We start from the raw sequence: 72,089 nt of genomic DNA, 5'->3' as shown, positions 1-72,089 counted from the left end.
AGTATTTACTACTGAAAGAGAGGGAAAGGGGCCACAGTTAAGTTGCGGGGATATTCAGGAAAATGAAACAAGTACATTTACAGAGGAGAAGGTCCTAACAGAACTCTCAAAGCTGAAAGTGGACAAATCTATGGGGCCAGATGGGATACATCCAAGGATACTAAAAGAACTTAAAGAGGTGCTGGTAGCACTATTGACAGAATTATTCAACCAGTCATTAGCTACAGGAGAAATTCCAGGGGACTGGAAAAGAGCAAACGTAGTCCCACTGCACAAAAGTGGAAGCAAGGAAGAGGCAAACAACTACAGACCAGTGAGTCTTACATCAGTAGTAGGGAAATTGATGGAAACACTCTTAAAAGAAAGAGTTGTAGATTATCTCAAATCCGGCAATTTACAGGATCCCAATCAGCATGGATTCACTGGGGGGAGATCATGTCAAACAAATCTTATTGAATTTTTTGATTGTGTGACTAAAGTGATGGATAAAGGTGGAGCCATGGATATAGCTTATCTAGACTTTAGTAAGGCTTTTGACACAGTTCCACATCGCAGACTGCTAAATAAACTTGAACGTTTGGGATTGGATATTAGGATTATTGAATGGATAAGATCTTGGTTGAAGGATAGAAAACAGAGAGTTGTAGTAAATGGAGTGCATTCACAGGAGGGAAATGTTACCAGTGGAGTACCCCAGGGATCTGTACTTGGACCAGTGCTTTTTAATATCTTTATTGGTGACATTGCAAATGGCATTAAAGGGAAAGTATGCCTTTTTGCAGATGACACAAAGGTATGCAACAGGGTAGACACACCAGGTGGGGTAAAACAAATGATTGAGGATCTAGGTAGACTAGAGGAATGGTCAAGAGTCTGGCAATTACAGTTTAATGCCAAAAAATGCAAAATCATGCACTTGGGTCTCAAAAATCCTAAAGCTAAATACAGTATTAATGGCACTATACTGGAAACTACTGAGGAGGAAAGGGATCTAGGAGTCACTATTTCAGATGACTTAAAAGCAGGTAAGCAATGTAACAAGGCAATGAGGAAGGCTAGTCAGATGCTTGGCTGCATTGGGAGAGGAATCAGCAGCAGAAAGAAAGAAGTAATAATGCCACTGTATAGGTCATTGGTACGGCCTCATCTAGAATACTGTATTCAGTTCTGGAGGCCATATCTTCTAAAGGATATTAATACATTAGAAACTGTACAAAGGAGGGCAACTAAAATGGTGCATGGCCTACATCACGAAACATACCCAGAAAGACTAAGAAATCTCAATATGTATAGTTTGGAGCAGAGAAGGGAAAGGGGAGACATGATAGAAACTTTCAAATATATGAAGGGTTTTAACAAAGTCCAGGAGGGAAACATTCTCCAAATGAAGAGAAGCAATAGGACACGAGGACATGCACTGAGACTGGAGGGGGGGAGGTTCAGGGGAAATTTGCGGAATTTTTTTTTCACAGAAAGGGTAGTGGACAAGTGGAATAGCCTCCCATCAGAGGTGGTAGAGGCTAAGACAGTAGAGCAATTTAAACATGCATGGGATAGACATAAGGATATCCTTACAAAGAAATAAGGATCAAATAAGGTTAGTGATAAAAAATAATATAAAAAAAAAAAAATAAGGGGCAGACTAGATGGGCCAAGTGGTTCTTATCTGCCGACAAATTCTATGTTTCTATCTTATGTACTGTATGAGAGGTGGGCCTCATATACTTCAGCACATCTGAAATGGCTTTATATAGTAACAAGAGATAAAGGTGCGGAACTCAGGAGAAAAGGTGTCGAGGTGCAGTTACTCAGGAGAAAATATGTCGGGTACTCCGGGGAAAAGGTGTAGGTTACTCAGGAGAAAAGGTGTAGGCTACTCAGGAAAAAAAAAAAGAAGTCTAGCTGCAGATACTCCGGGGAAAAGGTGTAGGGTACTCAGAAGAAAAGTTGTCAAGGTGCAGTTACTCAGGAGAAAAGGTGTAGGTTACTCAGGAGAAAAGATGTAGGGTACTCAGGAGAAAAAGCTTTTGGTTACTTAACTGTCCGATACCCAGGCGGAAAGGTGAGAGTACTCCGTAGAAAAATGTGCATGGTACTCAGGAGAGAAGGTGACGGGTACTCAGGAGAAAAGGTGTCAGGTAATCAGGAGAAAAGGTGTCGGGTACTCAGAAGAAAAGGTGACGAGGTGCAGTTACTCAGGAGAAAAGGTGTTGGGTACTCAGAAGAAAAGGTGACGAGGTGCAGTTACTCAGGAGAAAAGATGTCAGGTACTCAGGAGAAAAGATGTTGGGTACTCAGGAGATAAGGTACTCAGAAGAAAATGTGCCTGGTACTCAGGAGAAAATGTGTTGAGGGGCAGGTACTAAAGAGAAAAGGTGGCAGGTACTGAGGACAAAATGCGAGTACTCAGGAAAAAAGGTGCCAGGTACTCAGGTGAAAAGGTGTCGAGGTGTTGTTACGCAGGAGTCGGGTACTCATGAGAAAAGGTGACGAGGTGCAGTTACTCAGGAGAAAAGGTGTAGGTTACTCAGGAGAAAAGGTGTAGGTTACTCAGGAGTAAAGATGTTGGGTACTCAGGAGAAAAGATGTAGGGTACTCAGGAGAAAAAGCTTTTGGTTACTTAGGAGAAAAGGTGTCGAGGTGCAGGTACTTAGGAGAAAAAAACTGTCAGATACCCAGGCGGAAAGGTGAGAGTACTCTGCAGAAAAATGTGCATGGTACTCAGGAGAGAAGGTGACGGGTATTCAGGAGAAAAGGTGTCAGGTAATCAGGAGAAAAGGTGTCGGGTACTCAGAAGAAAAGGTGACGAGGTGCAGTTACTCAGGAGAAAAGGTGTTGCGTACTCAGAAGAAAAGGTGACGAGGTGCAGTTACTCAGGAGAAAAGATGTCAGGTACTCAGGAGAAAAGATGTTGGGTACTCAGGAGATAAGGTACTCAGAAGAAAATGTGCCTGGTACTCAGGAGAAAATGTGTTGAGGGGCAGGTACTAAAGAGAAAAGGTGGCGGGTACTGAGGACAAAATGCGAGTACTCAGGAAAAAAGGTGCCAGGTACTCAGGCGAAAAGGTGTCGAGGTGTTGTTACGCAGGAGTCGGGTACTCATGAGAAAAGGTGACGAGGTGCAGTTACTCAGGAGAAAAGTTGTAGGTTACTCAGGAGAAAAGGTGTAGGTTACTCAGGAGAAAAGATGTTGGGTACTCAGGAGAAAAGATGTAGGGTACTCAGGAGAAAAAGCTTTTGGTTACTTAGGAGAAAAGGTGTCGAGGTGCAGGTACTTAGGAGAAAAAACTGTCAGATACCCAGGCGGAAAGGTGAGAGTACTCCGCAGAAAAATGTGCATGGTACTCAGGAGAGAAGGTGACGGGTATTCAGGAGAAAAGGTGTCAGGTAATCAGGAGAAAAGGTGTCGGGTACTCAGAAGAAAAGGTGACGAGGTGCAGTTACTCAGGAGAAAAGGTGTTGCGTACTCAGAAGAAAAGGTGACGAGGTGCAGTTACTCAGGAGAAAAGATGTCAGGTACTCAGGAGAAAAGATGTTGGGTACTCAGGAGATAAGGTACTCAGAAGAAAATGTGCCTGGTACTCAGGAGAAAATGTGTTGAGGGGCAGGTACTAAAGAGAAAAGGTGGCGGGTACTGATGACAAAATGCGAGTACTCAGGAAAAAAGGTGCCAGGTACTCAGGCGAAAAGGTGTCGAGGTGTTGTTACGCAGGAGTCGGGTACTCATGAGAAAAGGTGACGAGGTGCAGTTACTCAGGAGAAAAGGTGTAGGTTACTCAGGAGAAAAGGTGTAGGTTACTCAGGAGAAAAGATGTTGGGTACTCAGGAGAAAAGATGTAGGGTACTCAGGAGAAAAAGCTTTTGGTTACTTAGGAGAAAAGGTGTCGAGGTGCAGGTACTTAGGAGAAAAAACTGTCAGATACCCAGGCGGAAAGGTGAGAGTACTCCGCAGAAAAATGTGCATGGTACTCAGGAGAGAAGGTGACGGGTATTCAGGAGAAAAGGTATCAGGTAATCAGGAGAAAAGGTGTCGGGTACTCAGAAGAAAAGGTGACGAGGTGCAGTTACTCAGGAGAAAAGGTGTTGGGTACTCAGAAGAAAAGGTGACAAGGTGCAGTTACTCAGGAGAAAAGATGTTGGGTACTCAGGAGATAAGGTACTCAGAAGAAAATGTGCCTGGTACTCAGGAGAAAATGTGTTGAGGGGCAGGTACTAAAGAGAAAAGGTGGCGGGTACTGAGGACAAAATGCGAGTACTCAGGAAAAAAGGTGCCAGGTACTCAGGAGAAAAGGTGTCGAGGTGTTGTTACTCAGGAGAAAAGGTGTAGGTTACTCAGGAGAAAATATGTCGGGTACTCAGGAGATAAGGTACTCAGGAAAAAATGTGTCGAGGTGCAGGTACTAAAGAGAAAAGGTGGCAGGTACTGAAGACAAAGTGCGAGTACTCAGGAAAAAGGTGTCGGGTACTCCGGGGAATAGGTGTCGAGTACTCATGAGAAAAGGTGTTAATACTCACTTAAAGTTGATATACTATTTCTAATAGTACATAATAGTGTTCAGATACTGATTTTATGAATCTCTGAATTGATGTACCTGATTTATTCCTGTTTCCATCGCTAATTATAAGAATTAGAGGACAATGGGAGGCAGTTATGCGGACGGCTCTCTGCTAGATTGACAGGCAGAGGCGTTCGTGGGCCAACAATGCTGTTTTGGGCAGACACATTGCGACAAACAGGAGGGCGGGCTCCGGGCGGCTGTGTGAGGACACACGTGGCCGCTGAGCCTTGAAAAATGGCTGCCCAGCGCCTGCCTTCGCAGCCTGGCTGTGGAGGCAGGGGGGCTACCACCAATCAGCGATGCGATCGCAATTGTACTGCGGCCGCATCGCTGGCGGATATTTGCATGCTGGACGGCCCATAGCATGCGATTGCAGATTATTGCAGTTTTGCTATTTTAGCAAAACGACACCTGAAGCTGAATCAGAGCCAGTAGGTGCTACAGCGTATTGCCAGCACTGGGGAGGAGTGTATCAATGACAGTGAGGCTAACTGAGAATACACATGTGTCCTCACACATATTTGCCCCAAGTTGCGTCTTGTTGTAGTGCTGGTACGCATCATGGTGGTCGCACTCCATTGTTTGATACGATTGGCAGGAGTGTGCATACGCACACTACTACAAATGCAGCGGAGAAATTCAGCTCCCCGCTACCCCTTCCTAATAGCTATAATGGCTATAATATAATGGCTGTTGCACTATAGTTGAATGACTGTTGGAATGTCACCCAAAATGGCCGCCGAAGCGCTCTATGGAACACAATCCAGGTGAGTGCAAAGAGGCTTGCATGAGATCTTACTGCGCATATGCAAAATAGCCACAGCATGGAACACAAGCCAGGCTTTTCATGGTAGAATGGAACCACGAAACACATCCGCAATGTCACGTGTGGACAATCGTCAGTTAATGGTGCTATAAATGGTGGTAAAGTGAGCACTGGGCTATATGTCTGAGGAAGCCGCTGAGGACTGTCAGGCGGAGAAATGCGTTATATTGTTACTAGAGGCGCTGCATACCTGCTCATTGCCGGGGCCACTGAAAGCTGTGAGCAGGGTTCCTCCTATAAAGCTGTACGATAGGGAGCACCAGCAGCAGGGAAGTACCAGCCCAACGTACGTGTAATTGAAGTATATTAATGACTTACAGGCGTTTAGAGCTTATTACACGGCCAATTATGTGGAATTGAACTGGCTTAATCTTATGCAGCGGTTTGGAGCACATTATAATGCAAATGCACTAATATCCAGCAATTAAAACCTCTAACGTCTTGATATCTATGGATGGCTGTTTTGCAATTGAGATTACTCATGCCAGCTTGGACTATAGGCTCATTATGCAATTCATTTGCAGAATATTGAACCTACTAAACCAAAGTTTTTGGGCTGTAGAGTAACATGAATATGCTAATATAGTACATACTGTACATATACATGTACGTTTTACATAATGCGGCTTTAATTATATGGTATTATTAATTTATATTGTGTAATACATTCTATCTGGGCAAACAGCGCTTTCCACATTCTTTGTTGCTGGATTAGTGGTGTACCTTTCTGGCTGAATGCGCCGCTCTGTATATTTGCGTGTTCCCGCTCTTATTGCACTTGGTGTAAATGTGCGGCCCTTGCTGCCCAGATAGAGAAGGTCATAACTCAGAGATGTGCTTAGCTCCACATACGTGCGGGGACATGCCACCGCATTCTGCAGCATTCACTAAATGGAAATGATGCTCACCCGGCCCCCTCCCATAGCCGCACCAGCCCCTGAGGTGCCACTGTAGCAGCAATTATTCCAGTGGGATTTATGCAGGATACCGGTGCTTGGCATCCTGGCAGTCAGAATGCCAATGCTAGAATCCCGACATTGCTCGGAATGCTGACACCAGCATTCTGACATGCCGGAATCCTGATCGAGATCTGCCGGGACTCCTGCTTGGCAAGCCGTGGGGGATGGGTGGTGGGGTGTTTTGTTTAGGTTGTGGAGCGAAGGTTAGGGTTACGATGCGGGAGGAGATTAGGCAACCCCGGGGAGGGTTAGGGTTAGGCTGCGGAGGTGTTAGGGTTAGGCTGTGGAGGTAGGAGGGTTAGGCTGCGGAGGTGTTAGGGTTAGGCTGTGGAGGTAGGAGGGTTAGGGTTAGGCTGCGGAGGTAGGAGGGTTAGGCTGCGGAGGTAGGAGGGTTAAGGTTAGGCTGCGGAGGTAGGATGGTTAGGGTTAGGCTGCGGAGGTAGGGTTAGGGTTAGGCTGCGGAGGTATGAGGGTTTGGGTTAGGCTGTGGAGGTAGGAGGGTTAGGCTTAGGCTGCGGAGGTAGGAGGGTTAGAGTTAGGCTGCGGAGGTAGGAGGGTTAAGGTTAGGCTGCGGAGGTAGGAGGGTTAGGGTTAGACTGCGGAGGTAGGAGGGTTAGGGTTAGGCTGCGGAGGTAGGAGGGTTAGGGTTAGGCTGCGGAGGTAGGAGGGTTAGGGTTAGGCTGCGGAGGTAGGAGGGTTAGAGTTAGGCTGCGGAGGTAGGAGGGTTAGGGTTAGGCTGCGGAGGTAGGAGGGTTAGGGTTAGGCTGCGGAGGTAGGAGGGTTAGGGTTAGGCTGCGGAGGTAGGAGGGTTAGGGTTAGGCTACGGAGATAGGAGGGTTTGGGTTAGGCTGCGGAGGTAGGAGGGTTAGAGTTAGGCTGCGGAGGTAGGAGGGTTAGGGTTAGGCTGCGGAGGTAGGAGGGTTAGGGTTAGGCTGCGGAGGTAGGAGGGTTAGAGTTAGGCTGCGGAGGTAGGAGGGTTAGGGTTAGGCTGTGGAGGTAGGAGTGTTAGGGTTAGGCTGCGGAGGTAGGAGGGTTAGAGTTAGGCTGCGGAGGTAGGAGGGTTAGGCTGCGGAGGTAGGAGGGTTAGGGTTAGGCTGCGGAGGTCGGAGGGTTAGGTTTAGGCTGCGGAGGTAGTAGGGTTAGAGTTAGACTGCAGAGGTAGGAGGGTTAGGGTTAGGCTGCGGAGGTATGAGGGTTAGGGTTAGGCTGCGGAGGTAGGAGGGTTAGAGTTAGGCTGCAGAGGTAGGAGGGTTAGGGTTAGGCTGTGGAGGTAGGAGTGTTAGGGTTAGGCTGCGGAGGTAGGAGGGTTAGAGTTAGGCTGCGGAGGTAGGAGGGTTAGGGTTAGGCTGTGGAGGTAGGAGGGTTAGGGTTAGGCTGCGGAGGTATGAGGGTTAGGGTTAGGCTGCGGAGGTAGGAAGGTTAGAGTTAGGCTGCGGAGGTAGGAGGGTTAGGCTGCGGAGGTAGGAGGGTTAGGGTTAGGCTGCGGAGGTAGTAGGGTTAGAGTTAGGCTGCGGAGGTAGGAGGGTTAGGGTTAGGCTGCGGAGGTAGTAGGGTTAGAGTTAGGCTGCGGAGGTAGGAGGGTTAGGGTTAGGCTGCGGAGGTAGGAGGGTTAGGGTTAGGCTGCGGAGGTAGGAGTGTTAGGGTTAGGCTGCGGAGGTAGGAGGGTTAGAGTTAGGCTGCGGAGGTAGGAGGGTTAGGGTTAGGCTGTGGAGGTAGGAGGGTTAGGGTTAGGTTGCGGAGGTATGAGGGTTAGGGTTAGGCTGCGGAGGTAGGAAGGTTAGAGTTAGGCTGCGGAGGTAGGAGGGTTAGGGTTAGGCTGCGGAGGTAGGAGGGTTAGGGTTAGGCTGCGGAGGTAGTAGGGTTAGAGTTAGGCTGCGGAGGTAGGAGGGTTAGGGTTAGGCTGCGGAGGTAGTAGGGTTAGAGTTAGGCTGCGGAGGTAGGAGGGTTAGGGTTAGGCTGCGGAGGTAGGAGGGTTAGGCTGCGGAGGTAGGAGGGTTAGGGTTAGGCTGTGGAGGTAGGAGGGTTAGGGTTAGGCTGCGGGAAGGGAGAGATTAGGTTTAGGCACCACCGGGGAGGGTTAGAGTTAGGCTGCGGGGGAAGGGGGAGGGGTTACGGTTAGACTGCGGGAAGGGAGCGTTAGCGTTAGGGGGGTATGGGGGGAGGTAAACATACTTACCTGACCCCTGTTGGGATGCCGGTGTTGGTCATATGACCGCCGGTATAACATCCACCAGATATCAAATGTATCCCATTCCAGTAACTTATAGCACCTTTATACTAGTATTGTTTTCATAGGGTGACATCGTTTTTGAGTAATGTTATCATTTAAAAACAGCTTTCCAGTTGTATTTTAAGGCCCTTTTCACGATCACTAATGGGCCCGTTAGTTTTAAGTGATAGGCCCATTCCCGATGTGTTCTCCTAATATACATCAACTCCAAAATCTTTCAATTGAAACAACTCCTTCATCAAATCCAAGTTGTAGAGAAGATCTCTCCGGCCCTGCCCATGCATGAACTAACTAGCGCACTAAGGGCCTAATTCAGACCTGAGGTTTGCGATCAGATAGTCGCCGCCCAGACAGAGTGAAAATCCGCCACGTGCAAGTCTGCATACACCGTGCAAAAAGTTTTGCAAACGCCGGTCAGCTGCAAATCCATTTGCAACTCACTCACCATGGAATTATTTCTCCAGTGTGTCCGTAGCCCAGGACTTAATCCTAGAGTGCGATAGAATCAGGATGATCGGGGCCGGAGCCGACGTCACACACCCTCCCTAAAAACGCTTGGGAACGCCTGCGCTCTCCCTGACACTCCCAGAAAATGGCCACTTACAACCCACAAACGCCGGCTTCCTGTCAATCAACCTTAGTTCGCCTAGCGATCAAAAAAAGATGCTGATTTCTTTCACAGTTTGGCTTCGCACCTGTACATTATGATCCGTACGCATGCGCCATCGATCGATAATCGTCCGCCTTGCGAGTTCTTACAACACCGATCAGGTCTGAATTAGGCCCTAACACTGACAGCTTGGTCCCGGGAGTGCAAGATTCCGCCACCACTAATTACCGGCAGAATCAGTATTGTGGAGTTGTCTGCTTTTCATGGCCGCCGTCTCCGCACTGCAGCAATACTGAATTTCTCTGGTATTTACGTTTCCACCGCCACGACTTGATAATGAATAGGCGTCTTATTATGTACTGGAGAACATGACAAAAACTGTCCGTCGTCTGTCTGTGAATGTATGCAGATCCCGCTACAGACTCCTTCCCTTGTCTACAGCCATTTGCTGAATGTTCAGGAACTGAGACGCCCACTTTTAGCACCTGCGCCCGTTGTAATACCAGTTGGTGCTTCCTTATACTGTACATCAGTTTCACCATCGAAAATGGCATCAACCCTATGGTAGGTGTAGCGTCCCCGTCTGTCCAGAGGCGGAACTACCATAGGTTTTCCCCTAAGCCACTGCAGGACCATTCTGAGCAAAGTCAGACGACTGGCTCAGCGAGGGGAGCAAGGTGGGCCCCACTGCCTGAGGAACCTGACACTTACCTCAGAGAGGCGGGGGTGACGTGGTATGTATGTGCAGCCCCATCACTTTGCCATCTGAGCCAAACTGACAGGGGAGTCCTGCTGCCTGTTTGATGATCGCAGACGCGTCCTGCCGCTATCTGTGAATTAAAGGCAGCTCATGGCCGGTATGGCCGCCGCTGTCAGAACCTGCTTGACCGAGTGCCTAGCTGCGGAACGCACAGGAGGTGAGGCCCCCTCTCACAGGCAGGGCAGTGGCCGGTGAGTTCCCACTGTTGGGAATGATGTGTGTGCAGCTGTGATATTGCAGCGTTACTATAGGCACACACCAGTGACTCACACTACGAGCAGGCCAGTTACTTATCCAGTGGTGTTGGCTTATTGATGGATCGCAGGTACAGCCGTACTCACTGTTACATGTGCACTGGTGATGGAGCGGAGCTGGAGCGGATCAGGGTTTCATATAGCTCACCAGATGGTGAGTGTATACTGCAAACGGGTAGCTGTGCAGGGATGCTGGAACAGCTTTATGACAGGTGTTTTCCAGGTCTTTCATAGGAGATGAGTAGGAGACTTCTGTCTCCCACCTTGTCACTACACAGTCTTATACAGATAAGAAATAAGATGGTCCTGGCACATTCTTAATTCTGATCTTGGTATAGGGCAGCATTTTTCAACCGCTGTGCCGCGGCACACTGCGGTTCTCAAATGTGCCGCCAGAGATGCCCATAGTCACCTCACTTTATAATTTCATGCTCGGGCAGCGGTGGACTCTCCTTAGCTGCCCCGATGCAGCCCGGATCGTGACCTGTGGTGATGCAGTGTGACTTCATAGGTCACGCACGTCACGTCTCCTTCCCCTCCGTCTGCCCTGTGCTGCTCCCTGCTCCATGGCAGACACTTGCGCTGCTGACGTTGGAAAAGCTTCTTTCACAACTGCTGTAGGGGTCAGTATTTTTAGTTATTTTATTACATTAGGGGGACAATATTTGTAATTGCTGTGGGGGCCAATATGTGTAATTAGTGTGGGGGGCAATATGTGTCATTAGTGTGGGGGCCAATATGTGTAATTAGTATGGGGGCCAATATGTGTCATTAGTGTGGGGGCCAATATGTGTCATTAGTGTGGGGGCCAGTGCATTTGTTTTATTAATGTGGGGGCACAATGTGTAATTACTGTGGGGACAGTGTGTTTAAATGCTGTGGGGGAAAATGTGCTTTATTACGGTAAGGGGGCCAGTGTATTTGTTTTATTACTGCGGGGGCCAGTGCATTTAATATATGCTGATATTTGTTGTTATTATTATATATTTCTGATGGCAGGCCTCGGCATTTTTAAATCTTGTTTAGTGTGCCGCGAGAATAAAAAGGTTGAAAATCACTGGTATAGGGCACGAGGCCTCCCTGGAGGACAGGAAAACTAAAATCTGTGAAGAGTAACACAGTCTTCTTCTAACCCCCCCCCCCTCCCCCCCAGGTACATCCCCACTGTTCTCCACACAGGACTGTGTGATTGTACTGTCACCCGTTTGCTCTCCCTGTTTACTCTCCCTTAAGAATGCCAAATTGATTTCTCACAAATTTTTAAAATGCCCGCTCTAATATATATTGTAAATGCCTGCACCTCTTATTACCATATCCCATGAATGTGCGCTATACATCGCAAAACACTGCATCCCATAAGAGAAAACAATACACCCACACATTATATGAGTTCCAAAGCTCATTGATGTATATATTTGTTATTAAATGATATGGATTCAATATATATTACAAAGTACAGTATACCTATAGTTACATGATTACAACTCACACAGTAAGCAGTTAATACATAAAGTTACATACAGTTACATACCATTACATACAGTTTCAGTTACAGGCCAGCGATACAATTACCATTCCCTCCAATGCATCTTATGTCTCTCTCTCTCAGTAAATAAATACAGGAACTGATCTGCCAGCAAGTCCATCATCGTCTCAGACCTTACAGCCACTAACTTCCTGTGTGGTCAATGTGTTATCTAGTTTCTGGGGGAGGGATTCACGATGAGTCACCAGTTACTTTGTATATGCTACTCAGGTTCAGCCTTGAAGACATCCAAAGGGCTGGCCTGAGTTTCCTGTCCACTGTCCTGTTTGGAATATCTATTGTTCTAATAAAAGTGATTTTAGCTTTTATACATTTAATCATAATTCCGTGTTGCAATGTCCTACAACTTAATAACAAGTATCAAATGAATCTACACATCAATCTGGTTGCTTCAATCGTAAACATGACCGGTCTATCTTGTTTCGTTCAAATAATACACATATTATGACACCACTCCATCATATACAATTCTAAATCATCATGATGTCTGGCGCTTGATATTATTATAATTTTGTACTGTATGAGATAAGTGTCGAATCCATCTCTGTGGCATGTCCGTGTAAATGCGTGTGTTACCATATATTGCTGTGCTCGCTGCGCGTATTTGCAAGTATAGCGACTCATAATGTGTGTAGTTTGTATGTTCTCTTTATGTAAAAAAAAATTTTTTTACTTCGACACCCTTTCACCCACTACCTCTCCATGTCACCCACTGACTTTACCTGTTGCCTCTCCCTGTCACCCACTGCCTCTCCCTGTTACCTCTCCCTGTCACCCACTGCCTCTCCCTGTCACGCACTTTCTCTCACTGTTACTTGTTACCTCTCCCTGTCACCCACTGCCTCTCTCTATTACCTCTCCCTGTCACCCACTGCCTCTCCCTGTCATTCCCTGCCTCTCTCTATTACCTATCCCTGTCATCCACTGCCCCTCCGTTACCTGGTACCTCTACCTGTCACCCACTGCCTCTCTCTGTTACCTACTACTAGGTGCACTACTAGCTACCTACCAGTCACCGCCCCTGGGAACGCATTCTCATGTTATATTCTTGATTAGAGATGAGCGGCTCGGCTTTGGCTCAAATTCTCCCGTAGACGTAAGATATGAAATAGAGGCAAAGCGTAATTTCCCCACAAAGCTCGTATCTTGCGCATCTTAGATTTATGGGGGTAATTCCAAGTTGATCGCAGCAGGAAATTTTTTAGCAGTTGGGCAAAACCATGTGCACTGCAGGGGAGGCAGATATAACATGTGCAGAGAGAGTTAGATTTGGGTGGGTTATTTTGTTTCTGTGCAGGGTAAATACTGGCTGCTTTATTTTTACACTGCAATTTAGATTGCAGATTGAACACACCACACCCAAATCTAACTCTCTCTGCACATGTTATATCTGTCCCCCCTGCAGTGCACATGGTTTTGCCCAACTGCTAAAAAATTTCCTGCTGCGATCAACTTGGAATTACCCTCTATATGCAATCCAAACACCACCGGATCTTTGCCGACGAATGTGACAGTTTGCATCGGCTTCAGATCGGAACTTGGCAAGAGTCTAATCCGATTCGCTCATCTCTGCTTCTATTGTAAAAATATTGTCTGATTACTGTGAAATAGCTAGAAATCAGACTCTTCTTTGCTAAGGCCCTCATTCCGAGTTGTTCGCTCGTTCTTTTCCTTCGCATCGGTGCGATTTTCCGCTAACTGCGCATGCGCAATGTTCGCACTGCGGCTGCGCCAAGTAAATTTGCTAAGAAGTTTGGTATTTTACTCACGGCATTACGAGGTTTTTTCTTCGTTCTGGTGATCGTAGTGTGATTGACAGGAAGTGGGTGTTTCTGGGCGGAAACTGTCCGTTTTATGGGAGTGTGTGAAAAAACGCTGCCGTTTCTGGGAAAAATGGGGGAGTGTCTGGGCGAACGCTGGGTGTGTTTGTGACGTCAAACCAGGAACGACAAGCACTGAACTGATCGCACTGGAAGAGTAAGTCTGGAGCTACTCAGAAACTGCAAAGAAAAATCTTTTCGCAATATTGCGAATACTTCGTTCGCAATTCTGCTATGCTAAGATTCACTCCCAGAGGGCGGCGGCTTAGCGTGTGCACTGCTGCGAAAAGCGGCTAGCGAGCGAACAACTCGGAATCAATTAATCAATTAATGACATGAACTATGAGGCTGATAAAGATTAATGGATCGTTACACACCCTATCTTTTTAATTACTTTTTCTCATCTAGTCAGGTTGTATAAGGTAAGTTCCTAATGTCTGTGCAGAGGGTGAAAGCTGCGTTCTTCCAGAGAACATCTGCCTGTGGCTACTGAGCAAACAGGTCCGGGCATCCAATATCGTGTGCAGGGGCATAGTAGTATCAATGGTGGCAAACCTGCACCTAGGGGGGGCACTGGGGGCCTAGGGGTGTTCCCTTACCTGTACACTGCGAATGGCAAATTATTGTGCACGTGGAGGGAATGAGATAAAGCAACTCAGTGCTACAAAGTGAGACAGGGGCTGTGGCTAGCGGATTGGGGGGTAGAGGTGAGCCAACTGTTCAAAACTGCTCCACAAAATAATAGCTTGTTCCTTATTTGTCTGTGAAATTGTACGCCTTACTCTGGTGCAACTTACTCCTAATAGTTCCATGAATTTATCCTTGTATACGCTGAATCAAAAGGCGAGTCTTCATTCATTCCACAGGATTCCACGTAACTATATAAAGCACGCTACTTTGTCAGGGTTGGTCTGCATGGGCGTAGTAGCTACAGTGGGTTCAGGGAGTGCCATTGCTATGGGGCCCAGAAGCATAGGGGGCCCTCCTCTGGGGTATGACTCAACTGCACCCAGGTGATAAAGCTGTCTACTAGCTTCCTGGAATTGCCCGCTGAGTACTGTGTGGCGTAATGTGAACTGGGGGCACTGTGTGACATGGTAAATGCTATTCAGAATATTAGTACATAATGTAAAAAGTGCAGGGAATACCGTTTATTTTTAATTGGTTATGAATATGATATCACCCAGATGGAGGCCTCATTCGTGATGCACATTGGTAGTGGATTTCTGAAGCCTTGCATCACTCGGCGGGTTATTTCCGGCGTTATCAGTTCCTGATGAAGCTCACTTATGTCTGGCTACATTAACAAGCAAGAGTTTCCTTTACTGGGCAGAAAACATCCTCATCACCTTCGTCAAAGGCTTCTACACAGCCAACGGGTCCATCTGAGGTCTACAAACATCGACAAGAACCAGTAATGAACTGAAGGCTGCTATACGCCAAGAAATTAGCAATTGAAAAACCAATTGAAAATAAACTGCACTCTTATTATGTACTAAAGTTTTGAATAGCATTTACCATGCCTTTTTTGTTAACCTTTTAGCTGGTTTCACATGGCTGCCGCAGATCTGTGGGCTCCACATTCAGGGGGTCATTCCGACCCGATCGCTCGCTGCAGTTTGTCGCAGCAATCGGGTCGGAACTGCGCAGCTTTCTTTACCTAGCGATCGCCTCTGAGACAGAGGCGGTCGCTAGGCGAGAGGGGGCTGAACGGCGTCGTTAAGCCGACGTTTAGGAGGAGCGGTCCGGCCAACGCAGGCGTAGCTGGACCGTTGGGGGGAGCGGGCCGCAACGGCTGCGTGACGTCTCACGCAGTGGCTGCGGCCAGCGGGAACGACGAACAACTCCCAGCCAGCCGCAGGAGTTGCGCTGGCCGGGAGTTACTCCTCAAATACAAAGGCATCGCCTCTGTGCGGCACTGACATGCGGGGCGGACTAGCCCTGTGCTGGGCGTCCCCCCGCATGTCTGAGTTTACGATAGTAGCTGTGCTAAGTTTAGCACAGCTAAGATCAACTCGGAATGACCCCCTCAGTCCTAAAATCTCCCGTACATCCCAAAGGTGCGGTATTGTACTGAGACCTGGTGTCTGTCCTGCCCATTGGGGTACACTGTTCCCGTTGTCATGGAACGGGTGTGAGATGGCGTGTGTATGCAGCATGGTGCTGGAAGCAGTCATCAGAGAATGGGGAGACTGTGGCTGAGAGAGGGGGGTGAGGGTACTAATTGTCCGGGCCCAGGTCTGAGGGAGGGGCCCAGTGGATTCGTACCCCCCTCACCCACCCTCCACCACCCCCGAGCCTTACCTGGCAGCAGCTGCAGCTTTTTCCCTCAGCCCAGTACTGCAGTGTGGCCAGAGAAAGTAGAATTTTGTCTGTAATGGCCACGCCTCCTGTGATTAGGCCATGCCCCCTGAGTAGTACCTGGGCCCAGCCAGGCTCACTACTGCCCTGTGTGGCCATAAAGGAATCCACGCACAGCCAGCGGCATTTCCCATGTAGAATGTGGCGTTTGGGTATAAAGGGGCATATTGTGTGTCAGATCTGATGCTTTGACACAAGGCAGGATGGATCCATGATGTGTTTGCCAAATTATTACCCTCTGTTGCAGCAGAAACTGAGATTAATCAGAGCAGGCAACGGTTCTCCAATCTTCAGCGGCCCAGTGCTGGCCTGTGTGCACCGCAGGCCTGCTTCTGAGCCGAGAGCATCCGCGGTTGCTGTTCCGTGCAGCTGCTGGAGCCTGCTTACTGGCTCGTGCTACTGCACCTGTATGTGGAAGGCCGGGCCGCACAACTGCCATAATTAGTATCTGGACTGAGTGCAAAAGATCCATCTGAAACAGGCATCCTATCTCTATCCGCACACTACGAGCGAGCACGGACGTCAGATGTTACGCAAATGACACTCTTGCTTGATGGTACATTTCCATCGATCTGCTTGTTCACCACGTAGAAACGCCGACTTCACGGAAAGAGTGGCCCGACAACGGACAGATTAGTGTATACACACTTGCCATCCCCCGTCTGTATGCCATGTCCGGCGTATGCGCATTCAGTGATTTCATTCTAGGGCAGAAGTCTGCCCGCTGTACTGCTGTCACAGTTTCTGGTTCTTAGCTGAGTGGAACCCAGTGTGGTCTTCTGCTGCTGGAACCTATCCACTTCACAGTTCAGCTGTGGGCTCAGAACTGTATTTCTGCATAGTACTGGTGAAACGCGTGGTTACTCGAGTTATCGTGGCCTCTTTGTCAGATTGAACCAGTCTGGCCGTTCTCTTCTAAGCTCTACCAGGCATAGGCGTATCTATAATGCACCCCTATATCATTCTTACATCAACAGTGTCAACTCGCAGAAATCCCCAGGAAAATGGCGGCGGAGGCTTGTGCATGTGCAGGTATAGTGCCCGAGACTACTCTGCAATCGCACCAGCGAGACCCCCTGCATGTAGGCCCCCTCCAGTCCAAAGACACCCCCCCCCCCCCAACCCCCGCAGGTTGTTTTTGTCACAGAGCAGCCACTCCCTGGATGTTTATTGTTCTGTGCACCATCCTCTGTAAACTCTAAAGCAGGAGTGGGCAATAAGATGCCCTTCAGCTGCTGTGGGACTACATATCCCAGCAAGCCCTGATGTAGCATTGTAGGCCCTGGGCAAAGCAATGCACTGGGGCACCTACCCACCCATTTCATGTGAATAAATAAAAATAAATAATCATAACTTACCCCTCCTGCGGTCCCGCACTGTTTCTCCACATCCTTCTGTACAGTGACTGGCTGTCAGCTCTCTCATTGCTGGATAGCTCCAACCATCCACCAATCATGAAGCTGACAGCCATTCACTGTCTGGCTGCAGCCTGGAAGCAGGTAGAGACTGCTGCACTCTGATTGGTGGGTAATGCTAGCCATCCACCAATCAGCAAGCTGACAGCTATTCGGTGTCTTGCTGCAGCCTGGGAGACAGAAAATGCTGACTGGCGGCTCTGATGCCCTCTGGCCGAGCCTGCCCTGCTCAAAGGCCCCAAGAAACGTGGGGCCCCTGGCATCTGCCCAATGCGCCTCTACGTTAAGGTGGCCCTGACTAGGGGGCCACACCTGCTCACTACAAATTGTTGTGTGCAAAAATCCGAGGAGGTCAGTGGTTTCTGAAATGCTGAAACTGCCCCATCAGGCACCAACCCTTTGTAGCTTATTATTTTATATAATTCATACTCCCCAACTTTATAAAGACGCGCACTGAAGGCGCACTCCCAAAATTAGGGGGCGCGGCCTAGTGGTTAGGGTGTGTGGCAGCAGAGCTGGCCATAGGTATAGGCAAACTAGGCAATTGCCTAGGGCATTTGATATTTTAATCAGCTTCTGCTGATCAAAATGATATGCGGCATGCCTATATTCTGTGTGTAACATTTCTTATGCAGATACAGCCACAGTCTCACACAGTATATAGGCATGCTGCATATCATTTTAATCAGCAGAAGTTGCTTGTGCATCCTAGCCTCATAGCAATGCAAATAAGATGCATTTTCATAAAAAAAGGTGCCCGATGTTAGCATTGATGCAAGATTTATGAGGACACATCTGTATCCAAGCAGAGGCAGAGGTCACAGTGTTAGTGGCAGTGTGAGTGCTGTGTGCATGTGAGTGGGTTGGTTGTGCAGTAGTGTTCAGAATATGTGTAAGGAGCATTATGTGTGTCATGTAAAAATGCATTAATAATGTGCAACATATGTGTAAGGAGCACTATGTGTGTCATTATGTGTATAAGGGCATTAATAATGTGCAGCATATGTGTAACAGGGTACTACTGTATGTGTGTCATTATGTGTATAGGGGCACTAATAATGTGCAGCAAATGTGTAGGGGGCACTGTGTGTGTCATTATGTGTATAAGGGAATTAATAATGTGCAGCATATATGTAAGGGACATTATGTGTAAAAGAGCATTAATAAATAAAGGGGCATTACTGTGTGGAATTATGTGTATAAATGCATTACTGTGTGGCATTATGTGTATAAGGTGCTCTACTATGTGGTGTTGCATATAGAAAGGGCACTACGGTGTCGTCTAATATGAATAAAGAGCAATAGGGTGTGGTGTAATGTGAATAAGGAGCAATTCAGTGTGATGTACTGTGAATAAGGGGCTCTACTGTGAGGAGTAACGTTTATAAGGTAAAGTGATACTACTGTGGGATGTAATATGAATTATGGACACTATCGCATGATCAAATGTGAATAAAGTTGCAGTACTGTGTGGCGTAATTGGAATTGGGGTTACTATTGTGTGGCCATGCCCCTTGTTAGCAAAAACACACCTAGGGGGCACCAGCCAAAATTTTGCCTAGGGCATCATATTGGTTAGGGCCAGCTCTGTGTGGCAGTGCCGTGGTCACGGGCCATAATCCCATTATTCCTCTGCATGACGCTGCAACCCTCTGTCTGACCCTGTGACCCTCTGTCTGACGCTGTGACCCTCTCTCTGACGCTGCGACCCTCTGTCTGACACTGCGACCCTCTCTCTGACGCTGCGACCCTCTGTCTGACACTGCGACCCTCTCTCTGACGCTGTGACCCTCTCTCTGACGCTGCGACCCTCTGTCTGACACTGCGACCCTCTCTCTGACGCTGCGACCCTCTGTCTGACACTGCGACCCTCTCTCTGACACTGCGACCCTCTGTCTGACGCTGCAACCCTCTGTCTGACACTGCAACCCTCTGTCTGACACTGCGACCCTCTGTCTGACGCTGCGACCCTCTGTCTGACGCTGCGACCCTCTGTCTGACACTGCAACCCTCTGTCTGACACTGCAACCCTCTGTCTGACACTGCGACCCTCTGTCTGACGCTGCGACCCTCTGTCTGACACTGCAACCCTCTGTCTGACGCTGCGACCCTCTGTCTGACACTGCGACCCTCTGTCTGACGCTGCGACCCTCTGTCTGACACTGCAACCCTCTGTCTGACGCTGCAACCCTCTGTCTGACGCTGCGACCCTCTGTCTGACACTGCAACCCTCTGTCTGACACTGCGACCCTCTGTCTGACGCTGCGACCCTCTGTCTGACACTGCAACCCTCTGTCTGACGCTGCAACCCTCTGTCTGACGCTGCAACCCTCTGTCTGACACTGTGACCCTCTGTCTGACGCTGTGACCCTCTCTCTGACGCTGCGACCCTCTGTCTGACACTGCGACCCTCTCTCTGACACTGCGACCCTCTGTCTGACGCTGTGACCCTCTGTCTGACACTGTGACCCTCTGTCTGACGCTGTGACCCTCTCTCTGACGCTGCGACCCTCTGTCTGACACTGCGACCCTCTCTCTGACGCTGCGACCCTCTGTCTGACACTGCGACCCTCTCTCTGACGCTGTGACCCTCTCTCTGACGCTGCGACCCTCTGTCTGACACTGCGACCCTCTCTCTGACGCTGTGACCCTCTCTCTGACGCTGCGACCCTCTGTCTGACGCTGCAACCCTCTGTCTGACACTGCGACCCTCTGTCTGACGCTGCGACCCTCTGTCTGACGCTGTGACCCTCTGTCTGACACTGCAACCCTCTGTCTGACACTGCGACCCTCTGTCTGACGCTGCGACCCTCTGTCTGACGCTGCGACCCTCTGTCTGACACTGCAACCCTCTGTCTGACACTGCAACCCTCTGTCTGACACTGCGACCCTCTGTCTGACGCTGCGACCCTCTGTCTGACGCTGCGACCCTCTGTCTGACACTGCAACCCTCTGTCTGACACTGCGACCCTCTGTCTGACACTGCGACCCTCTGTCTGACGCTGCGACCCTCTGTCTGACACTGCAACCCTCTGTCTGACGCTGCGACCCTCTGTCTGACGCTGCGACCCTCTGTCTGACACTGTGACCCTCTGTCTGACACTGTGACCCTCTGTCTGACACTGCGACCCTCTGTCTGACACTGCGACCCTCTGTCTGACGCTGCGACCCTCTGTCTGACGCTGCGACCCTCTGTCTGACGCTGCAACCCTCTGTCTGACACTGCGACCCTCTGTCTGACGCTGCGACCCTCTGTCTGACGCTGTGACCCTCTGTCTGACACTGCAACCCTCTGTCTGACGCTGTGACCCTCTGTCTGACACTGCAACCCTCTGCCTGACGCTGCGACCCTCTGTCTGACACTGCAACCCTCTGTCTGACGCTGTGACCCTCTGTCTGACGCTGTGACCCTCTGTCTGACGCTGTGACCCTCTGTCTGACACTGCAACCCTCTGCCTGACGCTGCGACCCTCTGTCTGACACTGCAACCCTCTGTCTGACGCTGTGACTCTCTGCCTGACACTGCAACCCTCTGCCTGACGCTGCGACCCTCTGTCTGACACTGCGACCCTCTGTCTGACGCTGCGACCCTCTGTCTGACGCTGCGACCCTCTGTCTGACGCTGTGACCCTCTGTCTGACACTGCAACCCTCTGTCTGACACTGCAACCCTCTGTCTGACACTGCGACCCTCTGTCTGACGCTGTGACCCTCTGTCTGACGCTGCGACCCTCTGTCTGACGTTGCGACCCTCTGTCTGACGCTGCGACCCTCTGTCTGACGCTGCGACCCTCTGTCTGACGCTGTGACCCTCTGTCTGACGCTGTGACCCTCTGTCTGACACTGCAACCCTCTGTCTGACGCTGCAACCCTCTGTCTGACGCTGCAACCCTCTGTCTGACGCTGCGACCCTCTGTCTGACACTGCGACCCTCTGTCTGACGCTGCGACCCTCTGTCTGACGCTGCGACCCTCTGTCTGACGCTGCGACCCTCTGTCTGACGCTGCGACCCTCTGTCTGACGCTGCGACCCTCTGTCTGACGTTGCGACCCTCTGTCTGACGCTGCGACCCTCTGTCTGACGCTGCGACCCTCTGTCTGACGTTGCGACCCTCTGTCTGACGCTGCGACCCTCTGTCTGACGCTGCGACCCTCTGTCTGACGCTGCGACCCTCGAGTTGGATAGCGCAACAGTCCCAGAAAGCCGGGACTGTCTTGCCAAAATTGGGACAGTTGGGAGGTATGTAACATTCTAGGCATTAGCTAGCACAATAACTTAGTTGGCCAACTTGCCAATTAGGATAGTATTGGGCAATCTGTATAATTTACAGTCAGCCTATTTTTATCTGCAACATTATTGGATTCTGAAATAGATTTTGGAGCATCATCCATCAATTAAATGAGTTTCATGAAGCTAGTGAATTTATTTCATCCCCACCCTTTGATTACAGCTTCCAAATGTATTCCTATCTGTGTGGCAGATAATTATATACTGTATTAGCATACTGAGGGCTGCTGTATAATCCGGATAACATTTTCCCCTTTGCAGATGATCTGAGCGTACTCTGCAGCACCACCTGCTGGTAGAAATAAAAATTGTCTGTACATATTTATTACATGCATTACACTATTTCTATCATTATTATAGCGCAAGCATATTCAATTATACTTTATACAGCGCTAAAACAAGACTGGGTATTAAAAGACAGAGAGGGGCCTATTCATCGTCACTAGAATGGCCCGCTACACATGCGGAAACGCTAGTCATCAGGTGGCGCTTGTTCTTAGAGTCTCGTACCTTCCTATGAGAATGCGTTCCGCTGATGTGTGCCTCATCACTGTCTGACCAGCGGCCCTGTGCATGCATGACCTCAGGTGGCACATGTGCAGAAGCGAGCGACGCCAGAGGAAAGGAACGCTGCTACTAAAGCTATTCAGAGCCGCTGTCTCCGCTCCAGAACAATGCTGAATTGCTTTGGTGAATAGTCTCCCCTGCCGCAACTTGCAGAAAGTTGGATACTTAATCATCAGGGTCATCTGAACGCTGATGCTGAGTAGGCCCGTAGAGGGCTTAAAGGTCCCTTCTGGCAAGCTTACAATTTATACGAAACTAAGAGTTTGATACATGAGGATAAGTACTGCATATTGGCCCTCATTCCGAGTTGTTCGCTCGTTAGTTTTTTTCGCAACGGAGCGATTAGTCGCAAACTGCGCATGCGCAATGTTCACAGTGCGCCTGCACCAAGTAAATTTGCTAAAAAGTTTGGTATTTTACTCACGGCCTAACAAAGAAATTTCATTGTTCTGGTGATCGGAGTGTGATTGACAGGAAGTGGATGTTTCTGGGCGGAAACTGGCCGTTTTATGGGTGTGTGCGAAAAAACGCTGGCGTTTCTGGGAAAAACGCGGGAGTGTCTGAAGAAACGGGGGAGTGTCTGGGCGAACGCTGGGTGTGTTTGTGACGTCAAACCAGGAACGAAACTGACTGAACTGATCGCAGTGGAGGAGTAAGTCTCGAGCTACTCAGAAACTGCTAAGAAATTTCTATTCGCAATTCTGCTAATCTTTCGTTCGCAATTCTGCTAAGCTAAGATTCACTCCCAGTAGGCGGCGGCTTAGCGTGTGCAATGCTGCTAAAAGCAGCTAGCGAGCGAACAACTCGGAATGAGGGCCATTGTTCTAGTTAGATTGTAATTACAATTATTGCTGGTGGGCTGTATAATCCAATCATGCTGGAAAGTTGGCTTGAGGTCAGAAAGTTATTTGAGTTAAAAAGTAAAACACATGTAAATTTTGTGTGAACTGTGTAGTGTGGCGTGATAATCAAGTGGTTCTGTAACTTGAAAACTGAGATAACGTTTCCTTAAATGTTCCAAGGTTTGAGGTTGGGGAAAGACTTCTTGTGCGGTGGAGGCATCACACAGATTGGATACAGTGCGGAAATAAGTAGCGTAACTGTGAATGTGAGCAGGTAACGCGCGTGGGCAACGGTTGTAGGTGCTGCTCATAATGTAGATGTCCGTTTGGGCGATATTTTAGATTTGTGAAGAGATATACAGTATGTTGGTGTGCATATACGTTTTCTGTCCTGTCCGTTCACCATCACTGTTCTCCGAATACGTCATATACCTCTTGGAAGTACGTTGAGCCTGAATTTACACTAAAGTACCTATGGAGCAAGATGGCAGCATTTGTGGCGCAGCAATTGGTGAGTCATTGGAAGCCCAGCCGCAACCCGCAGCCGGTATGTGTGAAAACCGTGCTTTAAAAAAAAAATGCCTCCAGCAGGTGGGCAGCGGAACACAATAACCAAGCCATTAGGCAGTGGAATAGGGATAACAGAGCGGGAGCTGTGGGCACCAACACTGGCACCTGGGAGGGCGGGGATGTGGGATTTGCACATTATTATTGTTTCCCAATGTTATCAGTAGATCTCACAGAAATCCCTGATCAGCAGGAGAAATGCATTGGGAGTATTACAGAAGAACCACTGAGCTGAGATGTCTGCACACTTAAGCAACGTTGGACTTTATCTCAGTTGTCCTGGATGGTAGCAGAAGCCACAGATGCCACCTAGGGAGGAACTACAAAATACAACACAGAAGTGCTGACTTGCGTCTCGGTCAGCTGGGACCGCACCACAAACCACAGGCTACACTGCACTCCCTGCATCCATTTACAATATTTAACTCTATGGAGTCTCACATCAACAGTACAGAAGTCTCCTGGGAACAAGACATAAGTGCCGCGTTCCCAGAGACCCGCACATGTGCACTAGACTGTGGGGCAGTTGTCAGAGTTTTTTTGCCACTGTGCCGTGGAGAGGAGGAGGCTCTGCCTGGAGAATGCGCCCCCTCCTTTCTTATTCTGCCCCTGGTTCTCATCCTGTATTGATAATTGCACGCCTCTTGTGCATTCTTATATTACATCGGTGGAACAGTGCAATTCTAGGCCAGAGTAGATTGGGCGCCTAAAGTGGCTCTTTACATTTTAAAAACAGGGCCTCATGTACATGTAAATGTAGTTGTCATGTAACAGCCACCGATCCCAGCGCACATTCCGTCTCTGAACACCCAACATGGATATAGCATTTTCTTAATCCCCCCAATGCAAATCTGCTCCAAAACTCCATGCCTCAGCCAACATCCGACTGCTCCTGAGAGTCCCCTACCTCTTCCATGCTGCAGCTACCACCACCCATACACCATTGTGTGTGAGAAAGGAGATCCCTCTTCCATGCTGCAGCTACAACCACCCATACACCATTGTTTGTGAGAGAGGAGATCCCTCTTCCCTGCTGCAGCTACAACCACCCATACACCATTGTGTGTGAGAGAGGAGATCCCTCTTCCATGCTGCAGCTACAACCACCCATACACCATTGTGTGTGAGAGAGGAGATCCCTCTTCCCTGCTGCAGCTACAACCACCCATACACCATTGTGTGTGAGAGAGGAGATCCCTCTTCCATGCTGCAGCTACAACCACCCATACACCATTGTGTGTAAGAGAGGAGATCCCTCTTCCCTGCTGCAGCTACAACCACCCATACACCATTGTGTGTGAGAGAGGAGATCCCTCTTCCATGCTGCAGCTACAACCACCCATACACCACTGTGTGTGAGAGAGGAGATCCCTCTTCCATGCTGCAGCTACAACCACCGATACACCACTGTGTGTGAGAGAGGAGATCCCTCTTCCATGCTACAGCTACAACCACCCATATACCATTGTGTGTGAGAGAGGAGATCCCTCTTCCATGCTGCAGCTACCACCACCCATACACCATTGTGTGTGAGAAAGGAGATCCCTCTTCCATGCTGCAGCTACCGCCACCCATACACCATTGTGTGTGAGAGAGGAGATCCCTCTTCCCTGCTGCAGCTACAACCACCCATACACCATTGTGTGTGAGAGAGCAGATCCCTCTTCCCTGCTGCAGCTACAACCACCCATACACCATTGTGTGTGAGAGAGGAGATCCCTCTTCCATGCTGCAGCTACAACCACCATACACCATTGTGTGTGAGAGAGGAGATACCTCTTCCATGCTGCAGCTACAACCACCCATACACCATTGTGTGTGAGAGAGGAGATCCCTCTTCCCTGCTGCAGCTACAACCACCCATACACCATTGTGTGTGAGAGAGGAGATCCCTCTTCCCTGCTGCAGCTACAACCACCCATACACCATTGTGTGTGAGAGAGGAGATCCCACTTCCCTGCTGCAGCTACAACCACCCATACACCATTGTGTGTGAGAGAGGAGATCCCTCTTCCATGCTGCAGCTACAACCACCCATACACCATTGTGTGTGAGAGAGGAGATCCCTCTTCCCTGCTGCAGCTACAACCACCCATACACCATTGTGTGTGAGAGAGGAGATCCCTCTTCCCTGCTGCAGCTACAACCACCCATACACCATTGTGTGTGAGAGAGGAGATCCCTCTTCCATGCTGCAGCTACAACCACCCATACACCATTGTGTGTGAGAGAGGAGATCCCTCTTCCATGCTGCAGCTACAACCACCCATACACCATTGTGTGTGAGAGAGGAGATCCCTCTTCCCTGCTGCAGCTACAACCACCCATACACCATTGTGTGTGAGAGAGGAAATCCCTCTTCCCTGCTGCAGCTACAACCACCACCCATACACCACTGTGTGTGAGAGAGGAGATCCCTCTTCCATGCAGCAGCTACAACCACCCATACACCATTGTGTGTGAGAGAGGAGATCCCTCTTCCATGCTGCAGCTACAACCACCCATACACCATTGTGTGTGAGAGAGGAGATCCCTCTTCCCTGCTGCAGCTACAACCACCCATACACCATTGTGTGTGAGAGAGGAGATCCCTCTTCCATGCTGCAGCTACAACCACCCATACACCATTGTGTGTGAGAGAGGAGATCCCTCCTCCATGCTGCAGCTACAACCACCCATACACCATTGTGTGTGAGAGAGGAGATCCCTCTTCCCTGCTGCAGCTACAACCACCCATACACCATTGTGTGTGAGAGAGGAGATCCCTCTTCCATGCTGCAGCTACAACCACCCATACACCATTGTGTGTGAGAGAGGAGATCCCTCTTCCCTGCTGCAGCTACAACCACCCATACACCATTGTGTGTGAGAGAGCAGATCCCTCTTCCCTGCTGCAGCTACAACCACCCATACACCATTGTGTGTGAGAGAGGAGATCCCTCTTCCCTGCTGCAGCTACAACCACCCATACACCATTGTGTGTGAGAGAGGAGATCCCTCTTCCATGCTGCAGCTACAACCACCCATACACCATTGTGTGTGAGAGAGGAGATCCCTCTTCCCTGCTGCAGCTACAACCACCCATACACCACTGTGTGTGAGAGAGGAGATCCCTCTTCCCTGCTGCAGCTACAACCACCCATACACCATTGTGTGTGAGAGAGGAGATCCCTCTTCCATGCTGCAGCTACAACCACCCATACACCATTGTGTGTGAGAGAGGAGATCCCTCTTCCATGCTGCAGCTACAACCACCCATACACCATTGTGTGTGAGAGAGGAGATCCCTCTTCCCTGCTGCAGCTACAACCACCCATACACCATTGTGTGTGAGAGAGGAGATCCCTCTTCCATGCAGCAGCTACAACCACCCATACACCATTGTGTGTGAGAGAGGAGATCCCTCTTCCCTGCTGCAGCTACAACCACCCATACACCCCTGTGTGTGAGAGAGGAGATCCCTCTTTTACAAGTTGTGAATTCTATGTAGTTTTTGTCTGGTTTGCACTAGACAAGGGATGTAGTCAATATCCCGGCGGTCGGGATCTTGGCGGTCAGAATCCCGACGCCGGGATCCCGACCGTCGAGAATGCCGGCATCGGCGCCAGAGCTATTTCCATTCGTGGATGTCCACGACATTCATACAGTGGGAATAGAACCTGTGGCTAGACCAGCGAGCCACCGAGCCCGCAAGGGGCTTTCTAGCGCTCGCCCCACTGTCGGTATTCTGGCGGCCAGGATCCCAGTGTCGGAATTCAGACCGTCGGGATTCCAACCGCCGGGATTCCATCCACAACCCTTAGGCAATACCATTAGGGGAGAATTTAGGGATCAGGCCACCCCTAGGCACAACATTATTGATCACCCCCACCCAATCATGTCACTACCCTGTTGGGGGCCAGTCCTGATGCCCCTGACTACCAAAGCAATCACAACCTCATCCTCCAACACCTCATGTACCACAATTTACTGCCATTGCCCCGCCAGTTGCAAAATAAAAAATAAAAGTCATAATGTAAATAGAAAAGAATTACCTGGTGTAATCAGGACAGCGGCCTAGTACAGCTCTCATGCAGGGGAGACTGCTGTGCTGCCCTCCTGCAACTGGCACCCCTAGGCATGTGCCTCATGTGCCTAGTGGGAAATCCACCACTTAATACCGCCCTACACTACAAAACACCAGTGCATTTGATAGAGGTAATGGGGTTCTAGTGCCCAGATTTCCTTCAAATAAAAAGTAAAAACAAGGGTTCTCTCATAAGTTTATTAGTTGTCAAAGCAGTGTGCCTTTCTGGGCTACAGTATTACTCCTACACACCCAAAACAGCGACGGCTGGAAAGAAAACTGCATTATAATCCTACTTACAGTACCTACTCTCCTGGGAGTTGCCGGAGACTCATCATTTGTTGGGTAGTTCCACAGACCCCCAGAAGAGTGGGTAGTTTTCCTGCATCCCACTCACTTCCTAGAGAAGCTGGCACGATGGAGAGATAATACAGGGAATCGTGGGGTGAAAATTATTTGACTTGTCCAGGAACTCACAATTCACGCATTTGCCACAATGTGGGACAATCCCAATGATGTATAGAGCCCACCCCCCGAAGTGGCCAGCTGCATCTTCTCTCTGCCTTGTCCCCGAAAGGAGAAACATAAACTCGGCAAGTATCTTTATCATTTTCAAGTGCAGATTTTAATCTGAAAGCCTATGGGGGGTATTCAATTAGCTCTGACAATTTCGGAGCTATCAAATTCACCCTCTGCAGTGCATATGCACCCCCTGCAATGTTTTTGCCCATTTTTAAGGCATTTCCGATCAATGCCTTTTCACTTCTTTTTTTTTTTTTATTTAAGCAAAAAGGCATTGGCGAAAAATGTCTCAAAATCAGCGAAAACGGCCCACCTTTTCACCAGCACAGGTGCGAAAATACTTGGATTCTCTGATCCATGTTTTTTGCTCCTGACAAATTTTTCACCTAGGAGAAAAAACGTCTCTATTTGAATACCCCCCGATTTGTGCAATCCCGCTTTATTGCTATTTTAGACAGGTTAATGCTGGAGCTAGAACCACAATTTAATTATTGATGGAGATTGGGGTAAAAATAAAATACACATTTGCTTTTAGTTCACATTCTCACGGTTTTAATTTTTTTTATATATATATTATTATTTTTTTTACATTTTTGCTTAATATTCTTGCTGTGTCAAAAAGAATAAGCAGACTATTGGTATTTTCTGAAAACGCAATGTCTTTTGACCCCGCGTCGGCGACGTAGGTAGCAGGTGTCTGCTGCAGACTGTTAGTGACTGACAGTCTGCTGCCGTTTGGGGTGTGGGGAGTGGGTGCTGATGTTTTGGGGGAGTGATCAGCCAGCGTCTTCCGATGCTGCATCCTAGGACCAAGCACAACTCACTAATGCAAGCTGGAGGTGTATGCTTATATCCGTCGCCCCCTGCTGCATTACCATAGTAGTGTATTGATGTTGGCTCCTCCAACCACCTCTAAATTAGGCCCCCGTAGTGCAATTTGCCCAAGCGAATGGATGGTTTGAAGCTCACCTTGTCTTACTGTATGTTTGCAACCACACGTTACACCAGTTTGTCTCTCTGTTCTTTATTCATTTCCAAATAATATACTCTATAAGGTAATTTGTTTTCGATGAACAGAAACGCTATACATACATACAACCATGGCTTCCCTGTTATGCAGAACATGGCAAACATGACAAATAGTGATACTAGGGACAGAAAATGCAGTAGCAATAATAATAATAATAATAATAGCTGAATCATTTATTTTAATACACTGCAGCAAAACCATATTCTTACAAAATAGTGCAATCTATCACATAATCTATCTGAGAAAATAGATAGCTGAGATGATACTTCCGCTTACGGATTCTTCTTCTGGGAGGAAAAGTGAGAATGATATTGATAGAATGTGTTTTGTTGGTACTGCTGGGGGACCTGTTGGGTTTCAGTCGGTTTATTGTCCTGCTGGGTTTGAGAATATGAAGGTGGCTGTGATGTGGCTTGAGCTCCCTGACCTAGGGTTGGTGGAGGAATGTATACTGCCTGCTGGTAGAATCTTTGTGGTTCTTGAGGCGGTTGGTCAGAAGGAACTGGTGCATTTTGTGATGCTGCCTTTTCTAATAGGGGTGATTGGTCCTTATCCTCTCCGATTTGTGAAATGGTGACTTTTGGTTGTGACGGTTGTCCTCTTCCCTGTTGGTACTGTGAAGATTGTGTAGTGGTGGTGTCTAGTTGGGACGTTTGGTCTTTACCCTGTTGGCACTGTGAGGATTGTGAGGTGGTGATGTCTGGTTGGGACGTTTGGTCTTTACCCTTTTGGTAACCTGGGGTTTGTATGGTAGTGGTGTCTGGTTGGGATGTTTGATCTTTACCCTGTTGGTACTGTGGGGTTTGTATGGTAGTGGTGTCTGGTTGGGATGTTTGATCTTTACCCTGTTGGTACTGTGAGGATTGTGAGGTGGTGATGTCTGGTTGGGATGTTTGGTCTTTACCCTGTTGGTACTGTGGGGATTGTATGGTAGTGGTGTCTAGTTGGGATGTTTGGCCTTTACCCTGTTGGTACTGTGGGGATTGTGAGGTGGTGATGTCTGGTTGGGATGTTTGGTCTTTACCCTGTTGGTACTGTGAGGATTGTGAGGTGGTGATGTCTGGTTGGGACGTTTGGCCTGTACCCTGTTGGTACCGTATGGATTGAGAGGTGGGAGTTAGTGGTTGTGATGTTTGGTCTTTACCTTGTTGGTTCTGTGAGGATTGTAAGGTGGTGGTTTCTGGCTGTGAGGTTTGGTTCTTACCCTGTTGGTACCATGGAGATGGCGAGGTGAGAGTTACTAATGTTGATGTTTGGTCCTTACCCTGTTGGTACCGTGAGGATGGTGTGGTGGTGGTCTCTGGCTGTGAGGTTTGGTCCTTACTCTGTTGGTACCCTGGGGATTGTGTGGTGGTGATTTCTGGCTGTGAGGTTTGGTCCTTACCCTGTTGGTACCCTGGGGATTGTGTGGTGGTGGTTTCTGGTTGTAAGGTTTGATCCTTACCCTGTTGGTACCGTGGAGATGGTGGGGCGGGAGATAGTGGTTGTGATGTTTGGTCCTTACCCTGTTGGTACCGTGGAGATAGTGGGGCGGGAGATAGTGGTTGTGATGGTTTGTCCTTACCCTGTTGGTACCGTGGAGATAGTGGGGCGGGAGATAGTGGTTGTGATGGTTGGTCCTTACCCTGTTGGTACCGTGGAGCTAGTGAGGTGGGAGATAGTGGTTGTGATGTTTGGTCCTTACCCTGTTGGTACCGTGGAGATAGTGGGGCGGGAGGTAGTGGTTGTGATGTTTGGTCCTTACCCTGTTGGTACCGTGGAGCTAATGAGGTGGGAGATAGTGGTTGTGATGTTTGATCTTTACCCTGTTGGTATCGTGGAGATGGTGAGGTGGGAGTTAGTGGTTGTGATGTTTGATCTTTACCCTGTTGGTATCGTGGAGCTAATGAGGTGGGAGATAGTGGTTGTGATGTTTGATCTTTACCCTGTTGGTATCGTGGAGATGGTGAGGTGGGAGTTAGTGGTTGTGATGTTTGGTCCTTACCCTGTTGGTACCGTGGGGTTTGTAAGGTGGTGGTGCCTGGTCCTGAGGTTTGATCATTACTTTGCTGATAATTTGGGGGTGGTGAATTTGTCTGATCGGTGTTTGGTTCAACTGCTCCTACTCTGCGGGGGTCAGTTTGTGTGGGTTGTAAAGTTGTTGTGCTTGGCTGGCTAACATCTACTCCTAACCTGCGAGGATCAGTTTGTGTTGAACTTTGCACAGTTTCCACATTGTCGCATTTCTTATCTTGTGTCTTGTCCACTTCGCTTTGCACTGCACTGCTGCCAGCCTGATCCTGACTGGGAGGCGGAACCAGGGTTCCCTCATATTTAGGGTACAGTGGCTTCTGGTAATATTTGGGAGGGGCATCTGGTGCTTGTGGTGTACTTTGTGTAGCTGTAGCTGCATCTTTCTGTGGCTGGCCTGGCTGTTGACATGAGTCTTCCGATTCATACACAACCTTGTAGTATGCTTTCAGCACCTTACAGCACAGGTCAGAGAATTCATTGAAGTCCACCTCTCCATCTTTGTTCTCATCAAGAATCTGAATTAAGGTTGAGATTGTCTTTGGATCTTTGGGGTTCTGAAAGAGAATTGAATGTGTTTTGTAAGTTTTACCGCAGGAGATAATAAAGAAGCTGTAGAATGCTTCAGTAAAGGGTCTCTCAAGCAGCCGCCGAAACCACAAAAACACATGGGATCAGGGGGATCAGTACTAAATGCCGCCGGCCGGAATCCCGGCGGTCGAAATACCGACGCCGGAATCCCGACCACACAATCCCGACAGGGGTGGCGAGTGGAACGCAGCCCCTTGCGGGCTCGCTTCGCTCGCCACGCTCGGCACACTATTATATTCTCCCTCTATGGGTGTCGTGGACACCCACGGAGGGAGAATATGTCGGGATTGTGGCGGTCGGAATTCCGGCGTTGGTATTTCGACCGCCGGGATTCCGGCCGGCGGCATCTTGACCGCATCCCGGATCAGGAACTTATCCCCGATCTCGTGTTTTTGTGTGATCGCAAGTCCAATTTCGGTCGTTTAAAACAGCCTCTGATTGGATAACGCGATATAACTGTAGATTTTTGCTACTCCACTATGTGTCACAGTTTACCAAGTACCCTATAACGCAAAACAAATCAATGCCAGGTACTCTCTTCTGCATATATTTACATATGCCTTGGTCGCCACCTCCTGGGCGAGAACGGATTAGAAGTGTGAGCTTCCAGTACCTCCTTGTGCACCACCATTGCAAAATTACATATTTGCAGGATGGGGTCACTTAAATGTGATAATGCAGGTGCACAGGGGTAATCCATACCATGCAGGAGTGGAAATAGCGTATTTCTCTCTGTATAAAGAATGAATCGTCTCCTCCCCTCTCTACTGGAGAACGAGACTTGTTTTATACTTATAATGAGACATGTTTGCCCATCCCAGCTGCGCTTCTGCTCTAACTTCTTTGTGCACATTCACCAAAGTAATAAACCAATTAAACACATGTACTAAAGTAAGTACTGATGACCAATCACAATTAGGATTTAAGTCATAGATGGAACTGAGCCAAGCTGCGTTTTATAGAAATGAAGTGATAAAATGATCAATCACTGTTTATACAGATATTTAGATATAATAAGTTCACCTTTAGGTGATCCTTCAACCTTTACAATGATTTCATTTCTACATTTATGAGTAATTATAACACTGATATAAATTTGATCTTGTATCTTTACATTTTGGAGACACAATTTTATTTTACCTTTAAAAAAACAAATTACACTACGCTATAATGCTGTCAGGATCCTTCATTATGTGTAAATATTTATAATATCAAACCATATAATAAATATATCTTACTGACTACAAGTTCCTTTTCCAGAGGTATTTTTTAAATTACTGCCGTGACTGCACAATCTGCCTCCTCTTACATTTTAAAACCGCGCCACTGGCATTAGGTGGGACAGAGCTGGCAATGAACTAAACGGAAAATACGTTACAGGAAAACGCGTCAAAGAAAGACGTAAGCGCTGTATATAAATGGAGAAATAGTGTATGCAATCAGCCATATTTCGATTTCATAAGGATTTATGTTAGCCGATGGTGTCCAGCTCACGCTAGGGTCGCCGCTGGCGAATTCCTACCTTGATGACTTCTGCAAACTCATTTTCAATCATCTGGTTCAGCTCCCCCATGTTCAGCTTATCATGGCTGCAGTCTTTCTTAGAGTATTTATGGAAAATCCCAATGATGCATTCGATGGCCTCAATGAGTTTTGTCATTGTCGCGAATGGTTCTGTCGCCCTACAAGCAGAAAATCAGCCGCGTTATAAAATCATCATTATTAACCAGCTCTCCTTTTCGCTCTGCTAATGCACGCCGACTCTCCTGTCTTCTGATTGCTTCCTCCCACTCCTACATCCAAGATTTTTCACATGCTGCTCCCTTACTCTGGAATTCCCTACCTCTCCCCCTCAGACTCTCCACCTCTCTACAGAACTTCAAACGTCTCTCTAGACCCACTTCTTCACCAAACCCAGCAAATCTCATCCTAACCCTCTGTTCCACGCTCTCTATGTACCCAGTCTGTGTCACCCCTGTCTGTCTACCCCTCCCCTTTAGAATGTAAGCTCTCACGAGCAGGGCCCTCTTCCCTCATGTGATTATCCTCTCTCTTACTTTAAAAAACCTCAACTGTCCAAATCCTGCAGTCTTCTGCCACCTGATACCTATCTCAGTGTCGTCTACTGGTGTAGTTATGCTTAGATCCCCTGTACTTGTCCTATATTGTCTCCAACTGTAAGTCATTGTTTTCCGTGTTTTGATTATGCGCATATGTACTCTGTAATTGGGTGCTAAATAAAGGATAATAATAATAATGATGGAAGGGGGAAAGAAACCAATACTTTTTTTCAAATATATTTATAGCAAAAATTAGATTTTAATGATACAAAGTGGTGGTACTCCAGTGACAGAGTAACATAATTCATCAGTAAAGTATGTTTGTGTCTCTTAACCTTCCGGCAATCCCCACAGCCGTTGTGCCATGATTATATAATGTCTCTGATCATGGTCTAGTTCTGGCCCCTCTGAGTAGAACTTTAAGAAATGTGGAATAATTAAATAAAACAAAAAATGAGCTTTGCCATAAAAACAAAATGTAAAAAAGCATGTAAGTGACACAAAACACAATTGTGCCGTATGTATGATACATTTAATGACTAACTATGACCTTGAGAAGTTTGGGGGAGACACCCCGGCTGTTGTAACACCTCAGAAAGTTACCTCTACTAAATAATGAAGGCTTATTGCCTGATACTATGTACTCAGATATATACAGTATACCAGGAGGCTGGGTTTTATTCAGCACGTAGTAGTATGCTATAGTGTCTCACTAACAGGCGTATAACACTACTCTCCTATTTTGCAGAGACTTCACTTCATACAAAATGCGCAACCTATAATAGATCTTACAATGACAAGTCTGTCAGATACATGTATTCCCGTACAACGACAGTAGTCCGACTTACCTCTACCAGACGTTGGCAATGAAGGGAGAAGAATTGAAATTACAGCTATAAGACAATATTTATAGGGATAGGGCGACCTAGTTTTTGCAAATGAGACAGCTACGTGTCACCCAACCCAGACCAGTCCAACTTGCCACATCAATTATGGAGGATCTGGCTAGGAACACCCTGACTGTCATACTGAACACACCCTACTATCCAGGACAGCCAAGAGAGCCCCAGTTCATTATCATTCCCCATCTCCATCACTATAGTGAGTGGGCTGTGTGTGTCCTACAGCCCACTCACCCCCCCCCCCCCCCCCATGTCCCTTTTCCCGGTGTTGGTGCGGAGAGAAAGATCACCACTAAAGGGCCCAGCAGCAGTACTCATCCCATGAATCAGCACACAGGCACGGCTTGCGTTCCAGCCCTGGAAATTGTCAACTTTTAATCAACCTGTTCATCTAGTTTTGTTTTTTTGTTTTTAATTTGACATTATGAAGCTCATCCACCACTTCTGACATGGAGACAGATTATTTTGGGCTGTTTGTTCCTGGGCTAGATGACACACTTTGCATTTCAGAGAATTAAGTGACCTCTCATCATTACAAATATCCCGGTGGCCTCCCTTTGCATCTCTGTCAAATTACTATATTCAATTAACATGCTCTTTGCATGTATAATAGCTTGTTTTCTTCCCACTAAGAGCCATAAAGAATGATCCAATTAAGAGAAGTTCTAGAACTGCTCCAAACTGGAGAACGGCAGCAAAAGGCAAATAGATAGCACCACGGGATATATATATATAGAGAGAGAGGAAGAGTGGGCGGGACCTGGATGCCCTCCCAGTCATAATCCCCAGTACAGACCTTTTCCTGCAGGATCAGCAGAAGCGATACACTGCGGATCTCTCCTCTGCCGGGATCTCAGCTTTTATTGACAGCCGTTCATAACCTGTTAATGTGCAGGCAGCATCATATAACCCACCAACGCGCCTTTTAACGAGCTTTCCATTAGTTACAGCCTGTAAGACCCAGAATGGCGTTACGTACTCACTGCAGTGACACATTTAACAAGTTGAACTATGAGAGAAAAACAACTTTATCATGTGACCAATAAAATTATACTGTAACTCGAAATTAATTGTACAACACCTCGCCAGCGGTTTTATGTGATCTTAGCGAATTTGCGCTTTTAATCTTTATTAGATTGTGGAACATAATCTTTGCGGAGATGCGGCACGTACAGCATGGTGAGAGGAGAATCGCCGTCACTATTTATTGGTTATCAGGGATTTTTCCAGAGCAATAACAGTAATCTGATTCTTTAGCTCTGATTTATCGGCGCTATTTAACAATTTACTGTTTGCCGGCGGGAGCGTTTCATAGAAACTTACAGTGCGAAACAGATAAATACTTCCAGATTTTAAAGGTCAACAAAAAAGCATGGTAAATTGTATTAAAAATATTAGTACATAGGGGGTCATTCCGAGTTGATCGCTAGATGAAAATGTTCGCTGCGCTGCGATTAAGTGAAAAAAAAAATGGCAATTCTGCACATGTGTATGCGGTGCAGTGCGCACGCGCGACGTACTTTCACAACGGGCGATGTAGTTTCACACAAGCTTTAGCGAAGCTTTTCAGTCGCAATGGACGCCGCAGAGTGATTGACATGAAGTGGGCGTTTCTGGGTGTCAACTGACCGTTTTCAGGGAGTGTTCGAAAAAACGCAGGCGTGCCAGGAAAACGCAGGCGTGCTAGGAAAAACGCAGGCGTGGCTGCCCGAACGCAAGGCGTGTTTGTGACGTCAAATCCAGAACTGGATGGTCTGAAGTGATCGCAAGCGCTGAGTAGGTCTGAAGCTACTCAGAAACTGAACAATATTTTTTTGTAGCCGCTCTGCCATCCTTTCGTTCGCACTTCTGCTAAGCTAAAATACACTCCCAGAGGGCAGCGGCATAGCGTTTGCACGGCTGCTAAAAACAGCTAGTGAGCTAACAACTCGGAATGACCCCCATAATCTAAAAGTGCCTGGAATCGGTTATTTTCAGTTGGTCTTGAATATGATATTGGCCAGATGTGGCCTTCATTTGTGATACACATTCCCTGCATTGTCGCTGCCATTTCCTGACGCAGCTCACTTTAATTTGTCTGCAGAATTTTCATTACTGGGCTGAAAACCATCCTCATTAGCTTCATGGAAGGCCTCCACTTAGCCAACGGGGCCTTCTAAAACCTGAGCTCTACACACATCAGCCAAGGACTATTAATGAGCTGAAGGCTGCTATATGCCAAGAAACGACTATTTCATATTCAAAACCAACAAAGAAAATAATCTTTATGCCATGCACTCTTAGATTTTGAATAGCATTTTCCACGCCATTTTGTGAACCTTTAAAATCTTGGGAGGTTTTTATTTTTTTTTTGCTTCACCCTGTAGAAACATAGAATTTGATGGCAGATGAGAATCACTTGGGCCATCTAGTCTGCCCCTGTTTCTTTAACCTTATGGTAACCTCAAACCCTATGTGATCCTTAGTTCTGTGTAAGGATATCCTTATGTCTATCCCAAACATGTTTAAATGGCTCTACTATCTTAGCCTCTACCACCTCTGATGGGAGGCTATTCCACTTGTCCACTACCCTTTCTGTAAAGTAATTTTTCCTCAAATTTCCCCTGAACCTCCCCCCCCTCCAGTCTCAGTGCATGTCCTCGTGTCCTATTGCTTCTCTTCATTTGGAGAATGTTTCCCTCCTGGACCATATTAATGCCCTTGATATATGTGAATGTTTCTATCATATCCCCCTTTCCCTTCTCTACTCCAAACTGTACATGTTAATGCTACGGTATATTTAGCCAGGCTTGGACTGGCCCACAGGGGTACAGAAGAACCCTCCAGGTGGGCCCACCTCCTCCTCTAGGGCTCAAGTTCCAGACCGTGCACTTAAGTTATACATATGTCTCATTATACTGCACATGACTATGGTGTATTCACTACAGTGCATTCCTATTATTAATATGGAACATTATCATGCACGTCCTAGCAATATTTACTATATATATATATATATATATATATATATATATGATGCAAAGACAGGCGGCACTCTCAGCGTTGGAAATAATGACAGACAGGCAAGTCTGATGTGCGTTCGAACACACATCAGACTTGCCTGTCTGTCATTATTTCTAACGCCGAGAGTGCCGCCTGTCTTTGCATCACATATCATTGGACACAGCGCAGCTGTTACCAAAGGAGGGCACCGGCTGTATAATTTTACTATACTGACCTTAGGGATTTGGGAGTGCCGTGGACTTTGTGCTTTTATATATATATATATATATATATGTATTTACTCTCGCTAATGGTTAGCCAAGTCTCTGTGGTGGCTGACCACACCTCTAGGAATGGGCCCCTACCATTGCATTTCCCTTGTGGGCCCTTTGTGCCACAGTCCGACACTGTATTTAGCCTTTGGGGGTTTGAGACCCAACTGCATGATTTCCCATTTATTGACATGTAAACGGTAATTGCCACACTCTTCACCATTTTTCTAGTCTACCTAGATCATCAATCATTTGTTTTACCCCACCTGGTGTGTCTGCCCTGCTGCATACCTTTGTGTCATCTGCAAATAGGCATTATTATTAATACACTTTATTTATAGGGCGCCACAAGTGTTTGGCAGCGCCGTACATACGGCAGATATTGGAACAATACAGGGTACACAGAATTTAACATGACAGTAACAAAATACCTAAAACAGAGCACAGGTAACAATCAGCAACACAATTCTCAATACACACTGCGGCCGAGATGAAAGGAAGCAACGTTTATGCGGAAGGTCAACAGTCATTAGGTCGACCACTATTGGTCAACATTGGCATGGTCGACACATGACAGGTCGACACATGAAAAGGTTGACATGGTTTGTTTGTTTTTTTAAATAGATTTTTTAATTTTTCATACTTTACCAGCCATGTGGACTACGATTGGGAATAGTAACCTACGAGCGAAGCGAGCCATGCAAGGGGACGCGGCACACTAATTGGGGTTCCTGGTCATGTTACGGAAAAAAATGACACCAAAAACAGTACAAAAACCCATGTCGACCGTTTCATGTGTCAACCTGTCATGTGTCGACCATTTCAATGTCGACCAATAGTGGTCAACCTGATGACAGTCGACCTTAACATGGTCGACCATTCATACCGGAACCGCTTTGATGATCAGGGGGGTTTTCAGTGCCCCTTTGAATCTTTGCTAGGTCGGGGAGAGTCTATAGAGCGAGGGAGCTCGTCACAGTGAAGGGGGGCAGCACGGGTAAAATCTTTGATTGGCGCATGGGATGCAGTGACCAGGGTAGAGGAGAGGGGTTTGGTATGTATTACCGGCGGATCCCGACAGCGGCATCCTGCCTGCCACAAATTCCACAGTGGGACGAGCGCCAAGAGAGGATCTATTCCCACTCTATGACTGACGTGGACACCCACGAGAGGGAACCGCCCTGGTGCACTAGGATTCTAGCTGGTGGCATTATCAGCTACTGGGATTTCGGCGTCGGGATTCTGAACGCAGGGATCCTGACTGCCGGCAAATTGACGGCATCCCGAGGAGAGGCGACGCTTGTTGGCCGACTGGAGTGGTGGTGGTGGTGGTGGTGGGGGGGGAGTATGTAGGGAGTGGAGGTTGGAGATGTAGGGAGCAGTGGAGTTAGAGAGAGCTTTGTACATAAGGGTGTGGAGTTTGAGGAGGATTCTGTAGGGGCAGCCCTCCAGCTGCTGTGAAACTACACATCCCAGCATGCCCTGCCTCATTTTTAGCATGTCTTAAAAGCAAAACTGTGGCAAGGCATGCTGGGATGTGTAGTTCCACAGCAGCTAGAGGGCCGCAGGTTGAAGACCCATGCTGTAGAGGCTTCATCGGATGTCCTCTGGGGTCACATGCCCATGTAACAAGACCCTTTCGCTGGCAGTAAAAGGCTACAGTGATAAGGAGGAAAATTCCGGCTTAGGGTATTTGCTGGGGTGAAACAGATTCCCCGGATTGATAAGTTGCCGGTGAGTACACTGCCCTCATATAGAAATGACATTCGGTGAAACTCCAGGCTCCCAAGCTTTTACTGTTTACACAGTGACGGCGATCGCTATCCAATCACTATGCTCCATGCGGCTGCACAGCAGTGCACATCCTGTCTTGAGGAGTTTCTGGTTTCGGGTAAAAACCCCTGCGCCCCACTGAGGCCAGATAGCGGTGTTTCATTGTGGCAGTACCACAGGCTGCGGTAACCTTCATCGTGCCATGAGGTCAGCTGCTACATATCAACAGCCGACCTTCTGAACAATTTGGTGCTTTAGGTTTTGAAGTTATTCCTACCCAGGCAGAACTGAGTTACAGTAGCCTTCGTTTTCTGTAGCAGCGAGAACTGAGGCAATAAATGGTCCTGCCTTACTGATTCTCACCCAGATAGAAGATGTGTACAGTAGGGAATATTATGCTGCAGATCACACGACACTCCCCATTGCCAAAGCCTAGATATAGAATTGTGAAACATCAGTGATTGGGTCTGGGATAGATACCATGGACGGAGAGTGGAAGGGCGGAGGGTGCGGCAATTACTATATGGAACTCATTAGAGTGTAAGAGACACGGCCCCTGACATGTTTATGGCTCCGGGTTTTATGGCAATATTTAGGCAAAATGGGCCTTTGCAGTATAAATAATTATAATACAGGTTGAGTATCCCTTATCCAAAATTCTAAATCCCACATTTTTGGGTCCCCTACTCAAATAATGCCATGTATATAATCTCCTATATAATAGCCCAGATCTGTGACTCTGTGCCTAGGCCTCTAACGCTGGGCGGTGTCACAGAGCTGGGCGGAGTCAGCAGCATCTGTAGGGAGAGACACCATGCCCTGTGCCAGCGCCAGAGGCAAGTAAAAGATGCCACCTGACACAGTATAGGGGATTGGCCATGGCCACCAGTACCACCACACACAGCTCCAGCCAGCAGCAGCAGGGAGGGGAACACAGGCTATGCGGACGGGGACTTCCAAGCACCGCCGGGACGCCTGCCACACCTCTCCCGGCTACAAATCTTCCTGGCCCCCTTACACCCACACCCCATGCTGAGGATTCCTCCCTTATGCACCCTCCACCTGCCCCTCCCCCACCCGTGGCGCCTCCAGACCCCCTACCCAAACCGCTGCACCCTTGCACCCGCCACTCCACCACCCACAGCACCTATGGACCCCACCCCCATACACCGAACCCATGCATCTGCCCCTCCCCCACCCGCATTAACCCCGCTCCTCCCCCACCCGCTACGCCTCACAACCGCCTACCCCACTCACAGCACACCTGCCCCTTCCCCACCCGCAGTACCCCGCAACCGCCCCTCCCCCACCCATGGTGCCCCCGCTCCTCCCCCACTCCCGGAGCACCAGCACCCGCCCCTCCCCCACCCGCAGCGCCACCGGACCCCATCCACGGCACCCCCACACCCGCCCCTCCCCAACCCGTGGCACTTCAAATCCCTACCCAAACCGCGGCACCCCACACCCATCACTCCACCACCCGCAGAACCTATGGACCCCATCCGCGGCACCCCCGCACCTGCCACTCCCCCACCCACATCAACTCCGCGCCTCCCGACCCGCTACCCCGCTTGCAGCACCCTCCCACACACACAGCACCCCCGCACCTACCCCTCCACCACCCACGGCACCCCTCCCCCACCCGCTGCACCCCAGCACCCACCCCTCCCCCACACGCAGCTCCACCAGACCCCCATCCACGGCACCCCCGCACCCCTACCCAAACCGCGGCACCTCTGCACCTACCACTCCAACATCCGCAGCACCTATTAACCCCATCCGTGGCACCCCCGCACCTGCCACTCCTCCAGCCGCTTCAACCCCGCTCCTCCCCCACCCGCTGCGCCTCCCAACCCCCTACCCCACTCGCAGCACCCCCGCACCCACCCCTTTCCCCCCTGCAGCGCCTCCATAACCCCTCCCCCATCCGCAATAGCCCAGCATCTGCCTCTCTCCCACCCGCGGCACCCCCACCCCTCCATCACCCGCAGCACCTCTGGAACCCATTCCCCATCCCTGGCTCCCAGTTTTGCACCTTTCTCCATCTGCAACACATCCCGACCACCTCCCCTATCCGCAGCACCCCGTCTGCACCCACCCCTCTACCACCCGCACTCCCCAACCCACAGCACCTCCTGCCCCCCTCCCCCATTTCGCCACCCACCCGCAGCCACCCCTCCAACACCCACATCATCTACAGACCCCATCCGTGGCACCCCACAACCACTCCCCCACCCGCAACACCTCTGCAACCCCTCCCCCAAATGCATCCCCCTTGCACACGCCCCTCCCTCACGGACGGCACCTCCAGACCCCCTCCTTCATCCACGGCCCCCGCCCCTCCCCCTCTAACAGCATCTACATATCCCCTCCCCCACCCGCAACACCTCTGGAACCCCTCCCCCATCCGTGCCCCCTCTGCACCCACCCCTCCCTCACCTGCAGCACCTCTTGACCCCCTCCCTCATCTGCGCCCCCTCTGCAAGCACCACTCCCCCACCCACAGCACCCCCGCACCCGCCCCTACCCCACCCGCGGTGACTACGGACACCCTCCCCCACCCGTGGCAACCCTGCAATCGCCCCTCTGCATGGCAACCCTGCAATCGCCCCTCTGCATCTCCCACGCACCCACCACTCCCCCAACCACAACACCTACTAGCTCATCGTGCCTTGCGTGCAAGGTTCATGCTGTCGCAAGGGGTTACGTCCCCTTAACCATCCCACACGCTTTGTCCGTGCAATATGTAACCACTCATGTAGCCCCTTGCAGTGGTGTGAAGAGCGCCCGTAGGGTGCGATGAATCACCTAGTATATTATGTGTATATACAGTATAGATATATTATATAGATATATAATATATACAGTATGTATATGTGTCAATATCTCCATAGGGCAGTGGTCAGGGAACAGGGGTAAATTACCCCAAATGGGGTAAAAATTAAATTCCTGGAGGTAATGGACGGTCGCGCTGCCGAGACACAGCCCCGTCCAGCACCGGCCGGCTCCTGATGTGACGTGCTGATGTCACACCGCGCTCCCTCCTGCCCGCCTTGTGCTGCGCTCCTGGCCGCCCTGTGCTGTGTTCCTGGCCGCGGTGTGACGTGCTGACGTCACACTGCGCTCCCTCATGCCTGCCCATCCTGCGCTGTCCTGTCCCGCCAACCCACACACAGAACAGTGGGAAATTCCCACTGACATTACTGAGGTGAGGATGTGACCATCTGTCTCCTAAAAGTTGTGTGCCCCCCACCCCCCCCCTTTCCCCCTCATCCATCTTTCTTACATTCATTCTGGTGTTTTGGGGAGAAAGTGTTAATTAACCCATTCATTGCCAAAAAGAATTTGCTGAAAACAATAAAAAATAAAATAAAAATTATAATTTATATATATATATATATATATATATATATATACATACAGTATATATATATATATATATATATATATGTTTTCACAGTATCTCAGAAATGCCATATAAACAGTGATAACCAGTATATATGCACAATAATATATTCATATAAACATTACCATATACCAGAGGTTCCCGAGCTGTGTGCCGTGGCTCCCTGGGGTGCCTCGGGACACTTGCAGGGGTGCCCTGGGTTGGTGGTCCAGGACCAATTCAAATTATTCATGGTCAATATAATAGGTAAAACCAGTGCTGGTGGCTGCCAGTCATAAAATATGTGGCCAAACAGAAGCAAATCTTGTCCCTCACCACACAACTGACCCTAATGGGCCCTACGCATTGGCCGATCCGCCGCCAAGCTGCCCGACGGCGAATACGGGCGACCTGGCGGCGGGGGGGCAGTGACGGGGGAGTGAAGTTTCTTCACTCCCCCCGTCACATGGCTCCGTAGCAGTGCAGGCAAATATGGACAAGATCATCCATATTGGCCTGCATGCTAGCCGACGGGGCACCAGCGATGAATGAGCGCGGGGCCGCGCATCGTTCATCACTGGTGCCTCCACACTCAAAGATATGAACGGTATCTCGTTCATTAATGAACGAGATCGTTCATATCTTTGAGTGATGTCGCCCAGTGTGTAGGGCCTATTAGGATGACATATAAATGCAATCTACTTAATGTAATATTTCTTTCTAAATTTCTCAATAAGAAATTTTTGGCCTAGGGGTGAAAAAAATTCTGATATTCTAGGACGCCGTGATTCAAAAAAGTTTGGTAACCACTGCCATATACATTATACAGTGACATGTCCACATATACAATACAGTCAAATTTCCACATATACAGTAACATTTCCACATATACAATACAGTAACATTTCCACACACAGTATACAGTAAAATTTCCACATATACAATACATTAAAATTTCCATATACATTATACAGTAACATTTCCACATATACAATACAGTAACATTTCCACATATACAATACAGTAACATTCCCACATATACAATACGTTAAAATTTCCATATACATTTTACAGTAACATTCCCACATATACAATACAGTAACATTTCCACATATACATTATACAGTAACATTCCCACATATACAATACAGTAACATTCCCACATATACAATACAGTAACATTTCCACATATACAGTAACATTCCCACATATACAATACAGTAACATTTCTACATATACAATATAGTAACATTTCCACATGTAGAATACAGTAGCATTTCACCATATACAATATAGTAACATTTCCACATGTAGAATACAGTAACATTCCCACATATACAGTAACATTCCCACATGTACAATACAGTAACATTTCCACATATAAAGTAACATTCCCACATATACAATACAGTAACATTTTATTACATATTGATACCCACATGAGTAATAAACCCAAACTCTAAAAACAAAACTGGTATAGCAGCTGCCCACAGCTGATAATTGGTATAAGAAGTACATTGTAATACGTAGTAATATATGTAACCACGTTTGCTGGTTGGTTGTATTGTATTTTATCCGTTAAGTTACTCCCTGATGGGCCAAACCCTACTGTAACTCAGTCTTTTCTGGGTCACGTCAGCCAACAACTTCATTCCCATATCCCAATTTACATATTAATCTCATACATTCCTTCCCAGCTGTCGCCCTCAGTTGCTGTTTAAGAATGTGGCTCCGACTCCCAACTTGGAAACAACAGGTCTGAACATAATTATTATACTGAAACACAATACATGCTTATGCAGTGGACCCCCTGTCATGTGATATAGGGGTTGCCCCTAGCAACCAATCAGCTGATAGCTATTGTTTAGTACATTGTATAAAATAATAGATAGAATCTGATTGGTTGCAATGGGCAACCTCTACACTTGCCTTGTTTAGGAGGCTTTGATACATCTCCAGCATGAATATCGTTGCCAGTTGCCTTAAGCCGGGTACACACTAAAGTGACGGGGATCCGTTCTGACATTGGAACAAATCTCCGTCAGCCCAGATTGTGTGTACTCACTGGGGCAATGCTAATGAAGGACGGAACAAGTATGTTCCAACCTTCATTAGCATACAGCACGCTAGCGACAACGCTTGGCTGGACATGCTACACATCCAACCAAGCATCCATCACTAGCACCCGCGGGAGCGCGCAATCCCCCATACGCAGTGAGCGATGTAGTTACAAAACGGCATACCGTGACGACATCGCTCTACTGTGTACTCACCCATCACTTCTTACCCTGTTCTTCCTACAGCAATCCATGTCCTGGCCCACCTTAAATTCTATTGTCAGGTCCTGTACACCCTGACGCGTAAACCAGAAGACTGAGCCAGACAGTCCTGGTACACTGAGACCAGGAGACTTCCCCTGAAGAACAAGGCTCCCAAGAACGGAAGCTCCTGGATATTAGAGGACCCACATTCACCCCATACTGTCCCCTACATTGCCCAGCTGCTGCATGGCAGTACTATGGGGTCTATGTGCTAATCATTGGAGAGAGATAAAGTACCGACCAACCAGCTCCTGTCATTTTTCAAACACAGCCTGTAACATGGCAGTTAGGAGCTGATTGGTTGGTATGTTATCTCTCTCCAGGGATTAGTACATAGGGTCATACCTCCCAACTGTCCCATTTTCGTGAGACAGTCCCATTTTATGGGGCTGTCCCACCCGTGGGCCGCAGTGTCCCGTGGTGGGGGCTGTTGGGAGGCTCTTGTCACTCGCTGCTCTGCTTATAAGCGTCTGCTCACGGAGACAAGAGGGACTGGGGCATGACCAGCAGCTCACAGATCGCTGGCCAAGCCCCCATAGTGACGGAAAATGGGAGTGGCTCATGATTGCGGCATTACCGTGAAGCCACGCGCCTTTAAAGAGGCCACACCCCTTTCCCTCAAATTGTGGCTAACTTGAATTTCCGTAGAACATGATGGACAAGAACTAAGAATTTCAGCCTTAAACAATGTAGATTTAATCCAAAAATCACGGGGCCTCCTTTCACTGAGCAGCTGAGCCTGATGATGTGCTGAGGGCATGACGGTATCACACCCATTGAGTTCTCATGCACGGACACTGGGGCTGAGGTAGACGGTAAACATCAATTTCTCTGAATCTGCACATGCACAAAAACTGCGATGCCGCTCGTAGTGCCTCAAAAGCCGCAGCAGGACTGGCGTGCTGCTGGTCCTATGTGGCAGTGACGGGCAGCATTCTGTGGGGGGAGAGGGGTGGTGTGTGGGTGCCACATTGCCACACTGGGTGTGCTGAAGCCAGTGGCTGTGTCCTCGACTGCAGCTTCCCTGGCTCCATCAGTGTGATTTCACCAGACATTGGGAGTAACCTGAGGGAGAGTCAGATGTCCACTGTTTATTGATGCTGTGTCTCCGGACGCAGCGGCTGATCACAGAAGCCAGCATCTTATTTACTTAAAACACCTCCTGCGACGTTTGCATAATTACATACAGCTGCTGAGTAGGAACACACAGTGGCGGTGCTATAATGTCCTCCTCTATCAGCCCCAGTATTATCTCCTGGCTGGAAGATCCCAGTGCTGAATGGGAAGCCAGACTCAGCAGAACCTCCACAGCGTCAGGTCGTGTCTACATGAATACTGTGATACTATGCTTCCATCTCAGGCTAAGTATATTGCATCCAATGCATGGCAGTGGGAGGAGACATAAAGGAAGGGGGAGGGGCTCTATTAATTATGTTACAGGCTGAGACCTACTTCTGATTGCACAGATTGGGTGTGATCAGAGCAAAAATCATCTGTATAATGTCATATTATATAATTAGCAATAATTACTCAATGTGTGATGCCATCGGGCCACACCACGCCTAACACATGGTAATGCGGCCAGTTTACAATTAACACAACTGCTCTGAATTGCTAATGCCATTTTCACTGACATTGTATATATATGTATTGTCCTCCTAGTATGAAATATACATGTATCAGGTGTCCAGACTCTGAGCACTCCGTCTGCATACCTCCCAACTGGACCGATTTTTGTGGGACAGTCACGTATTTTTGGGACTGTCCCACGGTGAAGGGGGGCTGGCAGTTGGAGAACCCCTGCCAATAGATGCTGCGGTGTTTAGAGCGCATCGTCTATTCACTGGAGACAGAGGGACAGGGGGCATGCCAGCAACTCATAGAGCGCTGGGCATACCCCCTCAGTGAGGAAAACGGGAGGCGCAGTCCTGCGAAACCACTTCCCTTTTCCAGGCGGGCGGAGGAGTCCCGATTCCAATAAACCGTAAGTTGGAAGGAATGCATCTGCCCTGCTATACCAGAGGTACTGGCCCTACTATACCAGAGGTACTGGCCCTGCTATACCAGAGGTACTGGCCCTGCTATACCAGAGGTACTGGCCCTGCTATACCAGAGGTACTGGCCCTGCTATACCAGAGGTACTGGCCCTGCTATACCAGAGGTACTGGTCCTGCTATACCAGAGGTACTGGCCCTGCTATACCAGAGGTACTGGCCCTGCTATACCAGAGGTACTGGCCCTGCTATACCAGAGGTACTGGCCCTTCTATACCAGAGGTACTGGCCCTGCTATACCAGAGGTACTGGCCCTGCTATACCAGAGGTACTGGCCCTGCTATACCAGAGGTACTGGCCCTGCTATACCAGAGGTACTGGCCCTGCTATACCAGAGGTACTGGCCCTGCTATAACATAGGTACTGGCCCTGCTATAACATAGGTACTGGCCCTGCTATAACATAGGTACTGGTCCTGCTATAACATAGGTACAGGCCCTGCTATACCATAGGTACAGGCCCTGCTATAACATAGGTACAGGCCCTGCTATAACATAGGTACAGGCTCTGCTATAACATAGGTACAGACCCTGCTATAACATAGGTACAGGCCCTGCTATAACATAGGTACAGGCCCTGCTATAACATAGGTAGTGGCCCTGCTATAACATAGGTACTGGTCCTGCTATAACATAGGTACAGGCCCTGCTATAACATAGGTACTGGCCCTGCTATAACATAGGTACAGGCCCTGCTATAACATAGGTACTGGCCCTGCTATAACATAGGTACTGGCCCTGCTATAACATAGGTACAGGCCCTGCTATAACATAGGTACAGGCCCTGCTATAACATAGGTACTGTCCCTGCTATAACATAGGTACTGGCCCTGCTATAACATAGGTACTGGCCCTGCTATAACATAGGTACAGACCCTGCTATAACATAGGTACAGGCCCTGCTATAACATAGGTACAGGCCCTGCTATAACATAGGTACTGGCCCTGCTATAACATAGGTACTGGCCCTGCTATAACATAGGTACTGGCCCTGCTATAACATAGGTACAGACCCTGCTATAACATAGGTACAGGCCCTGCTATAACATAGGTACTGGCCCTGCTATAACATAGGTACAGGCCCTGCTATAACATAGGTACAGGCCCTGCTATAACATAGGTACAGGCCCTGCTATAACATAGGTACTGGCCCTGCTATAACATAGGTACAGACCTTGCTATAACATAGGTACTGGCCCTGCTATAACATAGGTACAGGCCCTGCTATAACATAGGTACAGACCCTGCTATAACATAGGTACAGACCCTGCTATAACATAGGTACAGACCCTACTATAACATAGGTACAGGTCCTGCTATAACATAGGTACTGGCCCTGCTATAACATAAGTACAGACCCTGCTATAACATAGGTGCTGGCCCTGCTATAACATAGGTACAGGCCCTGCTATAACATAGGTACAGACCCTGCTATAACATAGGTACAGACCCTGCTATAACATAGGTACTGGCCCTGCTATAACATAGGTACAGGCCCTGCTATAACATAGGTACTGGCCCTGCTATAACATAGGTACTGGCCCTGCTATAACATAGGTACAGGCCCTGCTATAACATAGGTACAGGCCCTGCTATAACATAGGTACTGGCCCTGCTATAACATAGGTACAGACCTTGCTATAACATAGGTACTGGCCCTGCTATAACATAGGTACAGGCCCTGCTATAACATAGGTACAGGCCCTGCTATAACATAGGTACAGGCCCTGCTATAACATAGGTACAGGCCCTGCTATAACATAGGTACTGGCCCTGCTATAACATAGGTACAGACCTTGCTATAACATAGGTACTGGCCCTGCTATAACATAGGTACTGGCCCTGCTATAACATAGGTACAGGCCCTGCTATAACATAGGTACTGGCCCTGCTATAACATAGGTACAGACCCTACTATAACATAGGTACAGGTCCTGCTATAACATAGGTACTGGCCCTGCTATAACATAGGTACAGGCCCTGCTATAACATAGGTACAGACCCTGCTATAACATAGGTACAGACCCTGCTATAACATAGGTACTGGCCCTGCTATAACATAGGTACAGGCCCTGCTATAACATAGGTACAGGCCCTGCTATAACATAGGTACTGGCCCTGCTATAACATAGGTACAGGCCCTGCTATAACATAGGTACAGGCCCTGCTATAACATAGGTACTGGCCCTGCTATAACATAGGTACAGGCCCTGCTATAACATAGGTACAGACCCTGCTATAACATAGGTACAGGCCCTGCTATACCAGAGGTACAGGCCCTGCTATAACATAGGTACTGGCCCTGCTATAACATAGGTACAGGCCCTGCTATAACATAGGTACTGGCCCTGCTATAACATAGGTACAGGCCCTGCTATAACATAGGTACAGGCCCTGCTATAACATAGGTACAGGCCCTGCTATAACATAGGTACATGCACTGCTATAACATAGGTACTGGCCCTGCTATAACATAGGTACTGGCCCTGCTATAACATAGGTACTGGTCCTGCTATAACATAGGTACTGGCCCTGCTATAACATAGGTACAGGCCCTGCTATAACATAGGTACAGGCCCTGCTATAACATAGGTACTGGCCCTGCTATAATATAGGTACTGGTCCTGCTATAACATAGGTACTGGCCCTGCTATAACATAGGTACAGACCCTGCTATAACATAGGTACAGGCCCTGCTATAACATAGGTACAGGCCCTGCTATAACATAGGTACAGACCCTGCTATAACATAGGTACAGGCCCTGCTATAACATAGGTACAGGCCCTGCTATAACATAGGTACAGGCCCTGCTATAACATAGGTACTGGCCCTGCTATAACGTAGGTACTGGCCCTGCTATAACATAGGTACAGGCCCTGCTATAACATAGGTACAGACCCTGCTATAACATAGGTACAGGCCCTGCTATAACATAGGTACTGGCCCTGCTATAACATAGGTACAGGCCCTGCTATAACATAGGTACAGGCCCTGCTATAACATAGGTACAGGCCCTGCTATAACATAGGTACAGGTCCTGCTATAACATAGGTACAGGCCCTGCTATAACATAGGTACAGGTCCTGCTATAACATAGGTACAGGCCCTGCTATAACATAGGTACAGGCCCTGCTATAACATAGGTACAGGCCCTGCTATAACATAGGTACAGGCCCTGCTATAACGTAGGTACAGGTCCTGCTATAACGTAGGTACAGGCCCTGCTATAACATAGGTACAGGTCCTGCTATAACATAGGTACAGGTCCTGCTATAACATAGGTACAGGTCCTGCTATAACATAGGTACAGGCCCTGCTATAACATAGGTACAGGCCCTGCTATAACATAGGTACCGGCCTCTTTCTAATTTTTTGGTTCTTTTTCCACAGCTCGGATCTCTTATCCTATCTGCATTTAATTTAATTTTAGATGTGTCAAACATTCTATCATGAATATCTCTTGCTTAGAGTTCAGTCCCTATATAATAGTATGGAGACCTAAATTCATGAAGCCTCCTTTCAGATCCCTCCGCCCCTGTTGGGTATCTCTGTACACATGTGCAGTCACATCCAGTCACGCATGTGCGCTGGTCAGATCTGCAAAACTTCCCTGATACCTATGCAGCAGTGTTAGGGGCTCGCAGGAACCCCTGGTATTCGGAATTGTACCACCCACTGCTGCAACTCGCGGTAAGTTGGATAGTAAATACCACTGCTGCTCTACCGTGCTTGGTGAATTAGCACCTATAGTCCCTACATTGTTTTTAGGTCTCCATGTCGGAGCAAGAGAGACGTCAACCAATAAACATCTGCACCAATTACAAATTTACTACCTTGGTTTTGTCATGAATATTTATATATACTTTACCTCATGGCTGGGTTTCTCCATAAAGATTCTTTGCTACTGGGAGTTGGCAACAGAACCAGTTTGTTGAAAACCTCACCGGACTGGTTTTTTAAGAGAACCTCAGTCCTGATCCCTTCATCCTTGGATTACGGCGCTGGTTATCCCATGGGAGAGTCAGCATGCTTGGCTGTAAGAACAAGACACTTATCTGATGCCTGTCATGTCCTACACAACAGACTTTGCGGGTGCTCCAGAGCTAATCGTCCGTGTGCTAAATTTACACATCTACAATCAGTTTCGCTGACATGCGGGGGACGCCCAGCACAGGGCTAGTCCGCAACGCATGTTAGGCCCTGCACTCCCTGCATGGGTGCGCTGGCAGGCGGCTACCTGCCGCATTCCAGGTCGCAGCGGCTGCAATGGTCCGGACATGCCAGCGTTGTCTGGAACGCGCCCCACCAACGGTGTTCTAACGCCGTTGGCACACCCCCCTCTCACCCTGCGACCACCTCTGCCTGTCAATCAGGCAGAGGCGATCGTTGCAGCGATCGGGTCTGAATTAGGCTCTTTGTGTGCATGGTCCTGTCCGTGATATTTCACCAGTGACCTAGTGATAACCGGCCCAGCGCTAACCTGAATGCACGCCCGTTATAGAGTATGAGCGCACACAAGTACGGGCAATGCAGAGTCACACAGTTATGAATTGCATCTATTCTTCGCGTAAGTGGCCCGCAATGGGGCGATCTTATGAAGACAAAGTTAAGCGCAGACGCATTGGAGTTACTTAGTGCTATGTACAGTTGGATGGAAGAGAAAATAACAACAACAAAAAGAACAATTTAAATGAACAAAGAAAAGTACATTCCATTATATACTGTCAAAGTCGAAAAATATTGCAGTACACACATTACGTACAAACTACACACAGATGGCCTCCGTGCGCGTACTTATTCTGCTGTGCGTGCACATATCCGCAATTTGCGTATGGTCGCTCCCGCGGTCCTGCACATTAGCGCGTGGTATGAGTATTTACGGTAGAGTTTGTGAATGCATGGAAAGCTATCAAAACACATTACATATTTAATCCAAATAGTGCACAATGTACACATAGTCTCCTTGCACCACATCAGTAAGTTAAAGCAGTTTAAATGGTAACAGAACAAAGGGATTCACCTTTACAGGATAGGAGGGGACAGAACAAGGTTATAAGGTGGTGTTTGGTATCCAGCTGTAGGGTATTTTAAGGGTAATATTCCGGTGTTAGTTCGAATAAGATCGCATGTTCCTGCGAATAGTTATGTGCAGGAGCAGAATAGAGAAATAAACTGTATTTACTGTACATTATGTATGCGGCGGTAAGCCAGAGGAGACCACCCACAAGTGCATCTTGAACAGACATCGCCCACCTATTCAAACCGACCTATGACCTCTCCTGTACTGTAAATGACCATCCCTGTGTCCAATGGACAAAGAGATTACAGTGTCCATTGTGTTAAATTTTGGAAGATTGTATAAAAGATGCCTGCTGCAGGCCTGGTCACACAAGACTCTTAAAGTTATCTACCTAGATGACTGAGGACCAGACTGGGTAGCGCGGCGAAATCCAAACAAGTATGTATCATTGACTGTAGCCATTATTCTGTTGTATTTTATTGTATTGTATATATTGTAACCCCCTTTCAGTAATAATATGCTGTGGTGTCGGAACCCAGCAGTTTAATTACAATCTGGTGTCGTGTCTTCCTTTCCCTGCTAAGGTTTAAAGTGTATTATTATCGCATTGCATAGCTGTTAAGGGTTTGCGGTGTATCTCGGGGTGTGTACGCGCTGTGTGTAGTTTGTACCGTCAGCGCGGTGTTTGTGCGCAAAGTCCGTACACAGTACGGGACTCTTTACGCTGACAGCGTAAAGAGTACGTAGAGTGTGTTTTAAGTATAGCGGCCGCAGCGGCTCCACGGTAAAGTGTATTTAAAGTGTGTTTAAGGTATAGCTTTTCATTCCTGTATATAAATAAGCATTCTCAATTGGGGGCTCCGTCCGGTTTTCCACATACTCACAGCCTAACAGGTTACAGCAGACTTAATCTATCAGCAAAAGGGTGGACAGAAAGTATCCTACGTAACCTTTTCTTGGTCGGTGGATACACAAAAAACCCTACTTGTGTGCTGATTAGATGACGTCTGCTCTGTATGGTTTGCAGAGATGCTGGTAGAACCCGTAAACAGGAAAAAAGCTATTTAAAAATCTGTGATTTTTTTTTTGCCGCCAAAAGCGTACACAACAAAAGGCACCCATACCCTTTGTATACCCTCTCACATTGTTGCCATAAGGCTCAAATTGTTAGATTCATTTAGATCTGTGTGAAACCGGTTACATTTTGTTGCTATATAGTTAAAACTAAAATAAATGTTTAAGGAAGTAAGTGTAAAGCACAAACGCAGTCTGGCCTGGTTGTAAAGGTTTATACAGAAAGAAACTGTGTTGTGTTAAGTGAGCGATTGTAGTTAGTATTGCTTACATTTATAGAAGTTGTGGGATTTGTTTTATAGCGGACGTACGGTTTTGTACACGTGTCTCGGACAAAGTACAGGACTGCGCACGCAGCGTAAGAGACACGCACGGTCGCGTGTTTACGCAAAGTGCGTAAGAGTACGGGCACTAAGTACAAATTACACAATACTTCGTTTAGTTTAAAGGTGGGACAGTAGCCACGCTACAATAGCACAAAACTGCCCGGTTTCTAAAGCAAATTAATAAAAATAAAAATAAAATAAAAATTTAGTATAAAAACATTTTTTAAATTGCCTCTGGGGTAAAGCTGCCAACCTGAATGAATCCAAATTTTCTGTACAGAGAAACAAAGTATATTTGAGTGAGTGGACGTAGGAGTGAGTGGATATTTGAACCCAGGGAATTCGGGATCCCGTCGTGTGGTACATCAAGCAAGTGGAGGCTTGGTGGCGTGAGTCGGCTGACTCACGTTAGTATAAGGTTTAATACGCAAATCGTGAAGTGATTTGCAAAGGAGCGTGATAGTGCATAGTATTGCGAAGTATTGAAGTAAAAACGTTTTTGTATTACGCTTCGGGCTGAGGGTCACAGTTTGTACATTGACCCGTGGTTGTACGGCAGATAGGTAACAAGTACCTATACGCTGTGCAATTGGACCGCGCGTTTGTGGGTGCGATATATACTGCGCAACTTGATACCCCTTTACGAACTTTTGCGTTTAATCGTGGTATCATTAGTGCTGTATAGAGCATACGCAAGCGTGATTTGTGTATAAGTGTATAGGGTGTTTTCGCTGGTTTCTCTCAGGAAAATCTCCTGCGGTGTATATTCACTGGAATATGTAAGTCACTCTTAAACACTTCCAGTGAATAGAAACCAAATAGGGGTCTCACTGGGTTCGCGGTGGTCACTATTGGAGTGAGTCGTGGTACTCAGCGGAGAAGGAGTGGGTGAAAGCGCTCTAAGAACTTTCACCGTCTATTCGTATTGTGCATTGGGGATTGCGTAAAAAGGAAAAAGTCCGCGATGGGATCCAATTGCACAAGCGGTGGACGTTTTGTAGCCAGGGTTCAGGTTGAAGAGCCGCGGCCCAAGGGGTCAGCGAGGTTTGTTATGTGTGGTAAATATGGATCACACACGGAAGACTTTTTGTCTGAATGGGTACGTATGACTGACAAAGAGAGGGTGCCATTCCCTAGGGTGGGCAGCTTTGAACCAGAGGTATTACAGAACTTAAGGATAAGGATATGTCTGATAAAATCCAAGAAACAAAGGATTAGATATACAGATTGTTTAAATTTATGGCAACAGGAGGGGGATGTGCAAAGGGAATTAGCTCGCGCAGCAGGTTCCAAACCTAGCGGGAAAACAATGGCGACCGCACCACCACCACCATATATTGTGGGGGAGAAAGTGGCTACAGACAATGGTACATTGGTACAGGATAGGAGAGTAATTGATAAATCTACTAACGCTAACCCTTGCCAGTTGTATCCCATTTTAAATTTTCCCCAGGACTGCGAGCAGGAAGATGAGCCCAGCACGATATCGGCACTCTCTCTAGCAGCCACCATACAGGACACTCAGGTGGGCACGGCCCAACCAACAAGAGCAGTAGTCAGGCCCCCTAGCGGAGGGATAAGTGAGGTCGTGTCCACAGGTAAGTACGGTATCATACATTATGCAGAGACAATAGCTCCCCACATTGTAGAATCAAACCAGAATGATGTAATTGAATTAAATCCTGTCAGGGTGATTGCAGTCCCCAATGGGAAGACTGACGCTCAGGGAGTCACTCCCATCAGGAACATTGCCATGCACTGTCCCTGGTCCCGAGCAGAGTTAAGGTCAATTATGTCAGAATTTCCCGATCCCAGAAAAGATCTAGTCGCATGCCAGAGGTTCATTAAAGAGTTAGGTAACGCCAACGAACCCACAAACAAAGATTGTCGAACAGTGCTACGGGTATGTTTACCCTCAAATATTGACCCCACAGAATTCATAACAGATTGTAAGTTAGACGCAGAAGTACCTCTCACTGATGAATACAATCAGGAGAATGTACGGCAAATCAATCTGCAGTTAGGAGTATATTTCCCTACTGTTGTCAAATGGAATAAAATATTTTCCATAAGACAAAAGGAAGGTGAAATGGCATCCGAATATTTCCATCGAGCACTGCAGGAAATGTCTAGATACACTGGGATCGAGGACATAAAAGATAATGCGCATCACAGGGAGGTAGCTGTTACTGTATTAATGGACGGGTTAAAAGAGGCATTAAGAGCAAGGGTACAGACCTCTCTACCAAACTGGAGAGGTATCTCGGTGGCTGCATTGAGAGAGTCCGTTATCGAGCACGACAGGAACATCAGTAAGCACAGGGAGTCTCAGGGGGAAAAGCTGATGACAGTGAGTATAGACGCACTTACCAAAAAGCCATATCAGCCGAAACGCCAGACCCCTGATGGTAAGTCACGTATAGTAACATGCTATGCTTGTCACCAGGTAGGACATTACTCGAGGGAATGTAAGACCAAGATATGAACCACACTAGAATGCACATAATTGGGATCAGGGACCACTTAGGAGAAATTACGAGCCACATGCAGGGGAAACAAGGAGGTACCCACCAAGGAGAGACTGGCAGGCCTCCGAAAATTCTCAGCTACCCCCTCACATATTGTAGCTGCCAATGCGCTGCGGGAGGGTCTCAACACACAATAGGGGTTGGGCCACACCTGTAGTCTCCAGCCAGTGAAGTTGATTGCTAGCCTTGGTAGTGAACCTGAGGTAACGGTTGATGTAGCTGGTAGATCATTACCTTTTCTCGTAGATACAGGGGCGGCCAGGTCAGTGTTAAATTCAACGGTAGGTATAAAAACCACGGGTAAAACAATTTTGGCAATGGGAGTAACAGGAACTGTGCAACAATACCCTTTGAGTAGACCGGCAGAGATTACGATAGGGCCCTTGCAAACCAAATATTCTTTTCTGTTGGCTGCATCGGCTCCGACTAATCTACTCGACAGAGATTTATTGTGTAAAATGCGGTGTGTCATATATTGTACTCCTGAAGGTGTCTTCTTGGATATACCTGAGAACCACGTTCAAGAAGTACAAGATATATTGGACACCCCTCAAAGGCTAATGTCGCATTCTGTTGTTATAGACAAGTGTCCATCAAAGGTAGAGGAAATGATCTCACAAATACCGGGTTCCCTTTGGACCAAAGATGGACAAGACACTGGATTGATGGCGAATGTAGCTCCAGTAGTAGTACAAGTAAAAGATGGTAGGATAGCTCCAAAAATCCCTCAGTATCCTCTGAAGCCAGAGGTAGAATTAGGAGTGTACCCTGTCATAGAGCGGCTGCTACAGCAGGGCATCCTAGTCAGGGCGTCCAGCACCGCCAATAGTCCCATCTTCCCTGTGAAAAAGAGTGGGGGGAGGGGTTATATGCTAGTGCAGGATCTAAGGGGGATAAACAAGATAGTTGAGAGCCAATTCCCCGTAGTGCCCAATCCAGCAGTCATCCTCATGCAAATTCCCTCTACGCCAAAATTTTTCACTGTCATTGACCTCTGTTCTGCTTTCTTTTCTGTCCCTCTTCACCCTGACAGCCAATACCTTTTTGCTTTTACATACAGGGGAGTACAGTACACCTGGACTCGTCTTCCCCAAGGTTTCGTTGACAGCCCAAGTATTTTCTCTCAGGCCTTGCATGACTGTTTACAATCCTTTCAACCTGAGAGTGGATCAGTGCTAATACAGTATGTTGATGACTTATTGTTGTGTTCTGACTTACTCGAATCATCCTTGAAAGACACGAAACAACTTCTGTTTCATCTTTCCCAAACGGGACACAAGGTTTCAAAGGATAGGTTGCAGTTGTGCCAGACCAGGGTAAAATATTTGGGACATTGCTTGACCCAAGGACTTAGACACCTCACCGCTGATAGAATACAGGTGATTCGCGACATGACTCTGCCACAAACTCAGCAACAGATCCGCACTTTCCTTGGAATGTGTGGGTACTGCCGAAACTGGATCCCAGGGTTTTCTATACTGGCTTTACCTTTGCAAGAAATGGTCTCTTCGAACAAACCAGAACGGATCTCGCACACAGATGAGTCCGAACTGGCATTTGAGAGACTTAAACAGTGCCTATCACAGGCACCTGCATTAGGTATGCCAGATTATGAGAAGCCCTTTGAATTGTATGGAACCGAAAGTGCAGGTTGCGCGGCAGGGGTTTTAACACAGAGACATGGTGATGCCAGCAGGCCGGTAGCTTACTACAGTGCACAGTTGGACACCGTAGCGCGGTCTCTCCCCACATGCTTGCGAAGTGTTACAGCGATAGCTTTGCTAGTAAGTAAAAGCGAGGACGTAGTGTTAGGACACAACCTGACCATCCATACACCTCATGCAGTATCAGCCTTACTGAACTCAGCCCAAACCAGACATGTCTCATCTGCTCGGTTTACAAAGTGGAAATTATCACTGATGGCCCCTGTAAACATCACCATAAAGAGATGCAGCGCACTAAATCCTGCAACTTACTTGCCAAGTGTGCGTGGACAGGCACAAAGGGTGGAGGATGAGAATAATGGTGAAGGAGGATTTAGTGCAGATACTGATACGCATGATTGTATGGAATACCTGAATCAGACTTTCACAGCGAGACCTGACATCAGTGACAACCCACTGGAAGGAGTAGACTTTACCTTCTACACTGACGGTAGTTGCCACAGACAGACGGACTCGGGAGAACTGTGCACTGGATATGCAGTTGTAGACGACAGAGGTATCATAGAAGCTGAACCCCTGGGCCCACCGCACTCAGCACAAGTTGCTGAGTTGGTCGCCCTAACCAGAGCGTGTGAATTGGCCAAGGGTAAGTCAGCTAATATATACACGGATTCCAGGTACGCCTTTGGAGTAGTGCATGATTTTGGGGCGGCAGCTGGCACACCTGTAGCGCATGCGTCCCACATAAAAAGACTTCTAACAGCGATACAGGAACCAGACAGAGTGGCTGTTATCAAGTGCAAAGCACATACTTACAACCAAGACCCAATTTCACTTGGTAACAGCCGGGCAGACGAAGCTGCTAAATCAGCAGCCAGCACCCCCATACAAACGAACATCACATCACTGATGACATTCAACACAATCAAAACACAAAAATGAATTGAAATGCAAGATTTGTGTTCTTTACAGGAAAAGGCGGTCTGGAGGTCAAAGGGGTATGGCCAGGAATCCTCAGGACTGTGGACAGGTGGACAAGGTAAGCCGGTGGCCCCCAGAGCATATCTTCCAAGCTTAGCTGAGGCGGCACACGGTCTGACTCATCTGGGCAAAGAGGGTATGTGCAAGCTGGTAAGCTGGTAAGAGCCTACTGGTGTGCGCCAGGATTCTCTTCTCATGCAGGTAAGAGAGCAATGACATGTTTTACTTGCTTGAGGAAGAATATTGGAAAGTCAATACCAACAGAGCCATCCCATATCCCTCCGACAGACGGACCTTTTCAGGTTATACAAATCGATTTCATACAGTTACCACCCTGTAGAAATTTAAAATATGTGTTAGTTTGTATTGATGTATTTTCCAACTGGGTAGAAGCGTTGCCTGCTGCCACAAATACTGCTATGTTCACTGCAAAGAAAATTGTGCAGGAATTTGTGTGTAGCTATCGTATCCCTAGAATAATTGAAAGTAACAGGGTTACCCATTTTACAGGTGAAGTCTTTCAGGTCATGTGCAAACTGATGGGAATTAATAGCAAGCTGCATACTCCGTACCGTCCACAGGCGAGTGCAAAAGTGGAGAGAGTGAACAGCACTATTAAGAACAAGCTGAGCAAATTAATGGCTGAAACTGGATTGTCGTGGCCAGAAGCTTTGCCACTAGTGTTGTACAGCATCAGAACCACTCCCAGGTCTCCCCTTAACCTATCACCCTTTGAAATTCTTTTTGGTCGACAACCTCATGTAATGATAGACCCCCAGGATGATTTGAAATGTAATAATGAAGTGACTGTGAAATATTTGGTTGGGATGAGCCAGCAGCTGAGAAATCAACAAAGAAATTTAAAGCTGGTGATTCCTGACCTACTGAACAGTAATTGTCATGACATTGAACCTGGGGATTATGTGATGATTCGAAATTTCTTACGCTCAGGTTGCCTCATAGACAGGTGGGAAGGACCATATCAAGTCTTGTTAACCAGCACGACAGCATTAAAGGTCGCCGAAAGAGAGACTTGGGTCCACTCGTCCCACTGCAAGAAGGTCACTGACCCAGGGAGAACTCGTGACAAAGAGCAGAGTGTAGAGAATCTCGTATCACTGGAGTGTCTGTTCCGGGAAAGTTGAGAGGCAGGACTGTTGAAGGGCATCTGAGTAACAAGACCTAGAATGGTTGTCGTACCACTTTCTTTTTTCACCTCCCCCTGCATTTTTCCTTTCTTTTCTCCTTCTTATTTTCCTCCTTTCCCCTAACGAAATGGATCGATCACAAGAGACTGCGTTTCGGGTTCTGTTAGTAATTCTGGTTTTGATAAGGACAGTTTGTTTTGGTGAGGGTCCCAGAGAGGTCGAGCAGGGATCTGGAATGGGTTCTGATGGCAAGTATGAATTTGTAGGATCTCAGGATCAGCGCATCACTTTAGTAAAGGCTGGCATCAGTAAGCGCTCTGGTAGTCAGGGAGCTCGGAGGCACTGTGAGGGGTTATTGTCTGATGAATATTGTATTTGTAGGAATTGTGAGAATATAGTTGAGGATGGGTGCATCCAAAGATGTCAGTCCAACCTTAATATCGACATGGACCGTCATCCATTGAGTGATTACCACTCACTAGTGGGTAAGGTCTTAAACCAGACAGAATGCTGGGTGTGCTAACATGTACCTCAAGGTCAGAGCAAGTCAGGATTAGTACCGTACCCTTTAGCAATAGATGAGGTACTCGAATTGCGGGGTGGGAGGCCGGTGGACAAGAAATTCAATATTTCTAGGCCCCCTAGTTTGAAGCTCCACCAGTATCATGTAGACAGGTCCTTACTGTGCTTTAATATTTCCAATTACCGAAAACCAGGAAATTGGGAAGTGACGTGGAATAACCAGACAATGACCTTTTCATACAGAGTTGATAGGATACCCATAGACTCTGAACTTGTACGCCAAATAGCCAACAGTGGAAGGTATTTTCGGTATAGGTATACTCGTGGAAGCAAGACCATGTGGGTTGGAAAAGTATCGCCAGGGTATTGTGCTCATATCATCCAGCCCGATACTTGTACTGAGCAGATGGGAGAACTAGGGATTGGTTTCTTTACTTAGAAAGTTTGTAATATGGTGATGTTATATTTTGTCCCCTATGTTCTCCCAGATGATGCCTATTTCATATGTGGGAGGAAGGCGTACAAGTGGCTTGCCCCGAGCTCAGAGGGATTCTGTTATATTGGGAGAGTACTGCCAGAGGTCATGACCATAACCCATGATAAGATGAAAGACGTTCACCGCAGTGCTCAGGCTCCTTATACTCATACTCACTATGAACACATTATCAAGAGACTCCTCATAGATAGGACAGAGCATGCAGCCTCTGATTTGATCCACGAATCCACCGGGATTCAGTTCCTTCTCGCATTAGACATCACCCGTACTGCCAGAGGAACTATAAATTATAGGTATATCTTGATAGATAATATCACTGAGATGTATGACGACACCTTCAGGTATACGGGAAGGGAGTTACAAGCTTACAAGAAGGAACTGATTCAGCACAGAATGGTCCTTAATTATGTCACAGCCGTGACAGGTGGGTACTGTGTTACTCTGGCAACTCAATATGGTATGAAGTGCTTTATATATATTACGAACAGCACTGACGACCCCACGGAGATCATCGATCAAAAGATGGACGATATCTTGCAGTTGAAGTGGGAGTTCAGGAGGAAGCACAACCTTACCTTAGCGACTGTGAGTAATGAACTGACCGGCTGGGTCTCATGGTTGAACCCACGCAAATGGTTCTCAGGTTTAGGAGAGTGGGCTCAGAATGTTATTATGAGTGTGGGGAAGTTTCTCCTTTGTATCCTGGGAGTCGTCATAATTATTGGTTTGATATTTAGGTGTGTTCAAATTGTAATGCGACGCAAGCACGGCACAACTCTGATGAGTCTAAGGAGCGAGGGCGCTGTTATAGCAGCAGATTTAATTTATGACCCATCCAGAGAGACAGTGTTATGATAAGGATTGTAAATGAATTCCATGGCCTGTTTCTTTCACCCGTTTTTTTTCTTTTGTTTCCCCCTCTGCCCAGATACACCCATCCGGAACAGACGTCAGCCCTACCCAAAATGTTTATGTGAATGTATTTTCATATATGTGTCTTATCTTCATCTCTGCAACCTCCAGTTAACGGCACACATAGTCGACAGGTGATATCCACATATACTAGCACTCACATATGTTTCCCCCTCCATGTATCATCAACTAAATGTGCACCCCATTTGTTGGAACAAGAAGCCGAAAAGAGCTCGGTAGTGTTTGTTGGCCCATTTACAGACCCTTAATACGGGATGAGAAGGATTTAATGTATACTTCGCAATACCTCGAAGCTTATTACATATACGGCACGATGATACATGCCCCTCAGACATGGATTCATACATACATGCTTTTTACTATCCCACTAGGTCATATATTTCCCACCTACAACTCTTCCCCGACCATCCAAACTTCTGTAGATATTGTGTAGATATTTTTCTGTTTATTGATTAGATAGTGGCAGTTATTGGTGACTGCCAAAGGGTGGACTGTCAAAGTCGAAAAATATTGCAGTACACACATTACGTACAAACTACACACAGATGGCCTCCGTGCGCGTACTTATTCTGCCGTGCGTGCACATATCCGCAATTTGTGTATGGTCGCTCCTGCGGGTTGCGCATTAGCGCGTAGTATGAGTATTTACGGTAGAGTTTGTGAACGCATGGAAAGTTATCAAAACACATTACATATTTAATCCAAATAGTGCACAATGTACACATAGTCTCCCTGCACCACATCAGTAAGTTACAGCAGTTTAAATGGTAACAGAACAAAGGGATTCACCTTTACAGGATAGGAGGGGACAGAACAAGGTTATAAGGTGGTGTTTGGTATCCAGCTGTAGGGTATTTTAAGGGTAATATTCCGGTGTTAGTTCAAATAAGATCGCATGTTCCTGCGAATAGTTATGTGCAGGAGCAGAATAGAGAAATAAACTGTATTTACTGTACATTATGTATGCGGCGGGAAGCCAGAGGAGACCACCCACAAGTGCATCTTGAACAGACATCGCCCACCTATTCAAACCGACCTATGACCTCTCCTGTACTGTAAATGACCATCCCTGTGTCCAATGGACAAAGAGATTACAGTGTCCATTGTGTTAAGTTTTGGAAGATTGTATAAAAGATGCCTGCTGCAGGCCTGGTCACACAAGACTCTTAAAGTTATCTACCTAGGTGACTGAGGACCAGACTGGGTGTCGCGGCGAAATCCAAACAAGTATGTATCATTGACTGTAGCCATTATTCTGTTGTATTGTATTGTATATATTGTAACCCCCTTCAGTAATAATATGCTGTGGTGTCGGAACCCAGCAGTTTAATTACAATCTGGTGTCGTGTCTTCCTTTCCCTGCTAAGGTTTAAAGTGTATTATTATCGCATTGCATAGCTGTTAAGGGTTTGCGGTGTATCTCTGGGTGTGTACGTGCTGTGTGTACTTTGTACCGTCAGCGCGGCGTTTGTGCGCAAAGTCCGTACACAGTACGGGACTCTTTACGCTAACAGCGTAAAGAGTACGTAGAGTGTGTATTAAGTATAGCGGCCGCAGCGGCTCCATGGTAAAGTGTATTTAAAGTGTGTTTAAGGTATAGCTTTTCATTCCTGTATATAAATCAGCATTCTCAATACGTGCACAGAAAATCAATAAATACTTAGAATCATTAATAACTGGACACATTTAGGGGGTCATTCCGAGTTGTTCGCTCGCTAGCAGTTTTTAGCAGCCGTGCAAATGCATTGTCACCGCACACGGGGGAGTGTATTTTCGCTTTGCAGGAGTGCGAACGCCTGTGCAGCCGAGCGCCTGCAAACACATTTTGTGCAAAACAAGACCAGCCCTGTACTTACTTATCCTGTGCGATGATTGCTGCGACAAGTGACACGGTAATGACGTCGGATACCCGCCCAGCAAATGCCCGGCCACGCCTGCGTTTTTCCAAACACTCCCAGAAAACGGTCAGTTGACACCCAGAAACTCCCTCTTCCTGTCAATCTCCTTGCGTTCGACTGTGCGATTGGAATCGTCGCTAGAACCAGTGCAAAACCACAAAGGACTTCGTACTCGTACGACGCGCGTGCACATTGTAGTGCATATGCATGCGCAGATTAGCCATTTTTTTTCACTGATCGCTATGCAGCGAACAACGGCGGCTAACGATCAACTCGGAATGAACCCCATAGTTCCTAAAACAGTAATAACTGTCAAAAATGTCAAAATATCATAATCAGCTAAAAAATATGACAATCATTGAAGATTCATATGGAGTATATATTTAATAGGCGTCAATGTTACAGTGCAGCGCAGCGATTTCCTCGGGTACTAGCTCAGTGGCTGATTGCTGCCGTGGATTTTAAAAACTGATGTCCTATGCTGGATACAGAGGGTCTGACGTAAACGTTTCTTCCCGTGAGCGGGATTTCTTCAAAGGGATGTGGAGACGGAGAATTGCTGCCTACTGTAACATTGTGCATAATACTGACACTGGCTTTGGCAATTTAAGCTGGGTATACACCGATACTATAGTTGTCCTGTTCTGCCGATACTGGGTGAATGGTTGTTGATTGTCTAGGTGTGTATACAGAGCCGAAGCAGTAGCGTTAGCCGATACACGTCTTATAACGCTCCCGCAGGGGTCGGGACCCGGAGGTCACATTTAATGTGCTGCACAGCTGACCTCCCTCACCCCTTGCAACTGGGATTTCCCACAAGGCCACGCTCTTTCTGTTAGACCACACCCCCTTTTTGTAGGTGGTATATGGAGTGTGCAACGGGTATCACCAGGCCTGGGGGTATATTTACTAAAGGTCGATTTTGTTTCTTTTTGTTCGATGATAAATCGATATCAAATCAATTTTAATCGATGTTTGGGCTTTCAGGGTTAAAACACATATTTACTAATATTTTTAAATGAATCTAAAAAATCATCTGCTAGTAAATGTTTGTTTTAACCCTGGAAGCCCAACATTGATTAAAATCTATTTAAAATCGATCTAACGTCCACCAAAACCCCCCACAAAATCGACCTTTAGTAAATATACCCCAGGTGACATATCCGGCTCCAGAATATGTTGAAAGACATAAAATGTCACTTATGTGATACAATGTTGCTGGTTATTTATTTCAAATGGCTACATTCAGCCTGAATATGTGTGTGTGTGTGTGTGTGTGTGTGTGTGTGTGTGTGTGTGTGTGTGTGTGTGTGTGTGTGTGTGTGTGTGTGTGTAAAACAATCAATGGAAAATGCAGATATATATATACTTTTCATTGATTATCAATTCTTTTTAGCTGATTATCATATTTTTGCCATCTATTACTGTTTTAGGAATTATACTTGCTCCGTTATTAGTGATCCTCACTTTTATTGTTTTTCTTTGCAACTTTATGTAATGTACATTTTGTATTTGTTTATTAAAATAGTATATTTTTTATCTCAGCTGCAGCATCCAGTATTATACGCATTATATTCTTATTTCTATGTGTAAACACTGTAGCGCTGCGCTCTATGTATTTGTGCGTTACCATTTGGCTGCTACTATTGATCCGCTACTTGGTTTTACAGGAACATTTTCATCATATCGGCTGTTATGTACAATTCAGCGCCTGAGGTTAATGTTGTTGTTCTTGGAAGAGTTAATAAGCCACAATGTACAGTATAGGCTGCAGCAGGTGTTCCCTATGATCAGGGCCGTCTTAACAGCAGTGTAGGCCCCTGGGCACAGCAATGCACTGGGCCCCCTACCTATCCTCCAGCGGTAGGGGTGGGGTGTGCCCTCAGCGGTAGAGATGAGCGGGTTCGGTTCCTCGGAATCCGAACCCGCCCGAACTTCAGGTTTTTTTACACGAACGTCATCATCCCGCTGTCGGATTCTCGCGAGGCTCGGATTCTATCGCGAGACTCGGATTCTATATAAGGAGCCGCGCGTCGCCGCCATTTTCACACGTGCATTGAGATTGATAGGGAGAGGAAGTGGCTGGTGTCCTCTCCGTTTAGACTAGAGTACTAGAGAGAGACACAAATTTTGGGGAGCATATTATTAGGAGGAGTACTACTTGCTGCTGATAGTGTGACCAGTGACCACCAGTTTAATTAATCCGTTCTCTGCCTGATAAAAAACGATACACAGTGTGACACAGTCACATACCATATCTGTGCTCAGCCCAGTGTGCTGCATCATATACTGTATATCATTATCTGACTGTGCTGAGTGCTCACTGCTCACACAGCTTAATTGTGGGGGAGACTGGGGAGCAGTTATAGCAGGAGTACATATTTTAAGTACAGTGCACACTTTTGCTGCCAGAGTGCCACTGCCAGTGTGACTGACCAGTGACCACTGACCACCAGTATTGTGATTGTCTGCTGACCACCAGTATAATTGTGATTGTCTGCCTGAAAAAGTTAAACACTCGTCGTGTGGTGTTTTTATAAACGCATTCTGCAGACAGTGTCCAGCAGGTCCGTCATTACATAATATATACCTGTCCGGCTGCAGTACTAGTGTGATATATATATATTTTAATTTTATCTCATTATCATCCAGTCTATATTAGCAGCAGACACAGTACGGTAGTCCACGGCTGTAGCTACCTCTGTGTTGGCAGTCGCTCGTCCATCCATAATTGTATACCACCTACCCGTGGTTTTTTTTTTTCTATCTTCTTGATACTAGTAGCTTACTTTAGGAGTCTGCAGTGCTGACAGACAGTGTCCAGCAGGTCCGTCATTACATAATATATACCTGTCCGGCTGCAGTACTAGTGTGATATATATATATATATTTTAATTTTATCTCATTATCATCCAGTCTATATTAGCAGCAGACACAGTACGGTAGTCCACGGCTGTAGCTACCTCTGTGTCGGCAGTCGCTCGTCCATCCATAATTGTATACCACCTACCCGTGGTTTTTTTTTTTCTATCTTCTTGATACTAGTAGCTTACTTTAGGAGTCTGCAGTGCTGACAGACAGTGTCCAGCAGGTCCGTCATTACATAATATATACCTGTCCGGCTGCAGTACTAGTGTGATATATATATATATTTTAATTTTATCTCATTATCATCCAGTCTATATTAGCAGCAGACACAGTACGGTAGTCCACGGCTGTAGCTACCTCTGTGTCGGCAGTCGCTCGTCCATCCATAATTGTATACCACCTACCCGTGGTTTTTTTTTTTCTATCTTCTTGATACTAGTAGCTTACTTTAGGAGTCTGCAGTGCTGACAGACAGTGTCCAGCAGGTCCGTCATTACATAATATATACCTGTCCGGCTGCAGTACTAGTGTGATATATATATATATTTTAATTTTATCTCATTATCATCCAGTCTATATTAGCAGCAGACACAGTACGGTAGTCCACGGCTGTAGCTACCTCTGTGTCGGCAGTCGCTCGTCCATCCATAAGTATACTAGTATCCATCCATCTCCATTGTTTACCTGAGGTGCCTTTTAGTTGTGCCTATTAAAATATGGAGAACAAAAATGTTGAGGTTCCAAAAATAGGGAAAGATCAAGATCGACTTCCACCTCGTGCTGAAGCTGCTGCCACTAGTCATGGCCGAGACGATGAAATGCCAGCAACGTCGTCTGCCAAGGCCGATGCCCAATGTCATAGTACAGAGCATGTAAAATCCAAAACACCAAATATCAGTAAAAAAAGGACTCAAAAATCTAAAATAAAATTGTCGGAGGAGAAGCGTAAACTTGCCAATATGCCATTTACCACACGGAGTGGCAAGGAACGGCTGAGGCCCTGGCCTATGTTCATGGCTAGTGGTTCAGCTTCACATGAGGATGGAAGCACTCAGCCTCTCGCTAGAAAAATGAAAAGACTCAAGCTGGCAAAAGCACAGCAAAGAACTGTGCGTTCTTCGAAATCCCAAATCCACAAGGAGAGTCCAATTGTGTCGGTTGCGATGCCTGACCTTCCCAACACTGGACGTGAAGAGCATGCGCCTTCCACCATTTGCACGCCCCCTGCAAGTGCTGGAAGGAGCACCCGCAGTCCAGTTCCTGATAGTCAGATTGAAGATGTCAGTGTTGAAGTACACCAGGATGAGGAGGATATGGGTGTTGCTGGCGCTGGGGAGGAAATTGACAAGGAGGATTCTGATGGTGAGGTGGTTTGTTTAAGTCAGGCACCCGGGGAGACACCTGTTGTCCGTGGGAGGAATATGGCCATTGACATGCCTGGTGAAAATACCAAAAAAATCAGCTCTTCGGTGTGGAAGTATTTCAACAGAAATGCGGACAACATTTGTCAAGCCGTGTGTTGCCTTTGTCAAGCTGTAATAAGTAGGGGTAAGGACGTTAACCACCTCGGAACATCCTCCCTTATACGTCACCTGCAGCGCATTCATAATAAGTCAGTGACAAGTTCAAAAACTTTGGGCGACAGCGGAAGCAGTCCACTGACCAGTAAATCCCTTCCTCTTGTAACCAAGCTCACGCAAACCACCCCACCAACTCCCTCAGTGTCAATTTCCTCCTTCCCCAGGAATGCCAATAGTCCTGCAGGCCATGTCACTGGCAATTCTGACGAGTCCTCTCCTGCCTGGGATTCCTCCGATGCATCCTTGCGTGTAACGCCTACTGCTGCTGGCGCTGCTGTTGTTGCTGCTGGGAGTCGATGGTCATCCCAGAGGGGAAGTCGGAAGACCACTTGTACTACTTCCAGTAAGCAATTGACTGTCCAACAGTCCTTTGCGAGGAAGATGAAATATCACAGCAGTCATCCTGTTGCAAAGCGGATAACTGAGGCCTTGACAACTATGTTGGTGTTAGACGTGCGTCCGGTATCCGCCGTTAGTTCACAGGGAACTAGACAATTTCTTGAGGTAGTGTGCCCCCGTTACCAAATACCATCTAGGTTCCACTTCTCTAGGCAGGCGATACCGAGAATGTACACGGACGTCAGAAAAAGACTCACCAGTGTCCTAAAAAATGCAGTTGTACCCAATGTCCACTTAACCACGGACATGTGGACAAGTGGAGCAGGGCAGGGTCAGGACTATATGACTGTGACAGCCCACTGGGTAGATGTATGGACTCCCGCCGCAAGAACAGCAGCGGCGGCACCAGTAGCAGCATCTCGCAAACGCCAACTCTTTCCTAGGCAGGCTACGCTTTGTATCACCGGTTTCCAGAATACGCACACAGCTGAAAACCTCTTACGGCAACTGAGGAAGATCATCGCGGAATGGCTTACCCCAATTGGACTCTCCCGTGGATTTGTGGCATCGGACAACGCCAGCAATATTGTGTGTGCATTAAATATGGGCAAATTCCAGCACGTCCCATGTTTTGCACATACCTTGAATTTGGTGGTGCAGAATTATTTAAAAAACGAGAGGGGCGTGCAAGAGATGCTGTCGGTGGCCAGAAGAATTGCGGGACACTTTCGGCGTACAGGCACCACGTACAGAAGACTGGAGCACCACCAAAAACGCCTGAACCTGCCCTGCCATCATCTGAAGCAAGAAGTGGTAACGAGGTGGAATTCAACCCTATATATGCTTCAGAGGTTGGAGGAGCAGCAAAAGGCCATTCAAGCCTATACAATTGAGCACGATATAGGAGGTGGAATGCACCTGTCTCAAGCGCAGTGGAGAATGATTTCAACGTTGTGCAAGGTTCTGCTGCCCTTTGAACTTGCCACACGTGAAGTCAGTTCAGACACTGCCAGCCTGAGTCAGGTCATTCCCCTCATCAGGCTTTTGCAGAAGAAGCTGGAGACATTGAAGGAGGAGCTAAAACAGAGCGATTCCGCTAGGCATGTGGGACTTGTGGATGGAGCCCTTAATTCGCTTAACAAGGATTCACGGGTGGTCAATCTGTTGAAATCAGAGCACTACATTTTGGCCACCGTGCTCGATCCTAGATTTAAAACCTACCTTGGATCTCTCTTTCCGGCAGACACAAGTCTGCTGGGGTTCAAAGACCTGCTGGTGAGAAAATTGTCAAGTCAAGCGGAACGCGACCTGTCAACATCTCCTCCTTCACATTCTCCCGCAACTGGGGGTGCGAGGAAAAGGCTCAGAATTCCGAGCCCACCCGCTGGCGGTGATGCAGGGCAGTCTGGAGCGACGGCTGATGCTGACATCTGGTCCGGACTGAAGGACCTGCCAACGATTACGGATACGGACATGTCGTCTACTGGCACTGCATATGATTCTCTCCCCATTGAAAGAATGGTGGAGGATTATATGAGTGACCGCATCCAAGTAGGCACGTCAGACAGTCCGTACTTATACTGGCAGGAAAAAGAGGCAATTTGGAGGCCCTTGCACAAACTGGCTTTATTCTACCTAAGTTGCTCTCCCACAAGTGTGTACTCCGAAAGAGTGTTTAGTGCCGCCGCTCACCTTGTCAGCAATCGGCGTACGAGGTTACTTCCAGAAAATGTGGAGAAGATGATGTTCATTAAAATGAATTATAATCAATTCCTCCGTGGAGACATTGACCAGCAGCAATTGCCTCCACAAAGTACACAGGGAGCTGAGATGGTGGATTCCAGTGGGGACGAATTGATAATCTGTGAGGAGGGGGATGTACACGGTGATATATCGGAGGATGATGATGAGGTGGACATCTTGCCTCTGTAGAGCCAGTTTGTGCAAGGAGAGATTAATTGCTTCTTTTTTGGTGGTGGTCCAAACCAACCAGTCATTTCAGTCACAGTCGTGTGGCAGACCCTGTCACTGAAATGATGGGTTGGTTAAAGTGTGCATGTCCTGTTTATACAACATAAGGGTGGATGGGAGGGCCCAAGGACAATTCCATCTTGCACCTCTTTTTTCTTTCATTTTTCTTTGCGTCATGTGCTGTTTGGGGAGTATTTTTTTGAAGGGCCATCCTGCGTGACACTGCAGTGCCACTCCTAGATGGGCCAGGTGTTTGTGTCGGCCACTAGGGTCGCTTATCTTACTCACACAGCTACCTCATTGCGCCTCTTTTTTTCTTTGCGTCATGTGCTGTTTGGGGAGTATTTTTTGGAAGGGCCATCCTGCGTGACACTGCAGTGCCACTCCTAGATGGGCCAGGTGTTTGTGTCGGCCACTAGGGTCGCTTAGCTTACTCACACAGCTACCTCATTGCGCCTCTTTTTTTCTTTGCGTCATGTGCTGTTTGGGGAGTGTTTTTTGGAAGGGCCATCCTGCGTGACACTGCAGTGCCACTCCTAGATGGGCCAGGTGTTTGTGTCGGCCACTAGGGTCGCTTAGCTTACTCACACAGCTACCTCATTGCGCCTCTTTTTTTCTTTGCGTCATGTGCTGTTTGGGGAGTGTTTTTTGGAAGGGCCATCCTGCGTGACACTGCAGTGCCACTCCTAGATGGGCCAGGTGTTTGTGTCGGCCACTAGGGTCGCTTAGCTTACTCACACAGCTACCTCATTGCGCCTCTTTTTTCTTTGCGTCATGTGCTGTTTGGGGAGTGTTTTTTGGAAGGGCCATCCTGCGTGACACTGCAGTGCCACTCCTAGATGGGCCAGGTGTTTGTGTCGGCCACTAGGGTCGCTTAGCTTACTCACACAGCTACCTCATTGCGCCTCTTTTTTTCTTTGCGTCATGTGCTGTTTGGGGAGTGTTTTTTGGAAGGGCCATCCTGCGTGACACTGCAGTGCCACTCCTAGATGGGCCAGGTGTTTGTGTCGGCCACTAGGGTCGCTTAGCTTACTCACACAGCTACCTCATTGCGCCTCTTTTTTTCTTTGCGTCATGTGCTGTTTGGGGAGTGTTTTTTGGAAGGGCCATCCTGCGTGACACTGCAGTGCCACTCCTAGATGGGCCAGGTGTTTGTGTCGGCCACTAGGGT

At 47.6% G+C, this 72,089-nt stretch overlaps 1 protein-coding gene across 1 annotated transcript; it reads right to left on the bottom strand.

Moving 5' to 3' along the window:
- Window positions 1-29,209: 29,209 nt before the first annotated feature.
- Window positions 29,210-33,481, bottom strand: LOC134980781 (mucin-2-like). Its single transcript, XM_063947748.1, has 2 exons — window positions 33,344-33,481; window positions 29,210-31,787 (listed from the first exon to the last, which is right to left on the bottom strand). Exons 1-2 carry the CDS (start codon window positions 33,479-33,481, stop codon window positions 29,493-29,495), a joined length of 2,433 nt encoding a protein of 810 aa, XP_063803818.1. The 3' UTR covers window positions 29,210-29,492.
- Between the last annotated feature and the right edge of the window lie 38,608 nt (window positions 33,482-72,089).

Source organism: Pseudophryne corroboree, chromosome 12, assembly GCF_028390025.1.
Source record: "Pseudophryne corroboree isolate aPseCor3 chromosome 12, aPseCor3.hap2, whole genome shotgun sequence".
NCBI classification, from domain to species: Eukaryota; Metazoa; Chordata; class Amphibia; order Anura; family Myobatrachidae; genus Pseudophryne; species Pseudophryne corroboree.
The sequence above is the reverse complement of the archived record's forward strand: the minus strand, read 5'-3'. Positions and strand labels throughout refer to the sequence as shown.

Coding starts and splice junctions, on each gene's coding strand:
- LOC134980781 (XM_063947748.1), bottom strand. CDS start 33,481: ATGACAAAACTCATTGAGGCCATCGAATGCATCATTGGGATTTTCCAT. Junction 31,788..33,343: donor AGTTTGCAGAAGTCATCAAG/GTAGGAATTCGC, acceptor ATTCTCTTTCAG/AACCCCAAAGATCCAAAGAC.